Genomic DNA, 56,161 nt, shown 5'->3' on the forward strand with positions numbered 1-56,161 from the left:
TAAACATACCAATCACTCTTCAGTCTTACCACTTATACCTGCTTTGACGCTACTAGCTGCCAAAGATACCAAGCCCGCCACACTGTGCTTTTTTGCTGGAATCAAAACAGAAGACTGCAAGTCAGATTGGCCAGTTTTTATGGGGTTATAGACTCAGAAACTATACAAGTATAAAACAGCTCTTAAATATGCCTTTTAGTTCTGACTTCTTGCATGTGGATGAAAAAAAGACCTCTAAAGTTACACGAATGGATGGAAAAAATTCATCTTTACAAGTAAGAGGGATGGGAAACTCAGAAAAAATGAGACAGAGGAGGAACTCAGTATTGTGTTCATTCTGTTTTTATTAGCGGTCATTTGAATCCAATGAGAATTAATTTTTTAGAAGAAATTACTAAAATAAAATCTGGAAGGACTGACAAAAAGATCTGAGAAGCAGAGCTGAAAATATTTCAACTCTTATTTTAAGTAACATTTTGCTCTTGCAAACATCAGACATTCAGTCACTAGGACAGGCAAGCTACAAGATAATTCAGGACTCCAGATTTGTGGGGGCTCTCCCAATTGGACTGCGAAGTTGTGTCACATTGCTTATCAAATATATCTTGATTTTTATATTCTCGCTTCATGATTTCCTTCTGAGGTGTTCTGAAATCCTGTATTTCCATCTACTCTAGGCCAAAAAGGATCTATTGGTAGGCATTAAAAGAAGCTTGAAGTGATGTGACAGGCAAAATTTTCTTAATACTTTCTATTCTATGCAACACTCGCAATTAAATCTGATTTGAAAAGTATCTTTTTGTAAATAATATATTAATACACTATCTTATCTGTACTTTTTCTTTAAAAAGTGTCTGGGTTTCTTATACTTTTATTTACTTATATATTATTATTTTATCATTTTCATTTTGGGTCATTAGCCCCCAAATATGACTGTCCTTTAATAGAGTAGATCAAGAAAATAAATGAACAAATTAAGATCAAACCACTGGCAATAAAAAATCTTAGACAATTATATTGATTTGCTTTTGCTTTTCTCACAATAGAAGTCAGAGAGTGTTCAAAAATGTCTAATGTACTCATGGAGGGAGATTCTACTTTACCTTTGCTTTCTGAATAACTCCAACCTTCTGATCTGTAAGGATTCAAGTACAAGTGAAGGTAAAGGAGTGAGAAGGACTCTTACCTAGCATCCTCTTTCCACTCTGGCCTTGGTGCCCAGGATTCTCTGCTTGAGGGCATCTAACATTGTTGAGCCTCTACATCCATTAATAAACCAGAAAAGAGCTTTGAGACCGCAGGTCCAAAATAATAAAATAATGTACCAATTCATCACTCAGTTATTGCTGTCTCTATGTAGCACAGACTAAGGTTTACAGATGTTTTTTAATCCAGTTGGTACAAGATATAACCCAACTTAAATTCAATATCAAGATGTCTACATAGTTAAAACTTTCCTGAGATAGCAAATTTGATGAATAGTGAAGATAGGATGTCACTGTAGACATTTTTAATCTGGGTTATCTTAAGATGTGAATTCTGATAACTCCAACACTGATTTTAAAAAAAAGAAATGCATGAAATTTTCTCCTTGGGGTTACCATTTTTTTCTCCTTTTCTGTGTATTTGGGTGCAAAGATCCATGTAAATGAAATATTACATATCTAATATTAAATATTTTTGTATTTATTTTATAGATACAAATACATGAATTTTGTATGTCTTTACACACATTTGGAAGGACTGCCATTAACCTTCTCCACCTTCGTGAGCTGCAGGTTGTTTGAGCTTAGCCAAGGAGCTTATTGCCTAAGATTCTGTCTTTGTGAGAAAATTCTGAAGGAGTAATGAGGCACAACGCAGCATTTCAGAATCTGATCATATAAAGCACTCTCAAAATTTGAGAGTCTTCAGTAGTCCACTTACCATTAACTTAACAGAATAACGTAATATGAGGAATTTAGAAATATTTTAAAAAGGAAATATTCTTCATGTTTAGGAAACAAGGTCACTTATGTCATTTTCTCATTTGTCTTCTGTGTATTTTAGGAAACCATGAATGCATCAAGAGGTAACACAGTGACTGAGTTCGTACTCCTGAGCTTCCCTTGCTCCAGAGAGGTTCAGATGCTGCTCTGCTTGCTGTTCTCTGTGTCCTACATCCTGACACTGATGGGAAATGGGGCCATCGTGTGTGCAGTGAAGGTGGACCACAGGCTCCGTACCCCTATGTATCTCCTACTGGCCAACTTCTCATTCTTGGAGATCTGTTACATCAATACCACTGTTCCAAATATGTTAGCAAACTTCCTTTCTGAGTCTAAAACCATCTCTTTTACAGCCTGCTTCCTGCAATTCTACTTCTTCTTCTCTTTGGGCACTGCTGAGACGTTCCTACTACCTCTCATGGCTTTTGACCGATGCTTGGCCATCTGTCGTCCTCTCCGCTACCCTGCCATCATGAACCGTCGTCTCTGCATAAACTTGGTTGTCCTCTGCTGGGTGACAGCCTTCCTCTGTTATCCAGTCCCTATCTATTTTATCACTCAGCTCCCCTTTTGTGGCCCAAATACCATTGACCACTTTGTTTGTGACCCTGGTCCCCTTCTGGCCCTGTCCTGCATCCCTGCACCTGGAATTGAACTCTGCTATTCTTTACTGAGCTCACTCATTATTTTCATCACCTTCCTTTTCATCCTCACATCCTACACCCTGGTTCTCAGAGCAGTGTTTCGTGTGCCCTCAGGGGCTGGCAGACGTAAAGCCTTCTCCACCTGTGGCTCGCATCTAGTTGTGGTGTCTCTGTTCTATGGAACCATCATGGTGATGTACATCAGCCCAAACTCTGGAAATCCAGCAGGAACACAGAAGATTGTAACCTTGATCTACTCCTCAGTGACCCCACTTGTAAACCCACTGATCTACAGTCTCCGGAACAAGGACATGAAGGCTGCTTTGAGAAAAATTCAGATGTGCGCAAAAGTTAGTCACAATTAGTAAGTGCTCATGAAAGGATCGTTTATTCTGCTTTTTTCCCCATGTTTCTTCTGCAAGTTAAAAATAAGTCTGTATTTATTGTTAAGTAGAGTCATACACTCCAAATCTGCTACTTCTGACTTTCAAGTATGGGCAATAACATCTCAATTAAAGCAAATACAAATGCAATAGATGATAATTTGAATGCTTGCAAATACAAATGCAATAGATGATAATTTGAATTAAAGGATCTGGTTGTGTCTATTTGTACTATTTTTCTTCTTTAACCCTTAATAACTGCTCACTCATTTTCCTTATGTTTCTTAATTATTATGCAATCTCTAGTTAGGTTAACCCATTCTGACACTTTGCTTTTATGATCTAAAGATCTTTTTTCCCTGGCTAAACAATAGAGTATTCATATGCCAATGCACATGCACAAACACATTTTAGTTTAAGTGAAGGTAAATTGTGCTAGCAGATATTATGAAAGTGATAGGGCAGGAAACACCTAGGAAGGAAAGGTAGTAAGCACTACTAATTTCTTATTGTCTTGCCTTGAATAGTTGTATTTCTTTCACAATTTTTTTAAGTTTGGTTTTGTTTTGTCTCATTTTGTTAGATTTTACTGTGGCTGATGGTATGGGCAGCTATTTTGAACCTAATGGGATGTATTATGGTAATTATTGTTGGTTTCCTATTATCTTGTTTTGAAATCCTATGATGCTTCCATTCTTTTGTTTAATTGGTTTTATTATGTTTTGATTTTATTATGTGTGAGGTTATGAACAGCTGTTTTGAAGACAACAGACATTATGTTAACTATTGTTGATTTCTTATCATCTTGGTTTGAAGTACTATAGTGCTTTTATTCCTTTGTTTTGATTGGTTTTATTCTGTTGTGTTTTATTTATATGTGTGATAGTGTGGATGACTATTTTGAAGGAAACAAGACATTATCGTACCACTGTTCATTTCCTATTATCTGATTTTGAAGTCCTGAAATGTTTCATTCTTTTGTTTCAGTTGGTTTTCGTCTGTTTTCTATTATTTGATTTCAATATGTGTGAAGATATCGACAACTATTTTGAAAAAAAAAGGGAGACATATATTAGCCATTGTTGCTTTCCTATTGTCTTATTTTGAAGTCCTGTGTTGCTTGCATTATTCTGTTCTGATTTGCTTTCTTCTGTTTTATTCTCTTTAAAATGAAAAAAAAATTTGTGCTCATCAGCAAATCATTACTGAGCCAAATCTTTATTTCACACTAAAGTGATTAGTAACAATCTATGTCACTGTGCTCCTAACTTGTCTGCTTCATAAATATTTGAAGAGTGTTTTTAAAGGAAAAAATCTTAAATCTTTCTCTAAATTGCCTATATCAAACTCTTTGTAGCCAACTCTGAAAGCATAATTTCAATTTCACCCAATTGAATCTGACTCACCTGCCCTGCACTAACCCAGAGACTGATGTGAAAAGGCATATTTTTAATAAGTATGCAGTATGAGGCAAAAACAGAAACTTTTTTGGTTGAGGAAATAGAACACTTGTATTGTTACCATGAGCTCCATAGATGATATAAGCACTCCTATGGGTACCAGTAGTAGTTTATTTTCTTGTCTCAACTTTAAAGTCTTCCATTTACTAAATAATTAGTGGATTACATCTCATCTTTTACTAACTGTACAAGATAATTTAAATACGTGGAATTTTTTATTCAAAAAGGAGATCGGTATGTGGAGGTACTGCTTTTTTAAATTAATTTGAAATGAAGAAAGTAAAATTAAGCACACAGAATACTTCTGTTTTATTACATTTTTATCTTGTGGCATCAAAGATTTACCAAAAGGAATTGATATTAAATTACAGGACTAGAACAACAGAAAGAATAGAGAGTCCATAAAAGTAGACAGAACAAATGCCAATAATTCTAAGATGGCAAAATGAAGACAGATGCAGTGGAATTTGATGATTTTTGTTGGGTGATTTTGCCCAACTATCTGGTCAAAATAAACCAGGGAGTTGATATTTGTCATTCATTCATTCATTCAACAAACATTTATTTACCTCGTTGACATGCAATGGAATTACACAAAAGCAGAAGACAAAGTCCTTCCACTTGTAACACACGTTCTAAGACAAGCAAATAAATGAATAACACTTTAATTCTTGTAATCATAATAATAGTAAAAACATAAACAAAAGTATAAATTTAGAAAAAGATGAGACATATAGGAGATCATTTTGATGAAATATCAGTGAATGCTTTTATGAGGAGGTAATATTTCAAAATAAGCGAATAAGTCTGCAAACCTCTAGAGCAGTGGTAGCAAACCTATGGCATACATGCTGCAGGAGGCACATAGAGCTCACTCTGTTGGCATGCAATTAAAGTTCCTCCAAGCAGGGTTTGACAAATTATAAGCATGTAAGCCTGTACCTTTCAAAAAAAGTGTTAGCATCATTGAAATCTCTGTTACTGTTTGTTGTTGTTGTTTTTCAAGACAAAGGTGTTAATATCTGGGTTTTATTTTTCCTAATCTAAAACCTCAGTATTCAACTTTAATTACAATTTTGGCATTTTGTGATAAATAAATGAGTTTCAGGTTGCATTTTAGGTTCTTGGTCGCTAAACATTTTGTTGTTACTACTCTAGAGTAAGTACCAAGGACAAAACAAGTATATGCTTGTGTTTTCAAAGAGCAGGAAAAAATAATTTTGACAATCAGAAGGGAATGGCATATGAAACAGAAAATGTAAGCAAGATCAAAATCTAGAGCCTTCTAGATCAGTTTTATGTGATGTCCTGGGGAGTCTTCACAGTGTGATATAGTAACAGGAAACCTGAACTACTTTCATGAGCTCTTCTCAACTTGAAATCAATTTACTTGTATATTGCTTATAACTGCTTTTATTTTATTAAATTTTACCTTGTTGCATCAAAGATCTAACAAAAAGGCATTGATATTAATTTATGTGAATAGAACAACATAACCGAACAAAGTCCTGAAATATAGCTATACACACACACACACACACATACATATATATATATATATATATATATATACAGAAAGCTAATTTTCTTTTTTTTTTTAATTCTTTTTTTTTTTTTTTATTTAAGAGGAAAAAGAGAAAAACACAAAACAAACCAAAGCGGCGTAAGGGTACACGCAATACAGAACTACAAAACAAAACAAAACAAAAAACCATAACAGTAAGAAATTACCTGCTAGTAGATTACACACTATTTTCTTGAAAATAGTTCCTCAAATCACAGTATCAAAGAACACAAGGTGGACATTCAAACAGGGAGACTGCAAACAGCTGTGTTCAATGTTCCAAAAACATTGATAAAGTCAGCTATTTAACACCCCCAAACACACTTGCTGTTATATCCGTTAGAGCTCCTTTTCTTTTTTTTTCCCTCTCTTTTTTACAACAAAATTTACGCATCTTGGATTTTATTACTCCTTAGTGCTTATTACTTTCTTTGGGGGGGGGGGGAAGAATACAGTCAAATATGGCAAAACAAAGCTGTCAGTCAATACCAAGGATAGACGTAGCACATGGTGTAGAACAGAGTACAAGTTTATCAACAATGGTTATCAACGTTGTCCCTTGTTTCCTTAAAAAGAATTGTCTATCTTATTAGATATTATAAAGTTGGACAAAACAGTAGAGAACAAGACCAATAAAACTTAGGCGTTGTAAACATTACAGGACTTCCAAAGAAGACAATAGTCAAACCAGAATGGGTATCTTAGTGAATCTTATTGTCTTCAAAGTAGTTGCCTATGTCTTCAAACTTGATACTATCATATAGAATGGAACAGAGTCTAATCAGTCAAAACAAGATCGTGGGAGTACTACAGGACTTCAAAACAAGTTAATAGGAAATCGAAAAGAGTTACTATTTATATATCCTAATTTTTTTGAATTTTTTCTTTAATTAAGACAAACATAAGAAATGACTAAATAATTTTTTTTGAAACAATAAGGGGGAGATTGAGATAAAACAGGACATAACAATATAACAATAGAGGTCACAGCATGACTGTTTCAATAACCTAGTACTTCACCACCTTATAACCTGACTTAATAGTAGTTACCATAGTGTCTTTTTCCTTGAAATATTTGGGTAAAACTTCATATACTCTAGCTTCAAATATTTTCATATCAAGAAGCCCAGAATAAAGCCTTTCTAATTAATGAGTGAAAACTTTATAAGGCTTCAAGGCCACCTAATGGGGAATCATGATTACCACATATTTTTATATATTTGAATCATTACTTACATTAGGGAAACTATTCGGTATTCACACATGCGAGATTGATTTATTTCACTTATGAGTATGGTCTCAAGCTGTGCCCATTTATTGATAAATATCTCAATGTGATCCTTCTTTATAGCTGAATAATACTCCATTGTATAGAAATACCACAACTTTTTTATCCATTCCTCAGTTGATGGGCACTTGGGTTGTTTCCAAGATCTGGCGATTACAAATTGTGCTGCTATAAACATAGGTGCACATATATCACTGTGGTATGATGCTTTCAGTTCTTCTGGGAATATGCCTAGAAGTGGAATAGCTGGAATAAATGGGATTTCCAGTCCCAACTTTTTGAGAAATCTCCAGACAGATCTCCACAAAGGCTGTACCAGTCTACACTCCCACCAGCAGTGCAGGAGAGTTCCTTTTTCCCCACAGCCTCTCCAGCATTTGTTGTCGGTTTTCTTGATCCTGGCCATTCTTTCAGGAGTGAGATGGTATCTCAGTGTGGTTTTAATTTGCATTTCTCTAATGACCAATGATGATGAGCATTTTTTCATGTATTTATTTGCCATTTGCATTTCTTCATCTGAGAATTGCATATTCATCTCAGATGCCCATTTTTGGATTGGATCTTTGAATTTCGGAGGTCTGAGTTTCTTTAATTCTTTATATGTTTTAGACAAGAGGCCCTTGTCTGAGAGAGAGTTCACTAAAATCTTTTCCCAGTTTGTGGGTTTTCTTTTCACTATGCTGGAGATTTCTTTTGACATGCAGAAACTTTTTAATAAGAAGTGGTCCCAGTTATTGATTCTGGGAAGAAAGCTAATTTTCAACAAATTGCAAAAATGATTAAGTATATAGTGGCTGGTACTTTAAGTGGTGCTAAAATCATTGTATATTCATATCAAAATATTTGAACTTTAATATTTAAAAACCTCACAAGACAAAAACGTGTATCATGCACATATACTGATAAAAAGAATTTTAAAAGAAACATAAAACAAGAAAAAACAAAAAAGAAAGATTGAAAATCAGTCAAATTTAGAAATAAAGTCATATCAATAATTTTTTAAAAATTAAAGTCTGATTTGCTTATAAAATACAGTTCAAAATATGCGGACTTCTAATAAAAATGAGAAGTTAGAGTCAAGCTTGCACCTTTTCATCATATAAAGCACAAGGAAACAGTTTTTTTTTTTTTTTTTTTTGTCTTTTTCATTTTTATCGGCACCGGGGATCGAACTCACGACTGCCTGCTTGCAAGGCAGGTGCTTATGCCGCTGAGCTAAACCCCCAACCCCAAGGAAGCAGTATTTTAAGCCTTTTAAACTTGATTACTATACATTGAATATCTTTTTTATTTTAAAGAGAATAAAACAAAACAGAACAAAGCAGATCAAAAGAAAACAATGCATAGATTTCAAAGAAAGACAACAGGAGATCAACAGTGGCTACCATACTGTCTCTTATTTTCTTCTGAATAGATGTATATATCTTCACACACAATGAATTCATACAAAACAAGATAGTATAAAACTGATCAAAATAGAGTAATGAAGCATTACAGGTCTTCAAAACCAGACAATGGGAAAATCAACAGTGGCTACCATAATGTCTCTTGTATTCTTCAAGATAGTTGTCTATATCCTCATATATATTAAAGTTAAATAATACAAAACAGACTAAAACTACTCTAAACAAAGAATAAAAGAATTACGGACTTCACAGCATGATGATAGGAAATCAGCAATGGCTACCATAATGTTTCTTTTTTCTATAAAGTAGCTGTTCATATACATTCAATTCTTATAAAGTGTTTAGGAGAAGTTCTAGGCACCTCTGTATGTACATCTATAATTTCTGCATTAGAGGGAGAACAAAACAAAACAAAATTACTATAAACACAAGAAGCAAAAAAGACAAATAAATAACAACAACCACGAGACCAAGACAATAACAATATAAACTTTGAAAACAGGGTTGTAGGAACATAACCAAAGTTGTTATTTTACACAGAAATCTTCAAAAGAGTTCCTAAGATAATCAGATACAAACATGCAAAATTGATCCAATCTTATAAATGTTAAATGTTTTGTTCCAAGAAGTAATACAATTAGTAGCACAATTATTTAGCTACCATATGTGTATATATACAAATTTAGATATTTTTTCTTTTCCCTTCCTTTTTCTTCTCTCTTTCCCTGAGTTATATTTTTCCCCTTTGAATAGATTGTACCATTTTACTATTTATTAAGGCTTTTGTATCTTAGGTACTTTTACCATTTCTTACACTAAGGAGACAATATGGTATTTACACATTTGAGTTTTATTTCATTTAGGTGTATGGTCTCAAGTTGCATCCACTTACTTATAAATATCTCAATGTGATTACATTTTTAGGTGAGTGGTATATCATTATATAAAAGTACCATATCTTTTTTATCCATTCCTCAGTTGATGGGCATTTAGGTTGTTTCTAAGATCTGGCTATTACAAATTGTGCAGCTTTAAACATGGATGTGCATGCATCTCTGTGATATGATGTTTTCATTTCTTCTGGGAATATGCCTAGAAGTGGAATAGCTGGGTCAAGTGGGACTTTCAATCCCCAGCCTTTTGAGGAACTACTAGTTTGACTTCCATAGTGGTTGCACCGGTTTGCACTCCCACCAACAGTGCAAAAGAGTTCCTTTTCCTCTACAGCTCTCCAGCATTTGAAGTTGATAGTTTTCTTGGTCCTGGCCATTCTTTCAGGAGTGAACTGGAATCTCAGTGTTGTTTTAATTTGCATTTCTCTAATGACCAATGATGCTGAACATTTTTTCATGTATTTATTTGCCATTTATATTTCTTTATCTGAGAACTGTATATTCATCTCAGATGCCCATTTTTGGAGTGGGTCTTTGAGTTTTGGGGGTCAGATTTTTAAAATTCTTTATATATTCTAGACAGAAATCCTCTGTCTGAGGGACAGATCACTAAGAGTTTTTCAAAATTCATGGGTTTCCTTTTTACTCTGTTGATTTCTTCCAACAAGAAAAATACTTTAATAAGATAAAATCCCGTTTATTGATTCTGGGAAGTATTTCCCACATGGTTTGTTTTTTGTTAATGAATTCTCTACCTACCCCGGTGTCTCCAAGATTTCTACCTACTTTGTCTTCCAGGAGATTTAGTGTTTCTGTTTTTTTTTTTTAATTTTATTTAAAGAGAAAAAAAGCGAAACATAAAAAGGGTAGAAATAATATCGAATCTCAAAAAAATAAACAGTAGGAAATCACTAGTTGATAAATTACATATGGTACTCTAGAAATAGTTGTTCAAGTTACAAAATTAAAGCATACAAAGTGGACATTCAAACAGTGAGACTGCAAACAGTTCTATTCAATGATTCAACAAAAACTTAGTAATATGGTTATCAATCCTACACACTTAAACATACATGCAGTTATATCCTTTAGAGCACTTTCTTTTCCTCTGTTTTTTACAATAACAGTTGCACATTTTGGGTTTTACTACTCCTACAGTTCTTATTACTTTTCATAGTTTCTATTTTAGTATTTGGATCTTTGATTCATTTTCACTTTAGCTTGCAATATTGTCACAGGCATGGGTCTAGTTTTAGTTTTCAGCATATAGAGAGACAGTTTTTCCAGCAACACTTATAACAGAGACTGTTGTTCTTCCAGTGTACGTGTTTGCCCCCTTTATCAAAGATAAGGTGGCTGAGTGTGTTTGTAGTTATGTTTGTAACTTCTAAACTATTCCATTGATATTCAGATCTGTTTTTATTCCAATACCATGCTGATTTTACTACAGTAGCTTTGTAGTACATCTTCAAGTCAGGGATTGTGAGGCCTCCTGCCTTGGCTTCATTGCTCAGCATTTCCTTTCTGGTTCCAGATGAGTTTTAGGAATGATTTTTTCTAGATCTGTGGGGGTATATTAGTAGTATTTTGATTGGAATTGCATTAAAACTGCATAAAAATTTTGAGAGAATGACCATTTTCACAATATTTGTTTTTCCTATCCGTGAACAAGGAATGTCTTTCCATTTTCTGAGATCTTCTTCAAATGCTTTTTTCAGGGTATTGTAATTTTCCCTGAATAGATCTTTTACTTCTTTTGTTAGATTGATTCCTAAGTATTTCATTTTATTGGCGGCTATTGTGAAGGATGTAGCTTCTCTTATTTCTTTCTCGGTGAGTTTGTTGTTTGTGTGTAGACATGCTATTGATTTTTGAGTGTTGACTTTATATCCAGCTGTGTGACAGAATTTAGTTATTATACCTAGAAACCTTTCAATGGAGTTTTGGGGGTCTTCTATGAAAGGTGTCTAATCGTCTACAAAAATTGATAATTTAACTTCTTCTTTTCCTATCCTTACTCCTTTTATTTCTCTTTCTTGTCTAATTGCTCTGGCTAGTATTTCCAGCACTATATTGAATACGAGTGGTGATGAGCATCATTGTCTAGTTCCTGATTTTAGAATAAAGGCTTTCAGTTTTTGGCCATTTAATATGATGCTGGCTGTGGTTTGTCATAGATGGCTTTTATCATATTGAGGTAAAGACCACCTATTCTCATTTTTTAAGGTTCTTATTATGAATGAGTATTGGACCTTATCAAACGCTTTTTATGCATCTATAGAAATAGTCATGCGATTCTTATTTTTGGCTCTATTGGTATGGTGAGTTATAATTATTTATTTGCATATGTTGAGCCCTCCCTGCACTCCTCAAATGAATTCCACTTGGTCTTGGTGTATAATCTTCTTGGTGATTTGCTGCATTCTGTTTGCCAGTATTTTATTGAGAATTTTTTGCATGTATGTTCATTAGAGAGATTGGCCTAGTGGGTCTTTCTCTGGTTTTGGGGTTAAAGTAATACTTGCTTCCATGAATGAGTTAGGGAGAATTGCTTCCCTTTCAGTTTCATTGAAGAGTTGCAGGAGTGTTGGAATTAAGTCTTTGCAGAATTTCTTGTAGAATTTTGCAGTGAATCCATCAGGACCTGTGTTTGTCTTTGCTGGTAAAGTTTAATTACATTTTCAATTTAATTAATTGAAATTGGGTTATTCAGCAGTTTAACATCTTCTTGATCCAGCTTTGCTAATTTATGTTTCTAAGAATCTGTCCATTTCTTCTCTGTTGTTAAGCCTATCAGAGAAGAGGTTTTGAAAAGGCTACTGATGATCTTCTGTATTTCCACAGGGTCTGTAGTGATTTTGCCTTTAATTCATTTTTTTTTAATTTGAGAACAAAACAAAATAGAAAAAGGATACAAGTAATTCAAAATTTAAAAAAATAAACAGTAAAAAATCATTAGTTAATAGATTACAGATTATCATCTTAGAAACAGTTGTTCAAATTATAAAATTAAAGCATACAAAGTGGACATTCAAACAGTGAGACTGCGAACAGTTCTGTTCAATGATCCAACAAAAACTTAGCATTATGGTTATCTATATTATACACTTAAGTATATGTGCAGTTATATCCTTTAGAGCACTTTGTTTTCCTCTCTTTTTTACAATAACAATTACACATTTTGGGTTTTATTACTCCCACAGTTCTTATTACTTTTTTTGAAGAGAACAAAACCAAATGTGACAAAACAAAACAAAGTCAGTCAATGCCTTTAATTCTTTACATTGTATTCTTAGTCTCTATTGTATTAATTTCTGCTCTGATCTTTATAATTTCTTCCTTTCCTTTGGTTTTGGGTTTAACTTGTTCTTCTTTTTCTAGATGTTTGAGGCGTAGCATCAGGTTGTTTGTGTTTGCTCTGTTTTCTGATGTGGGAATTCACCACAATAAATTTTCCTCTGAGGATTGCTTTCATTGCATCTCACAAGTTCTGGTAAAATGTATTTGTATTTTCATTTTTTTTTTACACATTGTTTGATTTCTTCTTTAATTTTCTCTGTGACCCACTGATTGCTCAGGAGTGCATTGTTTAGTGTCTGGTTTTGTGGGATTTTTGTAGTTTTGTAATTAATTTCTAGTTTCATGGTACTATGATCCAATAAAACGTATAGGATAATTTTGATTCTTTTGCGTTTACTTAAGCATGTTCTATGGGCTAATATATGGTCTGTTTTAGAGAATGTCACATTTGCTGCTGAGAAGAATGTATATTTTGATGTTGTTGGATAGAATATTCCCTCCACATCCACTGTCATTTTTTCTCAGGTGTGATTTGGTTCTGCTATTTCTTTGTTTATTTTATGTGCAATTGATATTTATCTTTGTGTAATGGTGTATTAAGGTTCCCTATTATGTGTGCTTTTGTTTATTTGATTTGTCATTTTTGTTAATATTTGTTTTATATAGCTGGGTGCTCCCAAATTTATTGCATATATATTTAAGATGGTTATCTCTTCCTCTTGAAGTTTTCCCTTAACTAGTACATAGTGGCCTTGTTTATCTCTTTGGATCATTCTTGGTTTGAAGTTTGCATTGTCTGTAAACAGAATAGTTACCCCTACTTTTCTTGGGTTCTTGGGTTCCTGTTACATGAAGTACTGTTTTTATCCTTTGACTTTCGGTCTATGAGTTTTCTTTTGGGTTAGATGGGTTTTTTGTAGACAGCATATGGTTGAATGTTATTTTTTGATCCATTCTGCCAGTCTGTTTCTTTTCATTGGTGACTTGATACCATTTACATTAATGGTTATAACAGTTATATATTGGTTTATTGTTGACATGTTATCTTTCTGCTATTGTATCTTTATCTTTCCATTCTGTTTAATTATCTGCCTTGCGTATTGGTTTTTTCTTGTTTATCTAGAATGTCTTTCAGTATTCTTTGCAGGGTTGGTTTGGTGATCATGAAGTTCTTCAGCTGTTCTTTGTTGTGGAAGTATCTCATTTCTCCATCATTTTGAAGGACAGTTTTTCAGAGTACATCAGTCTGGGTTGGAAGTCATTTTCCTTTAGGATCTGAAATACTTCACTCCATGCTCTTCTTGATGTTATTGTTTATGCTGAGAAGTCTACTGTGGTTCTGAAAGGTTTTCCTTTATAGGTGATCTGTCCTTTCTCTCTAACAGCTTTTAATATTCTTTTCTTATGTTGGATTTCTGGGATGGCAATTATTATAGCTCTGGATATAGTTTTATTTTGGGTATAGCTATTTGGGGTTCTATATGCTTCACTAGTCTGTGTGTCAGTTTCCATTCTCATGTTTGGGAAATTTTTGGCTATTACTTCTGTAAACAGTCTTTTGATATCATTTGTGTTGTCACCTTTTTTGTTTACATAGATATCAATCTTATGCATCATCTTGCAACTGTTGAATTGTTTCCTGATTCCTTGTTATTTTTAAAAGATCTTTCTTGTTCACTAGCTGCAATCTTGTCTTTGAGGTCTGAAAGTCTATCTTCACTTTCATTTAGGTGGTTTTGCCAACTTTTGTTGGAATTTTTGATTTCCTGCATATCTCTTTGAATCTGCTTCATGCCTTCTATTTATGTCTTATATTGCTCACTCAAGGTTTCCATCTTTTTGCAGCGTTCCTCTAATTTTTTAACTATGTCTTCTTTAGATGTGTTCAGCATTTCTTTCATTACATTTATCACTTCTTCTTTTACCTGAGTTCCTTTATAGCCTCTCAGGGTTGTTTCTTTACTTCAGCCGCTATCATTTTAGCAGTTTCACATGTATGGCTTACATTTTTTTCTATCCATGCCCCCTAGGCTTGCTTGGCATTGGCTGGAGGTTTTATATTTGCATTTTGCTCTTTTGTTTTGTCATTTTACTATATACCCTTAGGGAAGTTGAAGGCAAAGTCTCTTTTGTTTCTTGGGTTGAAAATATCTGTCCATACTGCAGGGAGTTTCCCTAGTTGAGTGGAGGTCATTAGATAGACCTAACCAGGTGTCTCCCAGCCACTCAGGGTCACTGATTGGGGCCCAATTAGAGCAGGAGGGACCTTCCTGTGAGTCCTCTGGTGATGGGAGTTGCTAGGAAGGGCTGTTTCAGGCTCTGATTGATGTTCCATGGCTGCAAGCCTGGGTAGAGATCACTCTGCATGCTTTCATCCAGCAAGGTGCCTTGGGTGACTTGGGGGGGTCATTGGGTGGGGTCCATGTAGGCCAGGAAGAACCTCCTAGATGTTATCCAATGATGCAGGACATTGGGTGCATCTCTACCTGGCTCTGAGGTACTTTCCTGAGGTTCTTCTGGTGATCATAGACACTGAGCAGGGTCTTACCTGGCTCAGAGAGACATACTAATGCTGCATGGCTGAATGGAGCACATTGAATATCTTTTAAGGGAAGCAGAGGTGTTTGATTTTATTTGTGTATAGTTGACTAATTTTATGTTATTGAATCATAAGAAGAATGTTTTGTGGAGTTTTTTTTTATTTTCAGGTCCAGAGCTAATGTCAAACAGAGAAATTAGAGTGTTTTGAGTTTTGGTTAAATTACCATGAGACAGTGGAATTCAGGTTTCTAAACAGGAGTGGGGGGGTGAATTGATGAGTAAGTAATCAGGACCAATATGTAATATATATATATATTTATATATATATATATATATTTATATATATATATATTTCATACACTAATCATACACAATCATACACTAATAAAACTGTTTAGAAATAAAAATAAAGAGTATTGAAAAATGAACCATATATCTAAATTTATAAATTGTTCAGAAGAAAACATACGGGAACTTTCTTGTGACCTTGGCTTAGGTGAAAAAATTTCTTGAATACTAGAACAAAAGTATTATTCATAATGGAACAAATTGGAGTTCATTAAAATTAAAATACTTCCTTTCTATGGTTTGTGTTCAGATACCCCACCTCCTGGCCTCATGCAGTCATGGAGGTGGCCATATCTAGTGTTTGTGATTGGTTCTTTGTCTAGTGCTTTGATTGGTGGTATGAGTGCTACACCCTCCCAGGGGTGGGGCCAGCATACAGTGTAAAGTCAGGAAGAAAGCATGTCTTTCTCTTGTATGGTTCAGGTGGGATTATGATTTATAAACTCCAGACCTTGAGAGGTTCTGGAATTCACGTTCACTATCTTTTAACATTTTTATTTCATCTAAATACCATATTACCTTCTTTCCTGAAGCAAAATATTTACCCCAAGTGAAGCTTATTGGTCAGCTTTGTGCATACTTTTCTGACAGCAGAGATCCATTTCTTTGCCATAACTATCTGGGAGATAAGGTGTGAAAATAGGTTGAAGATCATTGAATGTATTTGCAGTAGTATCCTACAGACAGAGCCCGTTCTTTGCTCCTTAAGAATTTATTTACTGCCTCTAGAAGATGATACCAGGAGACAGATATTAATATTCCCTTGTGTACTTCATTCTCCTCTGGAGATTCCTGCCTTTGATTCCACCTTTATTCTCACCAGTATTGGAGGAACTAATATCTTTTTCTGGGTCTAAGTCTCTCAGAGGGGCCAGGGATGCAATTGGTAGATTTCTCAACTATTCCCTAAAATTGTTAGGAATACTTATTTTATGCTCACTGAGAATTCTGTCAAACAAAACCGGATAAGTATCTGGATTGCAAGACTTTATTTATTTTTAATTTTTATCATCTAATAACTTATTTTAATTCTGGGCTCTGAGGAATGTTAGCGTTTTCCAATGCAATAAAGGAGCAGAATATAAGAAAAAGTAAAAGTAACCCTTTTATTTAAAGGATGTGGAGAGGAGCCCACAACCAGGAAGGGTTTGGCTTTTTCTTCTGACTGAATATGGGGGTGTGGGGTATATGTAACCTTTGACCAGATGTGGTGCTTGGAGGAGCTGACTAGAATTTTCTTTGCACACAGGGGGAAAGGAAAAGGAAATTGTAATTGGGGAAGAAGGAGGAAATGGTAGTCAGGGTAAGCATTCCCAATTTGGCCTTCCACCATGTTGGACCACTGCCATAATGCCCTGTAATTTGTTCTAGGGCAAAACTCTTCCAAGGACAAATCCTCCATCCTTGCCAGGAAAAGACTAGCTAGGGTAATGGATGATAGTCAATGAATGGGACTAGGCAATCTCAGTGGAAGTCACTCTTCCTCAGACCATCAATGACTCCAAAGTGATCATTATCTTTCTTCTTTAATTTGAAGATCCTGAGCCACAGCAGTTCAACTAAGGAAGAAAGATGTCCTCTCCTGGGAAACCTAGCAGGTCTGAGGATTCTTAATGGCCTATGGCAGGGCCTTCTCTGCAGCCATGTACAGAGAAGCTGCAAATGGTCATTGTTAGTCTTCAGATTTTTTTTATCCTTAATAAAGATGTATCTTTTTAAAATTGATTATCCATTCATATTCTTTGAAGGAATTTTAATCTTGAATATCTCACATCCTGTGTAGCACCTTCAATGTTTTCTCAGCCCACAGCATCAAATTAAAGTACTAAAACTTCTGCAACACAGAATTGCTTCACCTTTCAATTCGTGCCTTAGGGTCTCTTGTACTTTTACCTTATGCTTCCACTACATATACATATATACAAAATTCTACCTGTGTATTTTATAGGGAATCATTTTATTCTCTGAGAGGCAGTAAAGAACACCCAGATTCTGAAAGTCAAGATTCCACCTATATAGACTGATGGCTCAAGAACTGAACTGAAGTGCTAACATGTAATAGGTTTGAAAGTTAATTGCATGGAAGAATATCAGGAAGCCTATTTTTCTTATTCTTGTAGCTTCTAAATCATTCACTATTTCTTCTAGAGGTCTATGGCTTATCTTTTCAACATTTTGAAATTGTCTTTACAGAGAAAAGGGTTTTCATTTACATAATCTAGCTTGTCAAGTATTTCTTTCATGGATTGCATCTTTGATACTGTATCAAGAAAGCTACTATGTTATTCAAGATTTTTTTCTCAGGAATCTTTATGAAGTTGCATCTTACATTTAAATTATGATCAATTTTTATTTTCTCTTTGTGGAGGGTGAAGATTGTATCTAAATTAATTTTATCCAATGCATTCATTTTGATCCTTTGACAAAGATTAGTTGATTTGGACAATAGCCGAGCGAGCGGAGGGAGTCCGCTCAGCCCCGCACGCAGCCTCTCCAACAGGAGGAGCGCACCACAGCTGCCAGTGGGAAGGAGAGAGCTGGGCTGAGCTGCTGGAACCTTCTCCGGCCTCCTCTGTGACCTTTTTTTGACCTGGAGAGCACCAGCACTACTGCCACTGCCTGGAGGAAGGAACAGCCCTGCTAAGGAGGTTTGAGGCCTACCCAGGCCATAAGGGGACCCTCTATCAGCCTGGGGAGCTTTGCCATCCAAGGAGCTGGATGACTACACAACATGCAATCCCTGGGAGAGTATGAGATCCTGGCTTTGGTGGGTTGGGGGTCCGCTGGGCTTGCAGTCACACTAGATTGGGCTTAGCAGGATTTGGGATTGCCTGGACCACACCAAGTGGCCTTCTTTTCCTCAGGGGAGCTTTGATACCAGAGGAGGAAACTGTGCAGCTTGAAGAGGCTTTAGGTCTATCTGAGAGGAGCCTGGCAACTCTCTTTTAATCCAGGGACTCCGCTGCACAAGGAGGGAGCTACACTACCAGAGGAGTGCCAAGAGCCCAGGTCATAAGAGACAATTTCCAGCACACCCAGGGGAAACTCTGGAACAACACTTGAAACATGGACATATAGGAAAATGACAAAACAAAAGACCAAAATGCAATCTCAAACATCCAGCCCAATCCCAAGAAAGCCTAGGAGCCATGTACATAGAAGAAAATATATGCCATATACCTGAAATACCTGAAATAATAGTAACTGAAATGAAGCAACTCCAGGAAGCTTTAAAGGAATTCAAACTAGAAGTAATCTCTCAGGTAAAATAAGAAATGATAAAAGAAATGAAGGAGATGCTGAACATATCTAAAGAAGACACAGTTAAAAACTGGAGGAACTAAACAAAAAGATAGAATCCCTGGATGAACAATATAAGAAACAGAATATATAAAACAGATGCAAAGAGATATACAGGAAATCAAAAATTCCATTGAAAGTTGTAAAAGCCACCTCAATGAATGCGAAGATAGAATTTCAGACCTTGAAGACAAGATTTCAGCCAGTGAACAGGAAAGGAAAGATCTTTTAAAAATAACAAGAAATCAAGAAATAACAATTCAACACCTGCAAGATGACGCAAAGAAAAACAACATAAGGTAGATAGGGATAAATGAAAAAGAAGGAGACAATACAAAGGATGCCAAGAGGATATTTAGAGAAGTAATTGCTGAAAACTTCCCAAACATGAAATTGGAAACTGATATCAGGATCAATGAGGCATATAGAACTCCAAATAGCCATAACCAAAATAAAACTACACCCAGACATATAATAATCACCATTCCAGAAATCAAACAAAAGAATAGAATATTAAAAGCTGTCAGAGAGAAAAGACAGATCACCTATAAAGGAAAACCTATCAGAATCACAGCAGACTTCTCACCATGAACAATAAACGCAAGGAGAGCATGGAGTGAAGTATTTCAGATCCTAAAGGAAAATGATTTCCAACCTAGACTGATGTACCCTGAAAAACTGTCCTTCAAAATCGAAGGAGAAATAAGATACTTCCACAACAAAGAACAGCTGAAGAACTTCATGATCACCAAGCCAATCCTGCCAAGAATACTGAAAGAAAGTTTAGATATCTAGGAAAAAAATCACTAAACAAAGCAGACAATTAAAAAGAAGAGAAAGATAAAGATGCAACAGCAGAAATATAACATGTCAGCAATAAACCAATATATAACAGTTATAACCATTAATGTGAAATGGTCTCAATGCACCAATTAAAAGAAATGGACTGGCAGAATGCATCAAGAAACAAAATTCAACCATATGCTGACTACAAGAAACCCATCTAACCCAAAAGGATACTCACAGACTGAAAGTCAAAGGATGGAAAACAATACTTCATGCAATAGGAATACAAAAAAAAGTGGGGGTAGCTATTCTGTTTGCAGACAATGTGAACTTTAAACCAATAATTATCAGAAGAGATAAAGAAGGTTACTACATACTCGTTATGGGAAAACTTCAAGAGGAAGAGATAAGTATCTTAAATATAAATGCATCAAATTCCAGACCAACCAGTTATATAAAACAAGTAATATCAGAAATGAAAAACCAAATTATCAGTAATACAATTATAACAGGAGATTTTAACACACCATGGACACCAGTGGACAGATCAACCAGACAGAAAATCAGCAAAGAAATAAAAGAATTGAATCACACCTGTGAACAAATGGACTTGATAGACATAAACAGAGTATTCCACCTAACAACAACAGAATACACATTCTTCTCAGCAGCACATGGGTCATTCTCTAAAATAGACCATATATTAACTCACAGAACATATTTAAATAAATGCAAAACAGTTGAAATTATCCCTTGTGTATTATTGGATCATAGCACTATGAAATTAGAAATTAATGATAAAAGATACTGCAAAAATCCCGCAAACACATGGAAACTGAATAACACACTCTTGCGTAATCTGTGGGTCACAGAGGAAATTAAAGAAGAAATTAAACAATACCTACAAACAAATGAAAACACAAATACAACTTACTGTAATCTGTGGGATGCAATGAAAGCTGTCCTCAGAGGAAAATTTATCGCACTGAGTTCCCACATCAGGAAAACAAAACAAATACAAATAAATAACCTGATGTTACACCTCAAACATCTAGAAAAAGAAGAGCAAGTCAAGCCCAAAGCCAAAAGAAGGAAGGAAATTATAAAAATCAGAGCAGAAATCAATGCAATAGAGACTAAGAAAACAACCCAAAAAAGCAATGAATGAAACAGTTGGTTCTTTGAAAGAATAAATAAAATTGATAAGGCCCTAGCCAATCTTATTTAAAAAAGGGAAGAAAAAGCTCAGATTTATGCAATAAGGAATGAAAAGGGGTAAAATCACTACAGACCCAATAGAAATACAGAAGATCATCAACACCTACTTCAAAAACCTCTACTCGCAAAGGTTTGATAACACAGAAGAAATAGATTCCTAGAAGCATATGAAGTACCAAAGCTAGGTGAAGAAGATGTAAAACTGCTGAATAACCCTATTTGTATTAATGAAATGGAAAGCATAATTAAGTCCTTACCTACAAACAAGAGCCCAGACCCAGACGGATTCACTGTAGAATTCTACAAGAAATACAAAGAAGATATAATGCTGACACTCCTCAAACTCTTCAATGAAATTGAAAGGGAAGCAATCCTTCCCAAGTCATTCCTGGAAACAAATATTACTCTTGTACAAAAACCTGAGAAAGACCGAACTGAAAAAGAGAACTACAGACCAATCTCTCTAATGAACACAGAAGGAAAAATCCTCAATAAAATATTGGCAAATAGGATGCAGCAAATCATCAAGAAGATTATATACCATGACCAAGTGAGGTTCATCCCTGTTATGCAGGGATGGTTCAGCACACGCAAATCAATAAATGTAATCCACCATATCAATAGAGTCAAAAGTAAGAATCGCATGATCATCTCTATAGATGCAGAAAAAGCTTTTGACAAGGTACAACAATCATTTATGATAAGAACCTTGCAGAAAGTTGGAATAGATGGTCTTTACCTCAACATAATAAAGGCCATCTATGACCAACCAACAGCCAGTATCATACTAAATGGCCAAAAATTGAAGGACTTTAAAACCAGGCACAAGACAAGGATGTCCCCTGTCACTGCTCCTATTTAATATGGTACTGGAAATTCTAGCCAGAGCAATTAGACAGAAATAAAAGAGAGAGAAATTAGAGAGAAATAAAAGGCATAAAGATAGGAAAAGAAGAAGTTAAACTATCACTATTTGCAGATCATATGATACGCTACATAGAAGACCCACAAAACTCCATTGAAAGACTCCTAGATATAATAAATAAATTCAGCAATGTAGCTGGATACAAAATCGATACTCAAAAATCAATAGCATTCCCATACACTAACAACAAAATCACAAAGAGAGAAATAAGAGAAGTCACACCCTTCACACTAGCAACCAAAAAAGTGAAATATTTAGGACTTATTCTCATGAAAGAAGTGAAAGACCTATACAGGGAAAATTATTATACACTGAAAAACGAAATTGAAGATGATCTCAGAAAATGGAAAGACATCCCTTGCTCATGGATAGGAATAAATATTGTGAAAATGGTCATCCTCCCAAAACTGTTATACAGATTCAATGCAATCCCAATAAAAATGCCATCAACATACCTCATAGATCTCGAGAAATCACTCCTAATATTCATCTGGAGCGAGAAGAGACCTAGAATAGCAAAAACAGTTCTAAGCAGCAAAGGCAAGGCAGGAGGCATCACAATTCCTGACTTGAAGTTATACTACAAAGCATCCGTAGTTAAATCAAAATGGTACTGGAATCAAAACAAAGCCAAAGATCAGTGGAATAGATTAGAAGATGCAACCACAACTACAAACACACTCAACCACCTTATGTTTGATAAAGGGGCCAAACATGTTCACTGGAAGAATGACTGCCTCTTTAATAAATGGTGTTGTAAAAACTGGCTCTCCATATGCCGAAAACTAAAACTAGACCTATGCCTATCACCATATACTAAAATAAAATCTAAATGGATCAAAGATCTAAATATTAAAACAGAAACACAATTTATTGGAAGACAAATTGGGTAAAAACCTTGAAGACATAGGGGTATGTAGAGAATTCATGAACCAGACTCAAACCGCACAGGAAATACTTCCCAGAGTCAATAACTAGGATCACATCTTATTAAAAAGTTTCTGCACATCAAAAGAAATCTCTAACATAGTGAAAAGAAAACCGACAAACTGGGAAAAAATCTTAGTGAACTGCCCCTCAGACAAAGGACTTCTGTCTAAAACATATAAAGAATTAAAAAAAATCAGACCCGCAAAATTCAAAGACCCCATCCAAAAATGGGCATCTGAGATGAATAATTTTAATAATAAATATAATAAATAATTATAATAATAATTTTCAGATGAAGAAATACAAACAGCAAATAAATATATGAAAAAATGTTTACCATTAGTCATTGGAAAAATGCAAATTAAAACCACACTGAGATTTCATCTCACTCCTGAAATAATGGCCAAGATCAAGAAAACCACCAACAACAAATGCTGGAGAGGCTGTGGGGAAAAAGGAATTCTCCTGCACTGTTGGTGGGAGTGCAACCATTGTGGAGGTCAGTCTGGAGATTTCTCAGAAAGCTGGGACTGGAAGCACCATTTGACCCAGCTATTCCACTTCTAGGCATATTCCCAGAAGAGCTGAAAGCATCATACCACAGTAATATATGTGCACCCATGTTTATAACAGCACAATTTGGAATTGCCAGATCTTGGAAACAACCTAAGTGTCCATCACCTGAGGAATGGATAAAAAGTTGTGGTATTTTTATACAATGGAGGACTACTCAGCTATAAAGAATGACCACATTGGGACATTTATAAATAAATGGACACACCTTGAGACCATACTCATAAGTGAAATAAATCAAACTCACATGTATAAATACCGAATTGTTTCCCTAGTGTAAGTAATGATAAGAATACATGAAAGTATGTGGTAATCAGGGTCCCCAGTCACACTGGTTTGAAGCCATATAATGTTTTCACTCATTAATTGGAATGGTTTTAATCTGGGTTGTTTTTATATTATTATCTGCGATACTACGAATAGCTATTTTGAAGAAAATAAGACAACGTAATAGCTAGTGCTGATTTAATATCATCCTGTTTTGAAGCCCCATCAAGTTGTTGTTCATCTGTTTCCATTAGTTTTAACATGTTGTATCTTATTATATTTTAATGTATGCAATAGTATAAGCAAAAAATTTTATAGGCAAAGAGATCACATAGAAACCGAAGTTTGGTTTCTGTTAGTTGGTTCTAAATACCCTGCAATACTTTCATTCTCTTGAATGGTTTCACACTGTCTTGATAAGTTTGATGCTACAGTATATGAAGTAAGACTCAAATATTTCAAGGAAAGAGACACTATGGTAACTACTATTAATGTCAGGCTATCTGGTAGTGAAACACAATGATGCTTAAAATTGTTCAGTTCTGACCTGTGTTGTGCTATTGATATGCTCTTTTTTATCTCAATCTCCCCTCCTTTTTTTTCTTTTTCTTTTTAAAATTAATTTAGTTCTTAGTATCTTTTAATTAAGGGAAAACTAAATTAAAAATAGTGGGATATATTATAGTAACTTTTTTGTTTTCCTATTAACCTGATTTGAACCCTTGTATTGTTCTCCACATCTTTCTCTGACTGATTTTATTATATTCTGTTTTGTTTAATAGTATCAAATTTGAAGGTATAGCAACCACTTTAAAGGCAACCAGATACTGTATGATGCCCATTATGGTTTGACTATTATCTTCTTTGGAAGACCTGCAAGGTCTCCAATGTGGGTTTTACTGGTCTTATTCTGTACTGTTTATTCAGTTCTTTTATACCAGCTGATATAGGCAGCTCTTTGTAAGATAACAAAGGCATAATTGTATCTATTCTTGATTACCTAGTAATCTCTTTTAGCATTATATATTATGTCCATCCTCTTGTTCTGACTCTGTTTTGCTTTGTTACATTGGGTTTTTTTAATTCTGTTTTGTTCTGTCTTGTTTCTTGTTTTATATATTTTTTTTTCTTTTCCTCTTTAAAGAAAAAGTTATAAGAACTGTGGGAGTAATGGAACCCAAAATGTGTGATTTTTAGCGTAAAATAAGGAGGAAAGAAAGTGATCTAAAGGATATAACTGCAAGAGTATTTAAGTGTGTAGGATAGGAAACCATATTACTGAGTTTTTGTTGGATCATTGAACAGAACTGTCTGCAGTCTCACTGTATTAATGTCCACTTTGTATGCTTTAATTTTGTAACCTGGACAACTGTTTCTGAGATGACAATATGTAATCTATTTACTAGTGAATTCTTACTGTATATTTTTTCTCTTGAAATTGTGTATTACTTGTAGCGTTTTACTGTCTTGCTTTGTCTTGTTTTTCTCTTTAAAAAAAAGATTAGTTGATTCTATTTGTGATACTCTATTTCTGGGCACCTGTTCTGTTCCATTGTTCTGTCTATTCTTTCACCAATGCCATACTAAATTCCTGTGGATTTATCAAAGTCTTGAAATAATGTCAGTCCTCAAATTTTTTCAGCATTTTCAGTTTGTGTAGGCCATTCTGAGTCTCTTGCATCTTTACATAAGCACTACAATATTTTTGTTGATATTCGTAAAGATTTTGCTAGGATTTGGTAGCGTTCAATGAATCTATAGATCAAGTTGGGAAAAACTGAAATCTTGACAATACTGTCTTACTGTCTGTGTACATGAAATGTCTCCCTATTTAGTTCTTTGATTTCTGTCAACAGAATTTCATATTTTACTCAGATAGATTTTATACCTATATTGTTACTTTATTTTTAAGATATTAATGGCAATAGTACTTTAATTTCAAGTTCCATTTATTTATTTCTGATGTCTAGAAAAACAATTTATTCTTCTAAATTACTTTTTTTAAAAAAAATCTTGTAACATTATTAGAATGGCTTATTACTTCCAGCAAATTTTTTATGTTAAATTGTTTTTTATTTTCTATGTGAAACATCATGTCACTTGAAATCAAAACAGATTTATTTTATTTATGTTGGACTCAGATTGTGTTAGAAGTTATTCCTCCTGCTTTTATTCTCTGATAGAGAGTAGAAGGGGTTAGTATCATTTCCTCCAGAATTTTTGGCAGAATATCTGAGATTGATGGTTTCTTTTTTAGAAAAAAATTAATAATTTACTGAATATTGTAATATGTTGAGACCTATTCAGGTTGTACATTTCTGCTTGGGTGGGTTTTATCATATTGTTTCCTTCAGGGAAGTTGTCTATTTTAGTTTTGTTATCAAATGTAGGCTTGTAGTTGGTTACAGTATTCTTTTATTGTTTTATTAATGTCCCAGGATTCTGTGTTGATATCCTCTGTTAGTTCTCTTTAAAATATACTAGTGAAATTATTTCTTTTTTATTTAAGGAAAGGAAAACAAAACAGAAGAAGGGTAGAAATAATTTAGAATTTCAAAACAAAATATTAACACTAAGAAATCACTAGTTGATAAGTTACATGTGGTCACCCTGGAAATAGTTGTCCAGGTTACAAAATCAAAGCCTGAAAAGTGTATAGACACTCAAACAATGACAGTGCAAACTATTCTGTTCAATGATTTAATGGAAATTTAGTAATATGGTCATCTATCTTTTACACTTAGGTAAACATACATACAGTTATATCCTTTACAATACTTTCCTTTCATTTCATTTTTACAATATCTATTACACACTTTGGATTTTATTACTCCTACAGTTTTTATTATTTTTACACTAGAGAGACAATGTGATATATACAAATGTGAATCTTATTTATTTCACTTATGAGATAGTCTCAAGTTGCCTTCATTTACCAATAAAAGCCTCAAGATCACCTTTTTTATAGTTGAGTAATAGTCCATGGTATAAAAGTATCACATTTTTTTCATCCACTGTGTAATTGATGGGCATTTTGGCTGTTTCCAAGATTTAGCTATTACAAATTATGTTGCTATAAACATGGGTGATTTCTTAGTGGTAATATATTTTTTGAAATTCTGTATTATTCCTACTCTCTTTTCTGCTTTGTCTTGTTCCTTTTTCTTTAAATAATAAAAAACCACATACCAAGAAATGAGCAATGGTTACTATAATGTCTTGTTTCCTTCAAAACAGTCATCCATACTATCACACATATTAAAATCAAATAATACACAACAGAATAAAACTGATCAAAGCAAAGTAATAATAGCACTATAGGACTTCAAAACAAGGTGACGGGAAATCAAAAATAGCTACCATAATATCTTATTTATTCAAAATAGCTGTTAATACCCTCACACATAATAAAATCAACAAAACCAATATAATAAAATCAATTAAAAAAAGAATGGAAACATTATAGGATCTCAAAACAAGATAATAGGAAACCAACAATGATTACCATAATACATCCTACTAGGTTAAAAATGATGCTTATACCATCAGACACAATAAAATGAACAAAATGAGACAGAACAAAATCAAACCTAACAAAATTGTGAGAACAACACAAGTGCTCAAGACAAGACAATAAGAAATTAACAGTGTTTACAACCTCTTAGGTGTTTCCTCACCTATCACTTTCATAATATCTGTTAGCACAAATTTACCTTCATCTAAACTAAAATGTGTGTGATGTGCATTTGCACATGAATATTCATTCCATTGTATAGCTAGGGAAAGCAAAATCTTTAGGTCAGAAAGCAAACTATCAGAATGGGTTGACCTTACTAGAGGTTGAGTATTAATTAAATGACATCAGGAAAATGGATGAACAGTTATTAAAGGTTAAAAAAAGAAAAAAGTACAAATAGAAACAACCAGATCCTTTAATTCAAATTACCATCTATCACATTTGTATTTACAAGCAATATCTGTTCTAACTGAGATGTTACTGCCCATACTTGAAAGTCAGAAGTAGCAGATTTGGAATGTATATCTCTACTTAACAATAAATATAGACTTATTTTTAACTGGCAGAAGAAATATGGTGAAAAAAGCAAGAATAAACGATCCTTTCATGAGCACTTACTAATTGTGACTAATTTTTGTGCAAGTCTGAATTTAGTGTAAGATGATTCACATGGGTCTAGTTTTAGTTGTTGGCTTGTGGAAAGCCAATTTTTCCAACAGCATTTATTAAAGAGGCTATTCTTCCAGTGAACATGTTTATCCTCTTTGTCAAATATAAGGTGGCCGAGTGCTTTTGTAGTTGTGTTCGCAATTTCTAATCTGTTCCATTGATCCTGAGGTCTATTTCTTTGCCAGTACTATGCTGATTCTATCACTGTAGCTTTGTGGTATAATTTAAATCAGGGATTGAGATCCCTTTTGCCTTGCTTTTGTTGCCTAAGATTGCTATTCTAGGTCTCTTCTCTTTCCAAATGAATTTTAGGAATGTTTTCTCTTGATATGTAAGGTATGTTACTGGCACTTTGGGATTGTATTAAATCTGCTTAATAGTTTTGTGTGTATGTCCATTTTCACAGTGTTGACTCTTCCTAACAAGAACAGGAGATATCTTTCCATTTTCTGACATTCTCTTCAATCTCCCTTTTTAGAGTACTATAGTTTTCAGCACATAGGTCTTTTACATCATTTCTTAGGTTGATTCTTAAGTATTTCATTTTTTTGGATGCTATTGTGAAAGGTGTTAACTCCATAACTTTCTCTCAGTGAATTTATTGTTTGTGTACAGGAGTGCTATTGATTTTTGAGTGTTGATTTTGTATCCAGCTACATAGATGAATTTCCTTACTTACTCTTGTAGTCTTTTGATGCAGTATCTAGAGCCTTCAATGTAGAATATCATGTCATCTGCAAATAGTGATAATTTAACTTCTTCCTTTCCTATCCTTATTCCTTTTATTGTACTCTCTTGTCTGATTGCTCTGGCTAATGTTTCCAGAGCTATATTGAATAGCAATGATGATAGTGGACATTCTTGTTTCCTGATTTTAGGGCAAAAGCTTTCCTTTTTTGTCCCTTTAGTATAATGTTGGCTGTTGGTTTGTCATAGATGGCTCCTATCAGATTGAGGTAGATACTATCTTTTTTGAGTTTGTATAGGGTTTTTATCATGAACAAGTGTTGGATTTTATCAAAAGCTTTTTCTGTGTCTATTGAGATGATCTTCTAATTTTTGTCTTTGGCTCTGTTATTGTGATGTATTACATTTATTGATTTGTGTATGTTAAACCTCTGCATTCCTAATATAAATCCCCCTTGGTCATGATGTGTAATCGTTTTGATGATATGCTGTATCCTCTTTGCCAGTATTTTATTGAGCGTTTTTGCATCAGTGTTCATTAGGGAAGTTAGCCTTTAGTTCTCCTTTTTTGGGGGTCTTTCTCTGATTTTGGTATCAGAGTGATACTTGCCTCCAGGAATGAGTTAGGGAGGATTTTTTTCCCTTTAAATTTCATTAAGGAGTTTGTGAAGTATTGGCATTAAATCTTCTCTAAATTTCTTGTAGAATTCAGATGTGAATCCATCAGTACCTGGGATTTTCTTTGTTATTACATTTTTAATCACACTGTCAATTTCAGTACCCGATATTGGATTGCTCAAAATTGTTATATATTCTTGATTCAGATTTGATAGTTCATACATTTCTAGGAATTTGTGCATTTATTCTGTGTTCTATCCTATGTAAGTAAAGATTTTCAAAGTAGGTGTTCATGATCTTCTGAATTTCCATGGGACCTGTGGTTATTTTGCCCTTTTCATTCTTTATTGCATGAATTTGAGCTTTTTCTTTATAAGGTGGGCTTGAGGCTTATCAATTTTATTTATTCTTTCAAAGAACTGACTCTACAATTCTTCATGTTGTTTTCTTAGTCTCAGTGTCATTAATTTCCGCTCTGATATTTATAATTTCCTCTCTTCTATGAGCTTTGGTATTGGGTCCTTATCTAGATCCCTGGTCTCCCAAATGAGTGTACAGTGGAGGTTAAATAAAAAGAGACAAATTGTATGATTTTTAGGGCTCCAGGAAGATCAAAACGCTTTAATTAAGCTCGAGACTCCGAGGGTTAAGACAAAAGCTTTTCTGGATCAGTGCACTTATATTAGGACCAAGGACAAAAGGCAGAGAAACTGAGGAAGGCACAGGCAATGAGCAGGACCTTGGGAGTCACTTCAAGGACATATCCAAGTCATGAATCAAGTTAGTTTAATAGCACTGTCTTATCATGACGACATGGTAGAAGTGAGACAGTAGGAGTAATTTTTGCAGCTGCAGTTTCTACCTTGTTAATTGGGGTTGGAAAAAAAATAAAAATAAAAATAAATTAGAGTTGGAGCCACAGTGTCCACAGCTGTGGCCTTATCTTGTCCTTTGAGGTATCTCTGGCCGCACAGGCCACTACAGGCCTCAGCCAGGACCCTTGATTCATAGAGGTTCACTTACTATGAATCAACTCCTTTCACCAGGCAAGGGGCCTAGGCTTAGGACAGACTCACAGATAGACATAAAAAGCCAATTAGTAAAATTTAAATCGTGCTCAGAGCCATTTCATAGCGGTCTCCAACACTTTTGGATTGACTTGCTCTTCTTTTTCTGGAAGCTTGAGGTGTAGCATTAGGATGTTTATTTGTGCTTGTTCTGTTTTTCTGATGTGACAATTCATTGCTATATATTTCCCTCTTAGCACCCTTTTCATTGTGTCCCACATGTTTAGATACCTTGTATCTGCATTTTCATTGAATTTTATGTATTGTTTAATTTCTTCTTTAATTTCATCTGTAAATCATTGGTTGTTCAAGGGGTGGTTATTTAATTTAAATGTGTTTATATAGGTTTTGCAGTTTCTCCAACAATTTCCAATTTCAATGCACTCTAATCAGATAATGTACATGGGATAATTTCAATCTCTTTGCATTTACTTAAGCATGTTCTATGGGCTAGTATATGGTCTAATTTAGAGAATGTTCCATGTGCAGCTGAGAAGAATGTGTATTGTGATGCTGTTGGGTAGAACACTATGTAAATATCTACTAAGTCCATTTGTTCACAGGTTTGATTCAACTCTGTTATTTCTTTACCAAATTTCTTTCCAGTTGATCTATCTCTTTGGGACAATGGGTAATTGAGGTTCTCTGTTACAATTGTGTTGTTGCATATTTGGTTGTTCATGTCTATTAGTATTTGTCTTCCATAGTTGAGTGTTCCTGTATTTGGTGCATATGTATTTATGATTATTAGTTCTTTCTCTTGATTTTTTTCCCCTAACAAGTATGTAGTGACCTTTTTATCTCTATTGATCATTTTTGGTTTGAAGTTCACATTGCCTAAAAACAGACTAGCTATCCCTGCTTTTTCCTGAGTTCCTGTCATATTGGAACATTGTTTTCTATCCTTTAACATTAGTCTATGAGTTTCCTTTTGATTCGGATATGTTTCTTGTATACAGCCTATTGTTATATCCTGTTTACTGATCCATTCTGTCAGTCTTTCTTTTAATTGGTAAATTTAGGCCATTTACATTGATGGATATAACTGATATATCCTGGTATGCCTATGTCATTTTATTTTCCTGTTGTTGATTTCCTACTTTTTTCCCTTAATTGCTTGCCCTGGGAATTGCATGTATTTTTGTCTCTCTCTAGTACATCTTTCAGTATTCTTTCTATTGTTGGCTTGGTATACATAAATTTCTTCAGTTGTTCTTTATGATGGAAATATCTTATTTCTCCATCAGTTTTGAAACAAATTTTGCAGGGTACATCAATCTGTGTTCAGAGTTGTTTTCTTTCAGTGCTTGAAATACTTCACTGCAAGCTCTTTTTAACTTGAGGGTTTGTGATGAAAACTCTACTGTCATTCTAATGGGCTTTCCTTGACAGGTGAGTTGTGTCTTTTCTCCAAACAGCTTTTAGTATTCTGTTTTTATGCTGGATTACTGGGATCTTAACTATTATATGTCTGGGTTTAGATTTATTTTGGTGATGCTGTTTGGTGTTCTATATGCCTCACTAATCTGTATATCTGATTCTTTTCTCATGCTTGGGAAATTTTCTGCTATTCTGAGAATAGTGTTTTTATGTCATTTGCATTGACTCCTGAATTTTAATTGATGCCTATCAATCTTATATCATTTCTCTTCACATCATCTTCGAGCTGTTCAATTGTTATTTCATATTCACTTGCTATTTTTCAAATTCTTTCCTTTTATGATCACTAGCCATGAACCTGTTTTTGAGGTCCAAAACTCTGTCCTCAGCCTCATTCAAATGGCTTCACCTAATATTATAATATTTCTTTTAATTTGTTTTATATATTCTGTTTATTTTCTCAATTGTTCATTCAATGTTTCCATCATTTTCCAAGGCTCCTGTACTTTTATGCCTATGACTTTTCTAGCTATGCTAAGCAACTCCTTTATTAAGGTTGTCATTTCTTTCTTTATCTGAGAGATTATTTCTAATCTTATTTCCTTTATAGCCTCATGGATTTGTTTCTTTATTCCGGTTGCTATCTTTTCAGAAATTTCAGGTGTATGATTTATAAAGTCCTCTATTTCAGGTCTCCTGTGTTTGTTCCTGATGGAATGGACATTTGAGATTATATTTTGATTTTATATTTTGTCACTTTCTTCACTTTGATTAATATTTTGGTCTTTTGAATCCCACTAGGTTCAGCTGGTCATCATTTGTGTCTTAAGGACCTACTGGGCGGGTGATGTTTGACCAATTGCTGGGTTTCACAATGAAGGGGAGGAACCATTCACCTAATTCTTCCTGCAGGGCCTGTTGGGTGAGTCTTATATTCTCCCTAGGCCAACTAGCCTAGGAATATTGATGTAAGACAACCCTTAGCTACTATTGTTATTGTGGCTTTAGACTGTTCCGAGCTGCCAGGTTTACCTGTCTATATTGTGCTCCTCAGCTGGGACCCTACTGTGTCACTGGGGATCTCCTAGACTCCTTTAAGTTCTTCTGGGTTGGAGGAGTCCTTGTTGGTGCTTTCCTTAACCCACCCAGTGTTCTCTATATGGAAGAAGGATATACCTACACTCTTGCTGGGCTCGTCAAACTCCTATAGCTGGCAGGGAGGGTTTGCCACTGCTCATGTTGACACACTAAGGTCCTCTATTTGAGGGAGAAACTCACTACAGTGTCAGAGGTCTGTTGAGGTTCTCTGTGTGCATGAGGGGTTGCCTAACCTTCCAGCAACCCACCAGGGTTCTTCAAGTGGTGGACAGAATCACTATAGGCCATGGGCTGCTGAAGTCTCTGGGATGAGCTGGAGTGATGGCCAATGATCCCTTGGTGTGGAGGTCTCCAGAGTGGAGGCTGAGTGGCAACCAATGATCCTGCCACTCCCAAGTTCTCTAGGGTGAAGGGACGGTTCTGCTTCTGATCAGCCTGCTGCAGAGGTCACCAGGGTGGAAGCGGAGGTGTTACTGACAATCTGCAGCTACAGAGTTCTCCCGTGGAACAGTAGGTGCTGCCTACTATCTGATGGCTGCAGGGGTCACTGGGATGGAAAAGGAGATGCTGCTGAGGAACTCACAGCTGCAGGGGTCTCTGGGATGGAAGGGGAGGTGCTGACAACAATTTGCCCAGCTGCAGAAGTCTCTGGGGTGGAGAGGGAGATGCTACCAATGATCCTGCAGCCTTAGGGGTCACCAGGGTGGAGGGGGAGGTGCTGCTGCTGATCCTATGGTGGCAGGGTTCTCTGATTTGTATTTCTAAAATGTGAAGATGCCAAACATTATTTTGTGTATTTATTGACCATTTGTACTTCTTTTGAGAAATATTTGTCTATTTATTTCAGTTGCCCATATTTAGTCCTGTTAGGAGTAGCTGGCAAAAATCTCCCTCTCTGTAGGGTATCACATTTGGTTGTTTCTTTTACATTGAAGAAGCTTTTAATTTTATGTGATCTTATTTGTTGATTCTTGGCATTATTTCTTATGGAATTGGGGTTCTGTTAATTAATGAAGTCTTTGACTATGCATGTGACTTTGAGAGTTGTTTATGTTTATATATCTAAGTCCTTCTTCCATCTTGAATTTATTGTATTATAGTGTGAGAGATATGAGTGTAGATCCATCTTTCTTCACATATGATAGTTTTCTTAACACTACTCATAAAAACTTGTATTTTCTCCTATTAATATTTAATCCCTTTGTCAAAGATCAGATGTATAGTGGTGTATTTGTTGCTTCTATATCTTCTATTCTATTCCATTGTGCTACAATTCTGTTGTTGATCAAGTAATATGTTATTTTTATTACTCCAACTGTGTAACATAACTTGAAATATGGAGTTGTAATACCTCCCACTTCGTTCTTTTTGTTCAGTATTTCTTTGTCATTCTTGATCTCTTCTGTTACTATAGTTTCAGGATTTTTTAAGCTTATATTTCAAAGAGAATAAAACAAAGCAAACTAAACAGAATAAAGTCAATCAAAACAAACCAGTGTAAGTGCACAGTACTTCAAAACAGTAGGAAATCACCAGTGGCTACCATAATGTGTCTTATGTCCAAAATACCTACAGATATCTTCAGAAATAGTAAAAATCAAACAAAAAAGAATAGAATAAAACCAATAAAAATTAAACAATGAATGTAATAAACAAGATAATGGTAAATCCAAAATTGCTACCATAATGTATCTTGTTATCTTTGAAATAGCTGCCCATATTATTGAATATAATAAAATCAAACAAAATAAAACTCAACCAAACAAAACAATGAAAATGGTACAGGACTTCAAAACAAGATAATAGGAAATTAACAATGACTACCATTTTCAGAAAAACATCCCCTATAGATGCTATACTGTGTATTGTTATCCTCTGAATATATGATCAGACTACTAGCTTTAGACCTACAAAGTCAGTGAAATACTAAACACTACAGGCATTAAATTGCATTTTACCTCAATAGCTATTATCACAGCCTGTGCTTCTCCAGATCAGCCTATTACTTGTAATGTGTATGGAGGTGTTGATTGTTCTCGTTTCCAAGACTACAACCTGGAAGGGCACGGCATCTGTGCATCACACTGATTTGCAGGAAGGGCTTGATTCTTGGTGATTTCTTGTTCTCTTTCCCCACAGCCTGAGAATGGCAATGACTCACAGGAAAAGTTGGTGTCTGACTGTCTCCCCCCCCTCCCCCCCCCGGCAAACCATACATGGCACCAACTTGCAGGGGAGGCTTGGTTCTTGTTACTTTCTTGTTCTCTTCCCCCACAGTCCATGAATGGCCCTGACTCATGGGAAAGGGCTAGTGCCTGGCTGTCTCCCATGGCCTATGCATGGCACTGATTCCCAGGGAGGGCTTGATTCTTGTTGGCTTATTTCCAGGGTTTTTTTTTTTTTTTCTCAAAATAAAGATGCTGGTATTTTGTCTGGAATTTCACAAAATCTAAGTATTGTTTTCGACAATCTGGCTTGACACATTGATGTACCTATTTAGGAGCAGAAGATATCTTCCAATTTTCCAATGTCTTCTATAATCTCTTTTTTTAAAGAGTTTTCATTATTGAAGAACTTAACCTCTTTGGCTAGATTAACTCTTAAGTATTTAACTTTTTCAAAGCTACCTAAATGGAATTATTTTACTAATTTCTTTCTTATTATTTATGTAAAAGGATGCTATTGATTTTTGTGTTTTGTTTTTGGATCTGGCTGTTTTGCTCAATTTATTCTAAGAGTGTTTTGTGAAGTTTCTGGGATCTGTCAGGGAAAGAATCATGTTATCTCCAAATAAGCATGCTTTGCCATCTTCCTTTACCATTAAGTTTCTTTAATTTTATTCTATAACCTAATTGCTTCATCTAAAGTTTGAGTACAACAGTGGGTGTTAGAGTGGGCACCTAATCTTTTTTCCTGATTTTAGAGGGAGTGCTTTCAGTTTTCTCCATTTGGTATTATGTTGGTTGTGGATTTGATAGATGACTTTTATCAATTTGAAGTAAGTTCTTCCTGTTTCTGGAGGAGTTTTTATCATGAGTGGATATTGTATTGTGTCGAAAGCTTTTTCTGGTTCCATTGTATTTTTATGCTTCTTTCTGATTATGAGATATATTACATTTACTAATTTACATATATTGTACCACTTTTACATCCCAAAAATGAAGTTAATGATGTGCTGTTTTTCAAATGGTTTGTTACATTCTGTTTGAAATCATCTAGTTGAGGATTTTTCAGAAATTCATTAAGAATATTGGCTTGTAGTTTTTGCTGTTGTTGTTCAGTCTTTTTCTTGTTTTGGCATTTGGTAATTTTTACTTAAGAAAATGAATTTGGCAGTGTTTCTTCACTTTCAATTTCATAGAAGAGTTAGAGGAGTACTGTCATTAGTATTATTTCTGAATTTTTAAAATAATTCAACAGTGAAAGCATTACTTTCTGGGTTATTCCTAGTTGTACTGTCTTTATTAGTGCCCCAATTTTATTTTATTTTATTTTATTTAAAGAGAAAACAACAAAACAAAGCAGTAGGGTACAAGTAATACAGAATTTCAGAAAAAAATATACAGTAAGAAATCACTAGTTAATAGATTACATATTGTCATCTTAGAAACAGTAGTTCAAATTACAAAATTAAAGCATACAAAGTGGACATTCATACAGTGAGATTGCAGACAGTTCTGTTCAGTGATCCAACAAAAACTCAGTAATATGGTTTTCTATCCTACACACTTAAATATACATGCAGTTACATCCTTTAGACCATTTTCTTTTGCTCTCTTTTTTACAATAACAATTACACTTTTTGGGTTTTATTACTCCCACAGTTCTTATGGCTTTTTTTAAGAGAAAAAGAAAAAAAAACCAAATGTGACAGAGCAAAAACAGACTCAGAACAGAAGGATGGACATAGTACATGATGCAAAAACAGAATACCAGATGATCAACAATTGTTACCATTTTGTCTCTTGCTATCTTAAAAAGAGTTGCCTATATCATCAGGTATAATAGAATTGAACAGTATAGAACAAGACCAATAAAACCTACATTGGAGACCTTACAGGTCTTCAAAAGAAGATAATAAAACTATAATGGGCATCAGAGTAAATCTTATTGCCTTCAAAGTGGTTGCCTACACCCTCAAACTTGATACTATCAAACAAAACAGAATATAGTAAAATCAGTCAGAACAAGATGGGGAGAGCAATACAGGGGTTCAAATCAGGTTAATAGGAAAACAAAAAAGTTATTATAATACATCTCACTATTTTTTAATTTAGTTTTACCTTAATTAAAAAAATAAGAAAAAATAAATTATTTTTTTAAAAAAAAGAGAAAAAAAGGGGGAGATTGAGATAAAAGAGGACTTAGTAACAGAACAACACAGGTCAGAACTGAACAATTTAAGCATCATTGTGTTTCACCACCAGATAACCTGACATAATAGTGGTCACCATAGTGTCTCCTTCCTTGAATTATTTGAGTATAACTTTGTATACTATAGCATCAAACATATCAAGACAGTGTGAAGCCCTTCAAGAGAATAAAATAATTACAGGGTATTTAGAACCAGCTAAAGAAAATGAACAGCAGTTTCTATTTGCCTATAAAAATTTTTGTTTATACTATTGCATATAGTAAAATATAATCGAACAACAGCTTGATGGGACTTCAAAACAAGATGATATTAAATCAGCACTAGCTATTATGATGTCTTATTTTCTTCAAAATAGCTATTCATACTATCACAGACAATAAAATTGAACAACCCAGATTAAAACCATTCCAATTAATGAGTGAAAACATTATATGGCTTCAAACCAATATGATTGGGAATCATGATTACCACATACTGTTATGTATTCTTATCCTTTCTTACACTAGGGAAACAATTTGGTATTTATACATGTGAGTTTGATTTATTTCACTTATGAGTATGGTCTCAAGCTGCATCCATTTATTTATAAATATCTCAATCTGATCATTCTTTATAGCTGAGTGGTACTCCATTGTATAAAAATACCACAATTTTTAAATCCATTCCTCAGTTGATGGACACTTAGGTTGTGTCCAAGATCTGGCAATTACAAATTGTGCTGCTATAAACATGGGTGCACATATATCACTGTGGTATGATGCTTTCAGTTCTTCAGGGAATATGCCTAGAAGTGGAATAGCTGGGTCAAATGGGACTTCCAATCCCAGCTTTCTGAGAAATCTCCAGACTGACTTTCACAGTGGTTGCACCAGTCTACACTCCCACCAGCAGTTCAGGAGAGTTCCTTTTTCCCCACAGCCTCTCCAGCATTTGTTGTTGGTGGTTTTCTTGATCTGGGCCCTTCTTTCAGGAGTGAGATGAAATCTCAGTGTAGTTTTGTTATCAGTCCATTCAGCATTTTTGTATTTTCTGAGTTTCAGGGATCATTGTTGAGAAATTTTGGGTTTTTTTGTTGTGGATGGAGGAGATATCAAGCCTGCTTAAACAAGAAAGTAAAATGGAACAGTTCTTGAGATGAAATACCTTCCATACCTATGAACAAAGGGATTGCAAATGAATTTGCCAGAAGACTTGCACTTGTGCCAGGAATGGGAAAAACTTAAAGCCCAATCTCCAGTGATACACAGCCAAAAATGGATCTAATTCATGACTTGGACCATGAGAATATGCCATTACAAGAACTGATTTGGATTCTCAGGCTCCAATCCCAACCAAGAGAGAGAAAATTTGTAAGAAATGCCCTGAGGAGAGAATTCCTGCCGGGTAGCCCACAACACTACAGCTGAGGTCTCATCACACCTTCAGCCTATCTCTTCTTTCTGGTCTTGTTCCCAGAACTCATAAATGAAGAAACACACTAAAAGCCCTGGAATAATTTCCAGCATGACAGTCACCATACCATGTGTTTCTTTGGCAGAATTTTCCTCAGACATCTGGTAGGTGCTCTAAGTGCACTTGGAGACTGATTATGCATATCTCATGTCATTCCTGAGAAGCTTGGGTATGGAAAAGATAATAGTTTCTACTCTACTAGAAAACAGGAAGAAAGTAACAAGGGCCTCCAGAGGAGATAGGCCCCAGGAGAGGAAAGAATCAGCACACAACAGTCTCCTGCCACTGTTTTGCTGGTGGTGGCAAATTGATTCCCACAGAGCACAGGACAGGGCTCACTCCCTAGGGCCTCTGCTTATATTATTCTTACTTCATCTTGCAGACATAGAAATCTTCATTGTATTTATACTCCTCCACTTCTTGATAGTTATCATAGCAGCAACCACCTCTGCTCTTCAGGAAAAACCAGAATCATTTCAAGTTTGGATTTACTTTCGTAATGGGAGATGAAGTTCATAATAGGAGATGAAGTGATATTTAGAGGAGAAAATAAACATATCAGAGCTAGAAAAATCATGATCCTCTAAACAAGACTCTCTTCTAGCTTGCTTGATTTACATGGTATGTAGCCAATAATCCCTAAATGTCAGCCTCTGGTGAAGTATTTCCTATATATCATCTTATTCAAGACCTTAAGGAAAGAAAAAAACCTTCTGGTGAAAGGGTCACTCTGCCCACTTTACAGTTGGAGGAACTGGAAAGTAACTTGTATAATTGAACGTAAAAGGTTTCTTCAGTTGGTGATGCATATCTGTAATTGAAACCCTAGGTTCTTCAGAGGTTCTAAATCCATTGCTTTTCTCCTGTAGATTAACTGTCTACAACTTATATTTAGTGACATTTCTTTAGTGATTTGCAAAACTGGGACAGATATGATAGTATCCTGTCCATACCAAGTGAAACTAGACCATAAATTATTCCACTAGTGTGTCTTCTGGACTATCCTTGGAACTAAACTACAATTCCAGAGAAATGAAATACCATTCATTTGCACTTTCATCTTTACCTTAGGATCTGGCTTTTGAACTGCTTCTCTCCCAACTTTTCAAAATTCTAATGGGGGTGAAAACATGGGGATTTTTTTAAGGGTAATCAGAGCAAGCATAACAATATTGAAGCCATTATATTAATTGTCTCTTCTGCAACCAGTTTGGAGGAATCTGCCTGCTATTTGGGCAGCCCCTACTTGATATATGTTAGGTAAATCCTAACATAGGGGTAAACCCTCTACTGGCCTCTGAGCAGGGAAGCCAAAAAGTAAAAGCTGAGAAATCATACACTTTTAATAGAAATATCTGTTTCTTCATTCGTTGCCAATTTGGTTAGGTCAAGCATAAAATGGCAAAGAAAATAATTTCCATGTTTGCTGGTGTATTGGAGCAGCTTTGTAACACTCAAAGTTAGAGAATTGCCTTGAGGGGCATTTGCTATAGCTCTTGTATAAATGACAATTTATTCAGTTGATGTTTTTCTCTAAGCAATAATTACAACTAAAACATCATCTTTTGATTCATAAAGTCCTGATATCACGTATATTTGTTTAAATGTTGAATAAAAGTAAAAACTTTATAATGAAAAAGGATTAAAAGTCAAATAATTCTTTTTTCCATTTAAAGTTTTTTCTAGAAGTTAAAAGCAACTACTTGAATCCCATAGAATTTTCATCTCCTCTCTTGTATTTCTGAATCTAAGTCTATTGGACCATAACTCCCTTTATCAGTTATCTGGTATTGAGCATTATTCTATCATCAAAATGTTCAATTTCACATTGTCTCCTTTTAATGTAACTCCTTTCAAATCTGTTAGAACACTGTAGGAGTGTTCACAACAGCACTTATTTTCTCTGTTGGTTTCTCACACTTCATTTTACAGGGCTACTTGAGTTTAAATGGAATAGTTGGTACCCATCTATGTATACATGATCTATCTATATTCTGTTTGTAATAGTGTAAAAATATTTTTTTCAGGAAATATTTATGAGATACCTACTGTCTGATAGAATTTTCAGCAAGGCTAAAAAGATAGAAATATGAGATAAGAGTGGACTTTATTCCAAAAACGCGGAGAGAGAACCTCCCCCCCACCACCACCACCATTGAAGACTGGCTTTACGTGGTGTGCGGGGCATACATATAGCTTAGGTTTGGGTTGGAGCTTAAGGGGCATTACTGAAGCACAGATAGCTCATTGGAATTTATTTAGTGCCACAGGTAAATTGCTTAAGGGCCAGGAAGATGACCTTTCACCTCCCAGCCTCCCACCTCTGCAGCATCCTTTTTAGGGCAAAATTCTTTCACTATCTTTTTCAAACTGTACTGCTAACTTGGGTATCTTGAGTCAAACTGAAGGATAAGATGGAAAAAGATCCTGATTCCTGAAAATTCTTGACCATTTCTAGAAAATTTTAAAAGTAGTGTTATTTTACTTACATAATATGTAGAAAATGCCCTCTGTGCATGTATGGATGAATGAGTGTACATGTGTGTGCCCGTGCACATACAGACAGAAAGGCAAATCCTAAAGGCTTTACAAACTCATTATTATTATCTGAAATTGGTTCAGAAGACCTAAGTTAGCTGCACAGAGCAAGGTTCACCTGCTCACCCTAGCTGTCCCTGCCCTTTCTACTAGTGGCAATTTTCCAAATTGGAGCAGTTTCACAGTGAAATGGATCATTTCTTGTCTCTTAAATATAGAGGAGAGGAAGAACCAAACAATGATAAATAAACCTAACCTGACATGATGCCTATTTTTATATAGCCAGAAGGAAAATAATCATTTTAACATTGTAATAGTAGGTTGGAATGTTTTTATTTTTTATTAGAATATAATAAGTTATATTCTAATAAAATGTGTAGTAAATAATCTTATATTCCTTATAGGAATATAAAATTAGTACACATAGATAACAAAGCTTATTTTAAATTTAAGTTTAAATTCATAGAATAGTAAGATACCATTAAATATGAAAAATTACTTAAAATTTAAGTTTCACTGGACTTAAAGTTTTATTAGAACACAGTAATACACACGCATTTAAGTATTGTTTTTGTACTACAGCAGCAGAGCATAGTTTTGACAAAGAATATTTGGCCCATAAGTCTTAAAAACTTACTGAAAAAATTGACCAACCTTTGGTGCAAAGCATGCAGGAATCAGGTCCTTTTCTACTGAATGCTGGTTGGTACATGTGTGACCAAGTATGCAGACCCTCTTTGGGAACAGGGTAGTACTGGGGATGATTCACACCCTGATGCCTCTCGTTACATAGTTTCTTCAGTGTGCCCTATTCCTATGTGCACTGATTATGTTAGGAGAGGGTATGCATATTCTTTATAAAATACAGTTTGCATGTATATTTCATTTAATAAAGTCACAGATGAGGTTGTGGGTTTGAGATGAGTGAAATTAAAGATAGTTGTATTTCATTCTACATAAATTGGAAAGCTAATTTAAATCGGTGTGGAAATGAAGAAACCAGTTAGATGCCATTTTGTTAAAGTCCCAATGGTTGTGGCAAAAATAGAAGGTTGTAGAGGTGCAACATACACTTACACACAATGCTGTGATGATTTCACTTCTATAGATAATGGAAGAAATCCTATTTTATGAGACTATATGTAGTATGTACATATATACACACACATGCATATACACATTTAATTACATACCGTCATAATAGAGAGTACTGTATATATGTTGAAAAGTTGACTGCTGACCAATGTATTCATAAACCCATAAGGAAAATGTGAATGGAAGAAAAGAATCAATTTTATATATTTAAAGCAGTTTTGATGTTGATGTGTTTTTATGTGTTTTCTTTCCCATGGTTATTTAATTGTAAGTCTGATCTCCCTTCTCATTTATTCTACTGTCCATCCAGTGCTTTCATGTGTACAGCCCACAGACACATGAAAAGCTTCCACAACCCCAGAAACACCAGCACCATGACCGGCTTCATCCTCCTGGGCTTCCCCTGCCCCAGGGAGGGTCAGATCCTCCTCTTTGTGCTCTTCTCTGCTGCCTACCTCCTCACCCTCATGGGCAATGCTTCCATCATCTGTGCTGTGCGCTGGGATCAGAGACTACACACACCCATGTACATCCTGCTGGCCAACTTCTCCTTCCTGGAGATCTGGTATATCACCTCCACTGTCCCCAACATGTTGGCCAACTTCCTTTCTGACACCAAGGTCATCTCCTTCTCTGGGTGTTTTCTCCAGTTCTATTTCTTCTTTTCCTTGGGTTGCACAGAGTGCCTTTTCCTGGCAGTCATGGCATTTGATCGGTACCTTGCCATTGGCATGCCTCTGCACTATCCATCCATTATGACCAGACGTTGCTGCACTAATCTTGTGCTAGGCTGCTGGATACTTGGCTTCTTGTGGTTCTTGATTCCCATTGTCATCATTTCAAAAATGTCATTTTGTGGATCCAAAATAATTGACCATTTCCTATGTGACCCAGGTCCTCTGTTAGCTCTCACTTGCAAAAAAACTGCTGTGATAGAGCTTGTTATCTCCACCTTAAATGCCCTTCCTCTTGTCATTCTCTTGATTTTCATCATGGGGTCTTATGCTTTGATTTTAAAAGCTGTACTGAAAGTCCCTTCAGCAACTGGAAAAAGAAAGGCTTTTAGCACCTGTGGATCTCACCTGGCTGTGGTTTCACTGTTTTATGGCTCAGTGCTAGTCATGTATGGGAACCCAACATCCAAGCATGAATCTGGGATTCAGAAGGTTGTGACTCTCTTTTATTCTGTTGTGACCCCTCTCCTTAACCCTGTGATATATACTCTTAGGAACAAAGATATGAAAAAAGCCCTGAAGAAATTTCTGGGAAAATAAAAGTCATTAATTAAAAATGTTTTGGATAATTAAATTGTGTTTAACTTATTTTTAGTAATTTTTCTCATCAAAGACTATTGGTACTTCTATGAAAATGCAATTATAAAAATATAAAAGGAAGTATACTGTCTAGCCCCTTGGTCTTCCTCAAGAAGACAAAAAAACAAAAAGCAAAAAAAGCAAAGCAAAAATAAACAAAACAAAAAACAGATATTAAGATTGGATACTTAAGATCTTTAAGCAACCTATAGCCATTTTTTGCAATAAATTATTTTATACCACAGAAGAACACATAGTCTGCCTTTGTTGAAGGCAGTACTGAAAGTCTTAGTGTACCCAGCATATCAGGTATTTAAAAAATGCCTGGTGTGGTTACACACCCCTGTAAATCCTACCACTTGAAAGGCTGAGAGAAGAAAAGAAGATCACTATGAATTCAGGGACAGCCAGGACTACATATGAATTCAATGCCATCCTGAGCTACATAGGGAGCTGAAAGAATAAAATAAAATAAAACGCTAGTATAATTTTGGTAATTTTTCATTTTAGTATCATCCAGAATTTAAAACACCTATGAACAACTTTTGGTAATTTTTTTCATGATTCTTGTTCACTTATTCTCTTGCTTAGCAGGCCTCAAATTTTTAAATTCAATACGAGGCATCATCTTGCAAAAGTAGTAAAGACAATGTGTATTCTAACTTAATAGAAGTTAAATTTTCTTCTATCAAGTAAATAGAGTAGACCTATATTATTCTAATTTCACATAAAGTTTATGTGCTATATAGGCCTGCTTTGGGTATGATCTTGTTGTGCGGCTTGGAATCTAGGAACTCAGGTATATATAGTAGATTGCTGCTGAAGCCCTAAATGTTAACCAATTATGATGCTATCTCATGATTGCTGAAACTTTTGGTTAGCTCTTTAGACTCACAACTTCAGCTTCCACTATATTTCTCAAAATCTCATGTTGTACATGAACAACTTACAAGTCTTAAACTTTCTTGAAGATATATTAAACTATATTTTGAACCTCAATTCATCATGACCATCTTCTCTCCAGAATTTATTCCTCAAACACTACCCCTTTATGCTCCCCCAATTCTTGCCCACTTTCCTCCACTTGTACCTACTACCCCTACCCCAGAACTATCGGATGTCATTGTTGTACCTCAAAAATGAGACCCTGAGATGTTGTCCATAAATGGAGCAAGATGTCTTTGCAAAGAAAAAGAAGCACTTTATTTAAGCTGAAACCAGTGACAGTGCAGTTGAACTTTGCAGAGCTGTGTAACCAGGTTAAAATTTTGTCAGGCTGGTAAAGGAAAAAACCACGAAGTTAGAGGTGGAAAGAAAATTAGGTTGAGGAAGACCTTTGTTCTTTTTTGCTTGAGGACAAAGTTTTTACAGGAAGTTGGTGGCCAAAAAGTTCCTCCTTTACAAGAAGTTACAGCTCATGGTCAGCTAATTCCAGGAATATCTGTTTTTCATTTTTCATTATGGGGGCAAGGTTAAGACAGAGTATGGGCAGCTTGTGGCCATCTTTTTGGGGGAGCAATTGTCCCTTACAGAAGGGAACAAAGGTTAACACAGCGAACAGATTACCCAGGGTGACAACGTATACAGAACAGTATGGCGGCACTTTGGTTAATTTACAACGTTGTGGTTGGTTGCTCCAGGGTGGTCAGTTGCAAGAAACAGCTGTTTTTGCAAAGAGAGTCACAAGGTAATTAGGGCAAATAACTAGGGCAATGACCATAACTGTAAATATGTCTTAGTGTCTATTTTTTTCTCACCATGGGCTGTACTGGTAGATTGGAATTAATTCGCCAAGATTTGAATAATATTTCCACAGGGTTACAAATACAAACTTTCTGGACCACCAGGAGGATGGGGAACGGACCTCAGTTGGAACCTCTGAAGTTTCATCTGTGGCAATTTCTCTCCAGTGCCTTCAAATGGTTGTTTATATATTTTATCAACATTTGTAGTATATTTCAAGTTACTTTTAGTTTTAATACATGCTGCTCAGTTATGACCAAAACTGGAATCTCTCTTCTATTTTACTAAAATTCCATGTTCTCATCACTTTCCTCATTCTCAGAATACAAATTTGTAGCATAAATGTGCAAAAGCTCACAAGTTAGAAAGATAGCTGAGCCTATGGGCTATAAAAACATGAGTCTGTTATATGGACCTGCTTTGCATCTTACAGCTACCAGCTCCAAGTCCCTGAGTACTCTTCTTCAAGCAGGGGGGAAAGATTACTTAGAGTAACACAGAGATAGAATTAGGGCCACAAAGAACAGATTTTATCCTTTTTTTTTAAAATTAAAATGTATGCCGAATTAGTAGATTAGAACAAATATCTCAGGATTTGTATTAGAAAGGAGCCCATTCTTCACCTCCACCCTATCCTTGAGTGAGATAATATCCTATTGTTGAACTACCTTCATTGATCAACATAGCTACTTTTCAAATGAAAATGAAGATTGGAAATCAGGAGTCAGTTTACCAAAGATAAGAATTTTAATGAGAAAAAAATAAAAATTACTGATCTGTCACTTCAGTAGCCCTCTCATTAGCCCAAGTGGCTTTTTTCCTTAGTATCTAATATTATATTTTTAGCTTTAGAATATCTCACTCAGTTATCAGTTACATACATCACAGTGTTAATTATTAATATAAATAATGTGTGACACTTAGAGAGCAGAACATGCTCATAATAAAAAGTGAAAGGATATAAATGAAAAGTGCCCATAAAATTTCTAAAACACATGTTAAGAACAATAAATCACTGATTTTAAAAAATGAAGGAAGACCAACATGTATTGGTATATTACTTTTAACTCATCAGGCTGACAAAGATCAAAATGGTTGGTAACCAATATATGGGTGAAATGGAATTTCTCACATGACTGGAGGAAGCACAACTTTTGTAAGCTCTATATAGGTGGATTAGGTAATTTCTATCAAGGTTGAAAAATGCAAACTTTTTTTTTTGTACTGGAAATCAAACTCAGAACTTTCTACTTGCCAGGCATGTGCTTATCCCACTGAGCTATATCCCTGGCACACCCTTTAATTCAGTAACTCAGCTTCTTAGGTATTTAGCATATGTGAAAAATGATGAAAAGACAAGAATAGTCATTGTTGTATTGCCATAATAGCAAAATGTTGACAAAACATCATTCTCCATGAATATAAGATTAAATAAGTTATGGTCAGTCGTATATTGTAATACCAGATCTTCAACTTTATAAAGGATGAAGCAGTGTCATATGTGATATCTCTAAGATATATTAAGTGAGAAATAAAGAGAAAAACAGAGACTATTACAAAAATATGTAAGATACCCAAGGAGGAGATCCAAGCAACTGAGAAGACCCACTGCTTAGGGAAAGAATTTGATGTTCAAACATCAAAAGAAGAATAGATATCTATAAACAAAGGACCATTTTCTAGAGTAATTTTTTTGATTAATGGATGGAAAGAATTAACTCCTATCATGCTATGAATCTTTATGGGTCTCTTCATTGACAGAAAAGTTGAAATTTCCTAAAGAAAATTCCTAAAGAAATTTTTCACTCACCATTTAATCCTTTGTAGAAAACATGAGAAATGTCTTTCTTATTTTAAGACTTACACAAATACAGTGTTATAAAACTATAATTAGTTCTATTGCATTTGTAATTATATATCACTGGTATCTTTTTCAGCTTTTTAAATTTTGTTTTGATTTCAACACGGTCTCACTATGTAATGCAGGCTGGCATGGAGCACACTTATATAGTACAGACTGTCCTCAAACTCTTGATGGTCTTCCTGTCTCAGCCCTCCAAGCGCTGGGAACACCCAGATGTTTATTTTTTATTGCTGTGAAAAAATTCATTTTTTCTATATAATTTTTAAAAGTCCTGATTAAGATAAACAATTAAATTTCAAGTGTTGTTTTCATTAAATAGTGCAAGAGCAATGCAAAAATCCAAATCTGAATTAATCAATCTAGCAAATAGAATTGAAAATAACTTTAAAAGATCATGAAGCACAAATAAACTTTATTCCTACCATATACCATTGTTTTAATGTTATATAACATGAATAGAATGAAAAAAGCATCACACATCTCAAGGCAGGAAAGGCATTTGACAAAATTGAACACCATCTCATAATAAAAACTTTCAAGAAACTAGACTAGAAATAAACTACAACATAGTAAAGCTCCTACATAAAAACCCACAGTGAGTGTTATACTCAAATGTTTTAAGAATATCCTGAAAACCTTTCCTGTCAGGTTAGGAGCAATGTAGGTATGCCAGTTTTGTTAATTCTATTTAACAATGAAATCATAGACAGAGCCACTAGGAAGGAAAAGTAATAAAAGGCAACCAAATTAGAAACAAAAAAGTAAAATTGTATCTGTTCACAGATGATGTGAACATTGGTAGAAAATCCTAAAGGTTAAATCCACATATACTCTACCCCAAATAATCTGTTAGAACCAATAAGTGAATTCAAGTTATGCAAATCAAAATCAGCACACAAAAACTAGTGTATCCTATCATAGAAAATAATCAATATGTCAGATAATGTATTTCAATTTCCATAGTTTAGTATACATATTTCAAAACAATATACTATATATGACAAATATAGAGAATTTTATCACCTAAAATAAACAAAATTTTAAGAGAGTGTATTCCTCTATACTATGAACAACCTAAAAAGAAAATTAAGAAGCTATCACATTTATAGTAGTCTTATAAAAAGTGAAATACTTAGGAATGAACTTAACCAAGGAGACAAAGCTTTCTACAATGAATCTCTGAAATGTTCTTAAAGACAATAAAGATACAGATAAATGGAAAGGTACTTTATGTTTATAAACTAAAGATAATATTGTTAAAATATTAATAGCAGCCTACATTATCTGTGATCCACAGACTCAGCACAATCTATTTCAATACCCAAATGACATTTCAACAGAGATGAATAAATCCTTCCTAAAATTATCAGGGAATTTAAAAGGAACCCCCCAAATAATATTTTAAAAAAACAAAGTTAGCTATCTCACACTTCCTGATTTCAAAATTTACCACAAACCCATAGTAATTAAAATGGAATGATACTGACACATATATCAATGGAATATAATAGAAACTCTTAAAATGAGCCCTCATTTATTGATCAAATGATTTTGAGTAACATTTCAATATCATGCATTGGTGATGGGGATGGTCTTTTCATATAATGATGCTGTGTAAACTAAATTATACATAGGTGAAATAATGAAGTTAGACTTTAATATTAGGCCATATGCAAAATTAACTCTAAATGAATCAGCCCTAGACATAAATCACAAAGTTATAAAACTTCTGTATAAAATCATAGAAGAAAAGCTTTTTGATACTGGATTTGACAATGATTTCCAGGATATGACACAAAAAGTTTGTCATAAAGAAAATATGGATAAGTTGGACATCAGAATTTAAAATATTTGTGCTTTAAAGGACATAGTCAGTGGAAAGAAAAAGCAACCTGTCAAATAGAAGAAAAAACACATAAATCGTAGTTCTGATAAGAGGTTAATATCAGAATATATGAAAAATGTGAATTCCCAAGAAAAACAACTGAAATGTTTAAGTGAATATAAACATCTCCAAAAATCTAAACAAATGACCAAAGAGCACATGAAAGCAATTCAACATTACTAATCCTTGAGTAAATGGAAATCAAAACCAACATGAGATGCTATTTCACACACATTAGAATGCATATTATTTAAAAATAAAAAATAAAAGATGTGTGCCATTGAACCTTAAAGCCAATCTTAGACACATAAATAATGTGTGATTTCATTTAGGAAAACAACCTGGAATAGTTTGACTCATGGAGACAGGAAGTAGAATGGTGGTCACCTGGGACTGGAGGAGGACGGAAGAGGAAATCTTTATTTAATGGATACAGAGTTTCAATTTAGAATGAAGAAAATATTCTAGAGTTTATAGTTATTATGGTTGCTAAAAATGTGAATGTACCTAATGTTTCTGAACCGTATACTAAGAAATGCTCCCAACAATAATTTTATATTAACACATATTATATGTGGATATATTATGTCACAATGAAAAATGTTTTAAAACCATCAGAAAAACTAACAAGAAAAGGAAACTATAAAAGAATATTTAAGTAATAAAAAAATCATGAAAGAATTAGGGAACAAAGAATAGGTAACAAAGCCCAATGTGGTGTCTCATGCTGATAATCCCAGTGCTTGAGAGGCAGATGCAGGACTGTTGCCAAGAGTTCAAGGTCAGCCTGAATTACACTGTGAGATCCTATCTCTGTAGGTAGTAGTGATAGCATTAACTTATTTTGTTATTTTGTTCCTGATTTGAGAGGAAAAGCTTTCAAATTTTCTCCATTTAATGATTTGGCTGTCAATTTATCACTAAATGGCTTTATTGGATTGAAATAAGGTCCCTTTACATACATTTTTGTTCTTTCTTTTTTAAATCATGAACAAATGTTAGATTTTGTCATGTGTTGGGATGCTCATGTGATTGTTATCCATGCTTTTATTTATGTAGGATATTACATTTATTGATTTCTATGTGTTAAACAATTCTTGCATCACTTGGATAAAGCTTTTGGTCACTGTATATGATCATATTGTTCGTTTGTTTCATTGTCTTTGGCAGGATATTACTAGAGATTTTTGCATCTGGGTTCATTAAAGAGATTGCCCTATAGTTATCTTTTATAGTTTAGTATTTTTGTTATCGAGGTAGTGGTAGATTTCAAGAATGAGCTTGGATATATATCTTCAATTTAATTCTATTGAAGAATGTGAAGTGTATTGACATTAGATCTTCTGTGAAGTTCTTGTAGGGTTTTAACAGTGAATCCACTTGGTCCTGGGCTTTTCTTAGTTGGCAGATTTTTATTACTGCTTCAATTCCATTGCTTGTTTTTAGACTCAGTAGGATTTTCGTATCTTTTTTGATTAGTTTTGGAAATTCACACAGTTCTAGGAATCTGTTTAACCAGATTCTCTGATATACTGAAGTGCAGGTTTTTAAAGTAGTTATTAATTATTATCTGGATTTCAGCAGTGCCCATTGTGATTCTAGTTTTTGATTTTTAATACATTTCTATGGGCTTTTCTTTTCTTCTTTTGATAAGATTGGCTAAGGGTTTGTCTGTTTTGTGTGGTTAACTATAGCCCTTTTTACCTGTCCCAAATTCTGTCCCAAGTTCTGACTATCTCTTTATTTGAGAAGGGGAGAGTATGGTGGTGTAATTGACCCAGTACCTGGTTCTCAACTGATTTCCATCAGAGTCCTCTCATTCCCTACTCTTTACCTTGAAGGAGAAAATCTATGGTTACCTCTGTTTTCCCTCCACAAACCTTGTTCTTAGTGCATTCCTTAAAGTCTTCTGACCTGTGTGCCGTTCTCTATTTCTTTGCCCTTGGTCACTTTCCCTCAAATGCCATTCTCTAACCTGTGAAATTGGTGAAGCCCCTGGGCTCAGTGATTTCAGCAGCCCCGGCATGGATACTGGAGTGCTTCCTTCTTGGTGCCTTTTGACAGGCTTTGACAGCTCTTAGAATCTCTGCCTTAATTCTCTAATTAGCATGACACAATTATTTACAAATTCGTAAGGGCCTCCTGTGCACTCTTATTCACTGCTGTCTTGCTTGTAGTTTTTCTGATGCTCTAGTTTGCAGATCTCCCCCTTACTGTGTTCCTCTTTCCAGTGGATAATGTAGCGTAATTGTAACTTTTTGTTAATATTACTGTTAATAATATTTTTTTCTTAATTTCTTTCTCAATGGTTTCACTATTACTGTACAGGAATGCTATTGATTTTTGTCTGTTGATTTTGTATCCTGCTGCATTACTGAATTCTAGGAGTGTTTTGCTGGATTTTAAAATTTTCTTTATAGAGGATTGTATCATCTGTAAATGATGATTTGTCTTTTTTCCTTGCTATACATACCCTTTTATTTCTTTGTCAAACTCTTATCTAATATTCAAAAGCCATGTTGAACAGGAGGAGGGGTAGTAGGATCCTTATCTCAATCTTCATTTTAGAGGGAAAGCTTTCTGTTTTTCTTATTTAATATGACTGTAACACTAGGTTTGTCATAAATGGTGCTATCAAATTGAGATAAGACCCCTTTGTATCTATTCTTTTCAGTAATTTTTATCATGAAAGTGTGTTGGATTTATTTTTCAGGAGTTTTATCTATTTATTGAGATGATCTTGTGATTTTTTTAAATCAGATTTTATTGGTACATTATAGATATACATAACACATTCATCGTAGAGAATGTACTTGTGCATGATATAACTTGATTCTTTTTTCCCACTCCTTTACTCTCCCTTCTACTCTTCCTCTTACAAAAGCTTTGTTTCCATTTTTTCCTTCTTTTCTCACTTTTTGAAAAGCTTTCCCCTTCTCTACTTTCCCTCACCATTTGAATATCTTCGTCCTATTTCACAATACCTAATATACAGTTTTATCCTTATTTACTTTCAGTTTCTCACATCAGAGAAACAATGCAGTATTTACCATGTGTGTCTGATCTATTTCATTTAGCAGCATGGTTTCAAGGAACATCCATTTCCTAGCTATTTCTCAAGTTTATCTTTCTTTATGACTGAGTAGTTCTGCATTGTATCTTTATTCATTTCTTAGCTGATGGGCATTTGGGTTGTTTCCAAGATTTGGTTATTATAAATTTGCCATGTTATTTACTTTGGCAAATTCTTTTTTCATTTTTTTTGAATACATGCACAGCTATAAATTCCCTTTTAAGGCTTCTTTCATTACATCTCACAAGTTGTAGTATGTTGTACTGACAGTATCATTTAGTTCTAGAAACTGGTTTTTTCCTTGATTTCTTCTGTAATCCATTGTTTATTTAGGAAGGTATTGTTTAGTTTCTGTGACTTTGCATTATTTTTGTGTTTTCTTTTATTGTTTATTTCTAGCTTCATTATGCTGTGATCTGATAATATGAATGGTATAGTTTCAAATCTTTTAGATTTACTTAATCTAGTTTTATTGGCTAGTGTATTGTCTAGTTTGGAGAAAGAGCCATATACTACTGGGAAGAATGTGTATTCTGTCGTTGTTAGGTTGAATATCTGTAGATGTTCATTAAGTTCATTTTGTGAAGGTTTTGTTCAACTCTGATATTTCTTTGTTGATGTTTTTCTCTAGTTGCTTTATTTATGAAATCTTGGTATTTAGATCTCCCTTATATTTGTGTTTATGTGTATACAAACTTTTAGATGTAGTAGTGCTTGTTTTATGAAGTTGGATGTGGCATTGGTTGGTACACATGTTAATAATTGTTATCTGTTTCCACTTAATTTTTCCTTATCTATTATGTAGTGACTTATCTAATATATTTCTTTATCTAATGTTTTGCTTCTTTTGATCAGTTTTGGCATAATGTTCACTTTGTATGAGTATAGAATAGCTAAGCCTGTTTTTTTTTTGTTATTATTGATCTCTTGCACCAATAGATTGATTTCTATCTTTTGGTTTTAGTATATATATTTCTTCTGGAGTGTGTTTCTTTTTTATTTTATCATATTTTAAAGAGATTAAGACAAAAGAGGACAGAACAAAGCAGATCAGAAAAGAACAATGTAAGCAACATAGCACTTCACAAGACAGCTGGACATTAACAGTAGCTACCATGTCTCTTTCTTTGAAATAGTTGAGCATACTTTCACATACAATAATATCAAACATAACAAAATAGTAAAAAGCCATTCAAAGAATTAAAGTATACAGGGAATTCAGAACCAAATATAGAAAATGAACAATGGCTACTATATTATTTCATTTGCCATAAAAATTGTTTATACTATCACACACATTAAAATCCAATAAGACACAACATGACAAACTAATGAAAATAGAAGAACAAACACATGGTAGGATTTCAAAGCAAGATGGTATTAAATCAGCACTGGCTATTATAATGTCTTGTTTTCTTCAAAATAGCTGTTCATATTATGTGAGATGGCACATAATAAAGTCAAATAAAACAGAATAAAACCATTCCAACAATGAATGAAAACATTATAAGGCTTCAAAGCAATGTAATGGGGAATCATGATTACCATAAAATCTTACGTACTCTTACCTTTACATGCACTAGGGAGACTATATGGTATTTATACATGTGAGTTTGATTTATTTTGCTCATGAAAATGGCCTCAAGTTGCATCCATTTATTTGTAAATATCTCAATGTGATCATTCTTTATAGATGAGTAGTACTCTATTGTATAAAAATACCACAACTTTTTTATCCATTCTTCAGTTGATGGATACTTAGGTTGTCTCAAGATTTGGCTATTACAAATAGTGCTGCTATAAACATGGGAGCACATAAATCACTGTGGTATGATGTTTTCTGTTCTTCTGGAAATATGCCTAGAACTGGAATAGTTGTATCAAGTGGGACTTCCAATTCCAGCTTTTTGAGGAATCTCCAGACTGACCTCCACAGTGGTTGCACAGTCTACACTCCCAACAACAGTGCAAAAGAGTTCCTTTTTCCCCACAGCCTCTCCAGCATTTGTTGCTGGTAGTTTTTTTGACTCTGGCCATTCTTTCTGGAGTGAGATGGAACCTCAGTGCTGTTTTAATTTGCATTTCTCTAATGACCAATGATGATGAACTTTTTTTCTATGTATTTATTTGCCATTTGTATTTCTTCATCAGAGAACTGCATATTCATCTCAGATGCCCATTCTTGGATTGGGTCTTTGAATTTCGGGGGTCTGATTTTCTTTAATTCTTTATGCTCTAGACAGAATTCCTTTGTCTGAGGGACAGTTCACTAAGATTTTTTCCCAGTTTGTGGGTTTTTCTTTTCACTATGCAGGAGATTTCTTTCAACATGCAGAAATCTTTAATAAGATGTGATCCCAGGTATTGATTCTAGAAAGTATTTCCCATGCAGTGTGATTGCTGTTCATGAATTCTCTACCTACACCTATGTCTCCAAGATTTTTGCATACTTTGTCTTCCAACAGATTTAGTGTTTCTGTTTTAATATTTAGATCCTTGATCCATTTAGATTTTAATGTAGTATGGTGATAGACATGGGTCTGGTTTTAGTTTTGGCATATGGAAAGCCAGTTTTTCCAGAACCATTTATTAAAGAGACTATCGTTCTTTCAGTAAATATGTTTGGCCCCTCTATTAAAGATAAGGTGGTTGAGTGTGTTTGTAGTTGTGGTTGTATTTTCTAATCTATTACATTGATCATCAGATCTGTTTTTATTCCATTACCGTGTTGATCTTATTATAGTAGATTTTTAGCATAACTTCAAGTCAGTGGTTGTGATGCCTCCTGCTTTGCCTTTGCTACTTCTAATTGCCTTTGCTATTGTAGGTCTCTCCTGATAAATTTTATGAGTGATTTCTGTAGATCTATGAGGTATGCTAGTGGTATTTTCATTGGGATTGCACTGAACCTTTATAACAGTTTTGAGAGATTGCCCATTTTCACAATTTTTATTCTTTCTCTCCATGAACAAAGGATGTCTTCCCAATTTCTGAGATCCTAATTGATTTCTTTTTTCAGGGAAATTATAATTTTCCCTGTATAGATCTTTTACTTCTTTCATTAGATTAATTCCTAAGTATTTCATTTTGCTCAATGCTATTGTAAAGGGTGTGGCTTCTCATATTTGTCTCTCAGTGATTTTGTTGTTAGTGTATAGGAATGCTATTGATTTTTGAGTGCTGACTTTGTATCCAGCTACATTACTGAATTTATTCATTATACGTAGGAGTCTTTCTATGGAGTTTTGGGTGTCTTCTATGTAGAGTATCATGTCATCTGCAAATAATGATAATTTAACCTCCTCTTTTCCTATCTTTACTCCTTTCATTTTTCTCCCTTGTCTAATTGCTCTGTCTAGTATTTCCACTACTATGCTGAATAGGAGCAGTGATAAGGGACATCCTTGTCTTGTACCTGATTTTGAGGTAAAGGCTTTCAGTTTTTGGCCGTTTAATATGATGCTGGATGTTGGTTTGTCATAGATGGCATTTATCATTTTTAGGAAAATTCCAATTTTCTGTAAGGTTTTTGTCATGAATGAGTGCTGGACCTTATCAAAAGCTTCTTCTGCATCTATAGAAATGATCATGTGATTCTTTCTTTTGGCTTTATTGATATGGTGGATTACATTTATTGAATTATGCGTGTTGAACCATCCCTGCCTCCCTGGAATGAATCCCACTTGGTTGTGGTATATAATCTTCTTGATAATTTGCTGCATTCCATTTGCCATTATTTTATTGAGAATTTTTGCAACTATGTTTATTAGGGAGATTGGTCTGTAGTTCTCTTTTTTAGTTGGATCTTTCTCAGGTTTTGGCACTAGAGTAATATTTGCTTCCAGGAATGACTTAGGAAGAACTGCTTCCCATTTGATTTCACTGAAAAGTTTGAGGAGTGTGGGCATTAAGTCTTCTTTGTATTTCTTGCAGAATTCTGCAGTGAATCTATCTGGGCCTGGACTCTTCTTTG

General features: G+C 34.5%; 2 protein-coding genes across 2 annotated transcripts; both read left to right on the top strand.

Annotated features, from left to right (window-relative positions):
• Positions 1-2,055: 2,055 nt before the first annotated feature.
• On the top strand, positions 2,056-2,997 carry LOC100725591 (olfactory receptor 11H6-like). Its single transcript, XM_003474349.1, has one exon. The coding sequence runs from the start codon at positions 2,056-2,058 to the stop codon at positions 2,995-2,997; it is 942 nt and encodes a 313-aa protein (XP_003474397.1).
• Positions 2,998-42,645: 39,648 nt separating this feature from the next.
• LOC100725860 (olfactory receptor 11G2) lies at positions 42,646-43,584 on the top strand. The gene has a single exon (XM_003474350.4). The coding sequence runs from the start codon at positions 42,649-42,651 to the stop codon at positions 43,582-43,584; it is 936 nt and encodes a 311-aa protein (XP_003474398.2). The 5' UTR covers positions 42,646-42,648.
• The last annotated feature ends 12,577 nt before the right edge of the window (positions 43,585-56,161 follow it).

Source organism: Cavia porcellus, unplaced genomic scaffold, assembly GCF_034190915.1.
Source record: "Cavia porcellus strain 051 isolate PalLab524CR breed Dunkin Hartley unplaced genomic scaffold, mCavPor4.1 scaffold_26, whole genome shotgun sequence".
NCBI classification, from domain to species: domain Eukaryota; kingdom Metazoa; phylum Chordata; class Mammalia; order Rodentia; family Caviidae; genus Cavia; species Cavia porcellus.

Bases quoted from the DNA above. Each gene is read 5' to 3' on its own strand.
- LOC100725591 (XM_003474349.1), top strand. From the start codon at position 2,056: ATGAATGCATCAAGAGGTAACACAGTGACTGAGTTCGTACTCCTGAGC.
- LOC100725860 (XM_003474350.4), top strand. From the start codon at position 42,649: ATGAAAAGCTTCCACAACCCCAGAAACACCAGCACCATGACCGGCTTC.